Source organism: Accipiter gentilis, chromosome 19, assembly GCF_929443795.1.
Source record: "Accipiter gentilis chromosome 19, bAccGen1.1, whole genome shotgun sequence".
Lineage (NCBI taxonomy): Eukaryota > Metazoa > Chordata > Aves > Accipitriformes > Accipitridae > Astur > Astur gentilis.
Genome location: NC_064898.1, coordinates 565604 through 637692, shown reverse-complemented (window position 1 = coordinate 637692; position 72089 = coordinate 565604). Strand labels below are relative to the sequence as shown.

Below are 72089 nucleotides of genomic sequence, written 5' to 3'. Positions count from 1 at the left end.
GCATAGAAAGGTTTTGTGTAAATTAATTGAAATTGCCCTTGTTCCATTTTCCATTCTTTTCTTTGTCTAGATGGCATTATCAATGATTCAGTCCAAGAAATCACTGGTTAGGAAAGGCAAACCCAGCAAAATCAGTGGAAAACAATTTCCATTCCTTTTTTTTCTTTTGTCTGTTTGGTCACTAACAGAAGGTAAAACTACATGCCTCCGTTTGTCTCCACAATCTTTAAGACCTAATCTACTGAGATTCATTCTCTATCTTAGGAGCTCTGCATGAAAATAATACTGTAATACTGCTAAAAGAACAGAAATTTTAATTCTAGCCATCATTTTGGTGATTACATATCCAGAATTACTTCAAAAGGGCAAACTGCTTTAAAACAGGCTAAACTATTCGGGATCATAAATGATAAAGAACATAAAATCTAATCCACCATATAAGACACTGTTTTTGCTGGTTTATTTGTCCTTATATATATTGTGAGTTTACCAATTTGTTTGGTCCTGAAAATTCATTAAGATATGAATGACCTAGTGAAAATGAAGTTCTGGCTTATCAATACCTTGCAAGCAACCTACGCAAGCAATCTCCGGTCAAAAATGTAATCATAAAAAACTGCTTCCGGCCAAACTGAATTTTTGGTACTAGAAAGAGACATCTCATTTTCATGATTAAATTAAGTTCATATGGGCCAAATATTCACTTGCCATTACCAAGTATATGAACAAAGTCTCCATCCATTCTAAAGCAGTGGCTGAATTTTAGAAAATGTATTATCAAAAACAGGCATAGTCCAAAAAAAGGTCTTCAGGTCTGGATGTATTCCTTATCCTCTTTCAAAAAAATTCTTTCCAGATTTTTTTAGGGCTGAATCTTTTCTTTCCTTTCTTCGCTTCAATGTATTTTCTTCAGATTATTTTTTTTCTATAAGTTTCCAGAATATTAATAAATTTTATTGTGCGTCAACTGAGACATAATAACATTTATATGTTTTCCAGCTTTTACAGGGCCAGGCATTCGGAAAATAGCTAGCCAGTGCATCAAATTCAGGTAATCAGATCATTGTCAGGCCACAACAACAAGCTTTGTCTGCTGGGTTTTTTTGCTTGTTTGTTGTACATTGTTAGCATTTGTATATCTAGATTACCATCCATTTTTGTCAATGATGTAAAAGAAAATTTAGCTGTTTGAACAGGCACAAAATCTCAAGGTTCTGGAATTAGAAATACAAATGTTTTTGGGACACCTTGTAAATCAAATTTTTTTTAATACTTCTACAGTACCATATGTTTTCTGTGGGTTTTTCCAGTTCAGTTTCAGAATTTGCAAATGTCAAAAATTCTGCCTCCTCTACAGAGAAAAAAAGGCAAATCCAAGTCCAATGAGAACTGGCCATTACCTTTTCCTTTTCCTTCAGGTTTTAAATCCATCATCTGATTGGTTGTTCTTCTTGTATTCCCCCTCATCCCTCTGAAGCAAATAGGAAACTCAGAAAGAAAAACTGCAAAAGTGAAAAGAACTTCCTGCTCTCCATGAGACAGGAATCCCAGCCCAGTGAAGGACTTCTCAAAGCAGGAAACAAAAGCACAGGGACAAGCACAACTGAGATTTCTCTCCTCCTTTCTTTAGCAGTTTTCCCTTCCCTACAGCCTCTCAAAAAGTTCCTCCTCGTTCCACTTAACTAGCATACATGTCCGTCATATCATCCTTGTGACCTGAAAAGTTATCTATGCCTCCTTCTTTGAGTGCCCTGGGCACTCAAAGCATCTGAAAGAGATGAATGGGGCAGATCAAGAGTGACTATTGTGTGTTTTTAGAGAAACTGCTCAAAGATCTAGGTTAAAAAAATTGAACTTCCAACTGGAAGAGTGGGAGGAAGATGAATACAGAGCCAATTAAAGCCTGCACAAAAAAAGATAAGAACATCAAAAAACATCTTTCTTCTCAAACTAGCATTTGATGCAATGATGCTCATTTTCAAAGCAGTACACAAAGTTTAATTATTCCTCACAATACACCAGTGAGATAAACAAGAATCAGTTAAGGCTAGCCAACAAAGTAATAAGGAAGAGAGACTTTTCTTTTACAAGTGCATTAGGACACAAGGTCATAGTGAGGGAATGTGTTGGAATTAAGGCTGTTTATGAACAAATAAAGGCAGCAGTGAAACTAGTGATGATTGCAACAGCACCAAAATGCTGAATTCTAGTCACTAGAATCTGGGTGTCTAATCAGAGCCAGTCAGCCCAACCTCCCTTAAATGTCCTTGGGAAAAAAATAGTGACTTTGAACTGTGGTTTACCCCACTTGGATTTCTAGCTTTGAGCAGTTCTGGAGGTGTCCATAACTCTTTTTGGCTATGAGAAGGGCCCAGCTGAGACTAGGGATTTTGTCCTGACTTCTGCATTGTTAAATGTGGAGACACGACTCCATCCCTTTGTACCCATCTTCTGCCTTTCTCCTCTTACACTGGAAGCTCTCTGTAAAGGGCTGTGTTTTATTATGCATTTATTCAGTGTACGTAGTACAGCATGGCTTTTACCTATGCCTAGGGCTCCCAAGAGGTACTGCAATACAGATACATTTCTTAAAAAAAAAAAGAATTGTCTTCAGAGAATGGTAATAACAAGTTAGTTTTTCTGAATACGTATGAAATGACAAATACCTTGGGGGAAAGGCGAAAAGAAAGGTAAATGTGGCAATAATACAGCTATGTGGTAGCATAATGGTGTGTAAGTGGTAACCTGTATAGTTTGGGGATTACATGTGGTCCTTTTGCTGCAACTAGCAAACAGTTTTGCCTTTTAAAGGGAATAAAAAGTCCTTTTTATAATAACTAAAGACACTAATACTGCTACAAAACCCCAAAACCTAGTGAAATCCTGCAAACTGCCCAAATTGTGGTATTAATCCAGATTAATTATTGTTATTGTGATTTCTAATAATTCATACTGCTATAAACTGACTTTGCTGAAGGAGATCATCTTATATCAAGCAGAGTATTAAAGTCACAGGGTTACTACACTGTATCTCTGGAATTTTCCAAGAAAAATTCAGACTCAGTCTCACGCTTTTTTCCCCAGTATATTTGAGTTCACTTAGACTATGGAATACCTTTGTGCAGTAGTCAAAATACATTGTTTGATTCTTTTGGATTAAGCCAGTTAAAATGTGGCATAATAACAGTTTAGTGTATGACTGTCCAACAGTAACATTTTTCATGCCTGTAGATGCTGTACAGAATTGCAGGATATAATTGCAGTGAAGCTCAAGTGCACAATACCAAAAACTAGTTAATTCATCACATTTATGCCTTTCAGAAAAGAGCAAGCCAAGGCCCGGATAGACTGAATATGTAATAAACCAAAATGAACATTTAAACCTAGTGTTTTCACTTTGCATGTTCAGGTAGGTTTTTTTCCCCCCATTTTGTTACTTATTTATTGAAAACCTCTCCTGAACTTCCCATCATTGATATATCTGAATCATCAGCTTATCAGTTGAGTCATTCCATTTAATTTCGGCTTGACAACATTCAGCCAAACCTATGGACACTAAAACACATTTGTAAGCAAATTACCAGGAAAGAAATTAACAAGAAACTAGTAGACAAACCCTATTCCTAATAACTACAATTAGGCACCCTGTGGTTATCTGAATTTTGTGTATTTTGATCCCAGTACAGTTTTTATTAGTGAAAGAATTGGTGCTACACCATTAGGAGACCTATCATTTTCTAACTCACTTCTTTGCTTCAAAATGATTCTTGTTAAATCCTACCTTTTTCAGGAGAGTTTTCCCACAATGTATTGAGACTAAGTGTGACAATGGAAATGCAATGGAGGGTGGGAAAAATTGCCTCTCAAAGAGACATGACATTGCAATTCAGCTCATCTGGACCATGCAAGAAGCTGCAGCTTTTGGCTCCAAGTTGAGACCTTACCAGGCTTTAATCAGAAGTGACTTTGAACCATTGTACGAGCTGGAACCTGCTAAGGTACTGCCTTTGCACAGTGTCTCCCTGTGCCAGCCCATCACCTAGCAGTGAAACTCTGGATGGATGTGATTTTAAGTGTGCGTGCTGGAGGTTACTGAGCTGCATCCTACCAGCATCGCTCTGTGTGAAATGACATGCCTGCACACAACAGCACAGCTCGATACAGAAACACCTGAGAGCCCCAAACACTCAGGCAAGTCTGTGTGGTCCAGCACAGCATTAATCGCAGGTTGTAGGTCAGGTCTCAGAACAGTGAAGCCACATCAACCTGATGCTGAGCTCGAGCTAATCTGTCTTCCTGCAGGGCTCAGCATGCAGCCCCATGACAGCTAATGCAAATCAAAACCTGTCCTGCCAGCCTTCCCAAATCTTCCTCCCACGTGTTCCTGACCCTCCCCTTCATTAGGCACTAGTGTGACTCTCTGCAATAAACTGCTCCAGGGAGCAGCTGTGGCTGAAAACAAGTTACTTTTTTATTGTTTATGTTTTCTACAGGGTTCATTTTTGGTCTGGATCAGTTCTTGGGGATGGCTTACTGGGTAGCCAATTTAGGCAAGAAGGCAAGAACGCGAGACTGTAGCTGCAGCCCCACTCGGGCTGTCACAGAAGTTTGGTGCAATTAGAGCAGCTGGCTTGTAATTCCTGAGCTAGGTACTTACAGGTGTCGTTGGTGTCTTCCCATAGAGCTGAATCGCAAAGCAGACACATGAAGAACTGACCTTCTTGTGAGCTTGCTGTATAGCTAAGTGACACATGACAGTGAAAATAAAGGCTGCACCTTCATGTACTAGAGGAGGAGGCAAAGAGAGTGCAATGATCATAACTGGTGAAACCTATTCACTAGACTGAGAAACTTCCGGCGTAATTTTTTCCAGTCTCCTGTCCTGCAAAGCTGCAATGTTTGTACCTTCAAAACCATGCCCACCACTCAGTTTAGTAAAGGGTTCTACACCCATATACTCTGCAAAGAAATGAAGGACTTCTTATGGGGTAGAAATGCAGGGATGCACTTTTGGCATTCAGTTGAAGATGCTCAGTATCTGCACAATGTCAGGGTTTATCTCGAAAAAAGATGGACCAAATGAGTCAAAACATAGGATATTATCTTCTCTTTACATGTGAACATTCCCACTTGGTAAGCTGGTCCGCAGCATTACCCTGAGTATTTTTGTAATTTACGCCTCTCACTTGCTGGGGGCAATGCTTACTGAAATCTCTGTCTTGAAACAGAGGGTCTCTGGGCAAACCAAACATTCAGAGCCATTCTTCCAAACCAAACCGACTCGCACACATCGTCATTGAAAACTTTGCTATAATGTAGAAATCTTCATATCAGAAAGAGATTTGAGATAATTTAGTCATGACTCAGAATGGATAACTGTTCAAAACATTCATCATTTAATACTGAAATACATGCATGATTCCTATTCCATAGTGGAGATTAGGAGTATTACTGGTTTGGGGTTTTCCTCTCCTTATCTTTCGCTCTGGTGTAACATCATGTTTACATATATGCTTAGGCACCTGTGCATTCATGTGTTTTTGTACACACGCCATAGCTAGTGTCCCCCATGAACTTTTATCAAACTCCTAAGCATAATGTCTTTTAAAAGAATTATACAACCTAAACCAATTGGTTTTAACCATGACTTGTGCCTTGTGCCTCCACCTTGTTAACATGTATTTATCCTTTGTCATTAATGAAATCACATTAATGAAATCTGTTGTAGGACCATACATTAAGGAACTCTACTGTTAACCTTCCTCAGGCCTAAAGTTTCTTTCAGACAACATTTTGTCATATCCCCTTTAGTCAGCTTCTTATTCCTCTAAAAATTTCTTGTATAAAATCCACTCTTCTCCAGTTACCTTGGTAATTGCCCACACAACACTGTATCAAAAGCTTCATTGGACATCTGTTAGCACATGTCCTATCATCAATAGACTTTGAGTTGGAACTACAAAAAGATATAAAACAAGAAAGCAAACTATCCACTCTATCAGTTTTAGACGATGGAAAGAAAAAGAAACAGAAGGATACAATTTCCTGACAATGAAGATGAGGTTTTTATCACCTGCACCTTTTTCCATACACTTGTATTCTGCACAGTTTAATGGTGATATCAACCGGAATAAAGCACTTGCTTTGACTCCCCATAAAGTGGCAGTGGTATCTCTAAGCAGTTACAAGTATGATTTTAGTTGTTTCTATTCCTGACCCTGCATCTAGGAGTAAGTTGGTCTGCATATTTGTAAGCATCCACAACTTTACATCATTCTCACCAAATTTATTTTTCTCTTGGTGACAGGTAATGTTGCCAAATTGAACTTCAGAAGCAAACACAGCACAAGCTGTTTACAAAGATGCATAAAATATCACCTTTCCTTTTCCTCATCTGCAATGAGGAGCTATGGTCTCCTCTTGCTGAGTATTTGCTGGTGTGTGTGTGTTCTTTGAGATACCAGTTTATGAATACTGGGTCTATGATGAAATTAGGATTATATAATGTTAGCATGGATAATACCAGAATGCTAATAATACTACTACTAAGTACAACGAAATATGACCTAGAAATTTCCATAAACATCAGCAAGTTCAGTGTGAGCAGATTCCTTGGAGCACAAGGCCGATAAGGCCTCTCTCCTGTACAGCTTGCCTTTTGATGACTTTTTATCCTTCACAGGCAACAAACCAGCCTTAGAATAAAGTATCCAAAGAGCTATTTGTGACTCTTAAGATACATAAAATGGAAACACTTTCTGGGCTGTTGTGAGATTACCGACAAATCCCATCTGTTCATCAGGTATACCAAGGAAATTTATCAAGAATAATTGTTAACACAATCCATTTTAATCTCACCATGCTTCATTTTTAAGATTACTTTCAAATATCTTAAGATACATTTATTAGGATGATGAAAGTGTCACAGAAGAGACAAGAACCTTTTTCTTGTAACTGGAGTTTCAGAACTGCCTTTAAGTGAATGGTCTGAACTACGTCTTAAACTTTATCACATTGCATTACTTTTAGAAAGATAAAACATGACAGAAAGAGAACTATTATAAACTGGATACATCCTGTTATCAAGAAGAAGGGATGAAAAAAAGAAACAGCAATATGCTAAAGCTTGTGATCATGTATGTTGGAAATTTTTTAGCCTATATGCTAATAAATGTACAAATCAGAACAAATCATCATAGAACTTACAATGCTTTTTTCTGGTTTTTCTTAATAATTAGATTTTTGGTGTGGTATCTTTAATATCTTTGCTTCAAGAATTTAAATTTTGAAGAAGAACTATCCATCAGTTTTGAAGCATTAAGCCTGTAAAAGCAAACAAAAATTCCTCTCATAACCGCAGATTGTTTCTGCATCCATACAGTTGTCAAACTCCCTCCCAAAATGAAACATTTATTTTGATCCCTACATTTCAGACAATCAAATTAAAAATTACTTCTGATCATCATTCTGCTTCCTCACAGCTTCCTTAGGACCTATTCTCCAAGTTACAGTGCAGGTAATTTTTTCTAATTTACACTTTGAGAATTAATGTACTGGCTTTAATGAAACACTCTGTCAACATGACTTTTCCTAAACTACTTCAAAACTAATTATAAATGTAATAGCATTGCATTTTGGTGCACCTTAAAATATAACATTTTCCTAATACAAATTTGACTCCAGGATCCATAAAGCAGCTGGCTATTGTCTCAAATTAGTCTTATTATCTTGTTTACCTGGTAAAGAAGTTACACTGTAGAGAAGCGTGGAAAACATGCATAAGCAACCAAGAGCAATCCCATCACTGCAAGAAAAAGAGTAAAAGAAAAAGCTGTTATTTCTTATCAACACACAGAAAACTAGATTAGACAAAATGAGACATATGTCAATTAGCTTAGGAATGAGTTTTCTTCCCACCATTTGGCATCCACAGCATAATTACTAAAACATATTCTCAGAGCAAACCCAGGAAATTTAAAGAGTAACTGAGATATTATTTTACATGCTAATTAGTCTTTTTGTACATCATTAAAATGCCTCTGAATCCAATCTGCTTGAACAACTCTATGCCTCAATAACAAAAAAGAAAATGAAAGTAATTATTATAAAGATTTCTTCTTCAGAGCTCAAAAGGCAGCAGGTATTTCGGGCCAGTGTCTGGTAGCATATTCCTCAGGCATGTATAGTCATGGTTATCTGCAGTGCTGGCACACTCTGGGACAGAAAATGTCTTTTTCCTGTCTTCTTATGGCACCCAGACATAAACTCACTGCACATTTTTAAACAGCCTCTGCTGATTGTGAGTCAAACCCACTTGCCAAATTAGCCAAATTCCTCTAAGCCGTACTCATTTATAACATAAACAAATCTGGCACCTGGTCTTATCACTACTAGAGTCCAGAAGATTTAATCAAGGGTGGATTTAGTTGAATTAGTGCAAAAAAAATTCAGGAAATAATGAGGTTTGTCCTTTTAGTATCCTGAGGGAAAGCAAGCTTTAAAGGCTATTATCTATTCACTTGATCAACAAAGATGTTTTCCTGACTTTTTTAATACCCATGGTTTCAAAACTCTTTTATATTGCTAAAAAAATAAAAAACTGGTTCTCTTTTACTTCAAAGTACATTTCATAACTACCCATTTCTCCATGTACTTAATAAGGGCTGTTCTCATTTTAAAATGTTTGATTTACTCTAGTACCTCGAGATAAATACTAGAGCAAGAATATTTGTTTCTCTGGCTCAACCTAATATTATGCAGGGAGGAAAAAATGGATTGGAAACTGTAAACAACAGGATTCCACAAAAGCATAATAAGAAACTTGAAAATAATGCTGGAAATCTGCAGAATCCAATAGGGAATGAAACACCAACTAGAGTTTAAGTATATATTGAATAAAAATATAATTTTACTAGAATTTTATAATGTAATTCAGAACCAACACAGAATTTCATAGTTTCCTCTGACTATTTGGGCTGTTAGTATGTTTTATCTAGGGGAGGCAACCAAGCATTGAGCTACTTCAAGATTAGGGCAATTCTGGAGAATTCTACAGGTGTAGAAACACCTGTAAGCAACTGGCAAATGAAAAAGTAAACATCAATCAGCTGACAAATTATAAGGCCTTTGAGACATCTAGGCAATTCCAAACTTCACTGAAATTGTCAGAACTAACATTATGGATGAAGGTAACCAACTTCCACCTAAATCCATTCTCATTATAGAAATCCTTCACTGCATCTCAATTGCAATCTCCAGTTTGACTGTACAATAAATTCCATTTTAAAATTCCTAACACAAGATGGAAAAAGAAACATTAAAGTCACATGACACAAAGTTCTGATTCATAAAATCTGTGTCTACTCACTCAAATTTGTTCAAAAAATAGTGACTGAGAAACTTAACTTGGATGCCAGAAGCAGGTATCCTCTGTTTTTTTGCGGCTAATACCAAGCAAGCATAAAAACATAACAGTGGTCTGGACTGTAGACAATTTGGTAAGAATGCAGGTTTATGCTCACATCTGATCGGGATTAATTTTGTACAGTTGCAGAATTAATGGCCAGAGAATGGTGGCCTCCATCTTTCTGATTTCACCTATATTTCATACTCGAAATACTCTTTGAGAGCCCAGGAAAGTACATGCTCCGAGCGTATCTCAGCTTTGTCATAAAGCAAGACTCAAGAGCTCACCAGGTCCTGCTTCCTCGGCTACTGTGTACCACGATTTCCAGTGACAGAAACTTCTGAGGTGCAAGATGGAAGACCTGGCACAATTCATCATGACCCCAACCTCGACTGTCAAAAGGCCAATGCCCCGGCGTGTGTTTAGGCAATAGTGATTTAAAACAGATATTTCACATAAGGATAACATCTAACATAAGCTAACATAAGGATAGCTGAAGATTGAGAACTGATCAGCTCCGCTTATGACAATAAGATACATATTAATATTGCATGCAGTTGCTATCAGAGCTGTACTTCTCTAAACAGGATATGTGAGAAATTTTGCTCTTCTGCCATGGGCAATTTTTGTCTCCATGTTCTTTTAAAAGTTGTGGATAAGACTAGTACAAATACTTTCATCTTGTTACACACAGCTGCAACTTGCTTAGCAGAAAAGGCACGTAATAATAAGCATAACAATATGAGAAATATCCAAGCGTTTGACAGCTTTAAACTCACAGACCAGAACAGTGTAAACTGTAAACGATTTCAAATTTAAATCAGCTGTAAGTCTATAAAAGTAACATTACTGAAGGAAAAACAACAAATAAATCCTATTCAATAAAGAGGTATAAAATACATAGAGTCTTCAGATAGTGGACTATCATCTCACCTAATTTGATCTCATGTACATCACGTTATGTAATTTAATTCTTTTGGTCCCATAATGAGCCCAGTAACTCATATCTGACAAAAGTATGTCTGCTAGGAAAGCATAACATCTTATCTGGAAGGCATTAAAAGATGCATAATTCACCACTTCCGTATATAATTTGTTTTAATGCTTAACCATTGTAATGGATGTATTGCTCTATTTATAATTCGAATTCATTTACATTCAATGTCTATTTAGGCCTTAGCTGTAGGATTATCCTCTCTTCACTAGAGTAATATATTAGCTAATACCCAGTATTTTTCTCTGTGAAGTTACTTATACCTGTAATTAGGTTAATTTTAATTGTTTTCTTTAATAACTTCACTAGATTAAGCTCTGATAAGAGCTTATTTGCTTTCATTGATTCATTTTCTTAGGTATCCTCTGCTTTATGAAAAGCCTTGTAAACATGTGTACACCAGAACTAAACACAGTATTCCAGTACTGCACTTACAAATGCAGCGTACACTTCCTTTCTACTACTTATTACTCCTTTGTAAATACATATTAATCTTTCTTTTTTCCACATTAGTGTGTTAATTCAGATCAGGAGTGTACCTTTGAAGTGAATCTCCTGGTTTTCCCCCATTTACTACACTTTGATTTGCATCATAGTGTGGTTGTGGAGTGCCTGACTGTGATTCCTTTCAGGTGAAACCAGACTGGGAGATAGAAGCATTTGGAAGCAACTGGAAGCAATTCTAGGAGTGCACCTAACACATCTCAGGCACAAATGGACACAGTCCTTGAGACAAGGTTAGAGCTAGTTTGAAGGTGGGGAAAAAAACCCAAACCAAAACAGAAAAACCTAAATATATCTAGTGTGGATGTCAGATCCTCAGCATCAGCTATATAATTTTATAGATCCAGTTCTATTGGTCCACTCTACTTGCTACACACAGCTATTAGCCTAGGCTCTTTCTCTGAGGTCCTTACAGTTTAATACACAACACCTCTTCCAACAGTATGAGCTATAGTCCACCTTTTTAATGTCCAAATGCATTTAGGTAAAACACATTTTGTCTAAAATATCCTAAAGTAGCAAGTGATTCCAGCTTTGTGTAATGTGGCTTCCTGGCTTCTTCAGTACTTCCCACACAGAGACGATGTCACCCTTATTAATGTAGAAATCTACCTTAGCTAACCTGAAGAGAGGGACTGAGTATTTTTAGAGACTATATCCACTTAGAGCTCGTGTAAAAAATATTTCAACTAGCATCCACCTATTCTTATCCAATATTTATTTTTGATGCTTACTGGCAGGAATAGGCCTTATTAAAAAATGAAGGGTGAGATACAAAGTAGTGATCAGCCAGTTCAGGGAAGATGGTCCATGAGTAAGGGTAGAATTCAAAGGCATAACTGTGATCTTCGAATGTACTATCAAGCTGACACTGCTGCAACACAGTAGAGAAACAGGGCAGTGAGGATGGGAAATTTATCATCACATTATTTAAGTCAACAGAAGAAAAAAATTCTTATCAGACATAGTTGCCATAGTAGATATCTAAAGAACAGTAATTAGCAAGGATTAAGCAGAGCAGGTCAACCTTACTATCATTAAATTATTTGCTGTGACAGATTTACCATTTGTAACATTAAAGACTTAATTGTAAAGAAAGTAACTCCAGGGTTGCCTACTGATCTGTACAAAAATAATTTTAATTGAAATTCATATTGTCAAAAACATATTCAGATTTTTTAATCTACTTCTGCACATTCAACTAATTTGACCTATAGCAATATTCTGGGATAGTGGTGATGCTTGTTCACTGTTCCTGCAATGTATAATAGCTTTTGGTTACATAAGAGTTTACAATTATTATAGAAGCTAGGTTTCATGCTGTGGTGTGGTTTTTGGAAAACACGTGCTAGCTAATCCTGGACTAAACATCTATACAACAGTTATTTGCTGCTGTAGGTTTATATAATCTGCCTTTTCCCATCTCATCCTATTTTCCTATATAATATCCATGGGATTCTGCCAAAGACCTATACGTGGAACTTCTGTGTCATTTTTCAGAGTCTATAAGAACATAAGAATGACTCAACTGGGTCACACAAAGGTCCGTTTTTCTAGCTGTTCATTACCCAAGAGTGGCCAAAGATACATAAAGTATAAACCCAGAGTAAATATATATGTATAGTATCAAGGATAACTTCTGAGCTTTGACACTGAAATTCCGTGATTAATTTGAGCATAATGGAAAAACTGACACAAAAATTATGTATTATCATTGCTAGTTTTCTAGTCATCTTCTCTGGTCTGTATAGACAGACATGAACATCTCCACAGGACTATTCAACCTACCTATTTTAGACACTTTTACATTTGACAACTTACATTCAATGAGTCTCTCTTCACTGAATAAAAATGGTGAATGGATAATTAATATATGCTAAACACATCTTTTTGATGGTTAAAATCAGTCTTTCCCCTGTATAGTACCTAAAGGTTTGTTCCCCCTTATTCCTAGCAAAAGAACCAAGAGTGAGGAAAAAATATTACAAGACTTTCTAAATTGTTAAAAATATATGTGATTTTTCTTTCCATTAATAATAAAATAAATCATAAAGGAATATTAACAGACAGTCACCCCTATGATAGGATTTCTCTTACTTTTTTATTTTTAATTGATCGTGATTTGGTCATCCAAGACCCTGTTAATGTTCATTTCATATTGTAAGGAGAGGGAAATTTGTGGGTTTGTTGCCTTCTTGACATATAAGAGATTTTAAAAATACATATTTCGCAATTACAAGGCAGAACAAGAATGGATTCTGTAACTACCAAGTGTTCTGGTGCTTCAGCACAAAATTTTTAAAATCCTGGAAAAAAACCCAAGCTTAAATTAGCTTCATTTCCCTTTCCTTTTCCCTTTCCCTTTCCTTTTCCTTTCCCTTTCCTTTTCCTTTCCCTTCCCTTCCCTTCCCTTCCCTTCCCTTCCCTTCCCTTCCCTTCCCTTCCCTTCCCTTCCCTTCCCTTCCCTTTTCCTTCTTTCCTTCTTTCCTTTTCTTGCTGTTCCTTTTTTCATTTTCTTCTTCCTTTTCCTCTTCCTCACCTCGCCTCTCTTCTCCTCTCCTCTTCCACTTTTGGCTTAGTTGTTCATTTTAAATATTTTACACATTTCAGTGAAGCATTTTTTGCTGATCACAACCCAATATAGCCCATAGCTCATGAACCTAGAGGGTGATCTCATACAGAAATTTGTATGTTCCTATATTACTTGAGTATTCAATTCACAGCTGAAAATCAAATAGAAATAAAAATCTGCCACATGTGAGACGTACAAGAGAGAAGTTGGGAGGAACTTGGCTAGAGAGATTCAGTTCTCTAAAAAGAGGATGGAAAGCTACTAATGACTTCAAGCAGCATTGTTTAGCTTCAGAAACCAACAGCAGATGTTTCCATTTGTTTAGCTTTGTCACATAGGCGTGTTTTTCTAGATCTTACTATTTTTCCTGTTTAGTCCAGACTTCTTTCTGTAATATCAAGTACAGATTCCATCTTTTTGATCAGAATGACTCATCTACTTTCTGTAAACCAGTCCTGGTGGTTTTTTTTTTTAATAGAAAATAACTTTGTTACTGTATCACTTCTTGAGGTACATTAAATTCCACTAAATCAGAAAATAGCTGTTTAAAATATTGACTGGAATTTCATCAAATTTTCAAGGCAGCCATCATTGTCACTCCCCTGACTGCACATGGTACATTGTAAAACAGACATGCAGCAGGCTGCAGTCATGCAGGTACAGGAGCAGGAAAGTTTCTGGGTCTGTTTACTGGTTTATAGAACAAAATTAAAGCACTTTTTTAAAAGGTTTGCTTTATAACACATAATTGTCATAATCTCAGTATATTCATTGTTAGCTTTCGCATTGGCAGTGAAAATGAGAGGAGAAAAGGAGATTCTAAGCATATTTAAGAAAATGTGCCTTTCATTTCCCTCTAAAGTTCCTCTAGATAAAAGATATACATGAAGGAGTGAAAATAGTCAACCAATTGAAATAAAAAGAAAAGTAAAGGCTGACACTGACAGGATGTTTAGGAAACCATTGTTAGCATAGCTACAGAAGTAGGAACTTCTTTCTTGAACAGTGGTGTGTAACATGGGGAAAGATTCACATGCAATCAATCTGAGTGTAACTCATTAATGAAAAGTACTTCTTGCCATTAACAGCAACTCAAACCTACTGCTGATGGCCTGAAACCTCATCTTTCTAAGTATTAAAAAAAAAAGACTTTTTTTTAAATCTAGCAGGTATCTTTAAATCACTACATTATGTCTGAGTGATGGAACAGTTTTATTTGGTGATCTGGCCAAAGGAGAGCAGCACACACCGCTTCCCTGACTACCCAGCCAGATGATTAATGCACATGGGTTCTCCAACGGACCAGGCAAGAAAAGAGAAGACATTACAGCAAAAGTGGAAAGATAGGGGACATGCAGCGGAAGAGCTATAGGGTGAGAGAGACGGTGAAAGATAAAACATTAGCAACCCAGGGAGCCACCGGGATGGACAGTGGGGCTGACTCCAAGGAGGTATCTGGGACTTCCCCATGGGCCAAGACTCACTGGGCTCTGCAGTGCACCTTCGGGTCCTCCAGACCAAAGACTCTGAAGTTACCCTTCTCATTGTCATTACTGAGGTTTGTAACAAGTACAGAGACACAAATTTTCCCTCGCCCTTGCATGCAGAACTCCTAAGTTCTGCGGGATGAAATCATGACAATTCTGTTAAAGGGCAAGGGTAGACTCCTGGAAATTATTTTTCAGTTATAATAATTTTTAAAAAATCAAACAGAACCATGGCAGTTTTACTAAGTCTACCTATCAAATTCTATACTATTAAGTGAAAGAAATGAGCTTCATTTCAAGCATGTTCAAAGTCTTTGCTAATAAGTTGTTCAAAAGCATTTATGTACACCTAACTTAGGAGTTCCTTTTATTCTTATGCAACTTCATTTCATTCTTGAAACACCTTTTCCTATGCAAATATAAATCTTATTAGTTATCCTAGACTGCAAAATTCTTTTCATATTCACTTCAAACTTGCATCTGAGTTTCAGGCATCAGGTGAACCAATATTTCTAATTTATATTCCTATGTTTGTATATAATTAATGGATGGTGTCTCTGAGGACTTGTGAGAGAGGGACTCCTCTCATTAAATTTAACTGCCTAATTAGTCCAACACCATGTTGCTCTGCTTCAAACCGTTTTCATCAAATTTAATCTTTATATGGTATCGTGGAAATACCATACAAAAGGAAAGGGGAAGTAACTGACACACAAATGGAAATGGGAGATACTACAGGAAACAAGGTAGAAATAAAGACTACAGCAATGAACAGGTGAAAGACTGTGGTGCAACAGGATGAAAAACTGCCACAGGTTATGTTCCTAGAAGCATTTCCCCTTTGAATAAAATAAAAATGATAAGCAAATAATTGCTTGTCCCCATTTACCTGCATATATTTGGGCAGGGATGGAAAAGGATGTTTTCTGCTCCTTCACCACTTTCACAGGTATACGTTTCAAAGCACAACTAAGCCTTTAAAAGACAGCACAAGAACAACCTTTCAATATTGATGCTGAAGAATATTTATAGCTGACCTGGAAAAAGAAAGCTTCAGGGAGAAAAAAGCACTGCTTTCTGTAGCATCTTCCACCTTGAGGAGATCACAAGTATAATTTGCTAAGCAATTGCTAAGCTTCATTTTTTGGTTTTGAAACTTTGATCTGATGCTACTTCAAAAACAAGTTCAAGTTATCTCTGGCATATCTTAAAGGACCAGATTTCTATGACACCAAAGGTGCTTTCTGAAATTCATTGGGAGGAGAAAAACTACTATATGATGGCAAGTATCACTGGGAAAAAAAGTGGACTGAGATGCATTTTAGAAGCAGAGAAACTACAATAGTAACAGGCTAAGGTGAAACTTTTATAGGAGGATACAGATTCAGCCACAGAAAAGTCTGTCTATTGGTAACCTTACATCAAGAAATCTTATATGGGGAACAGGTTTTGATAAATTTCAACCAGGACAGGGACCTGGTGCTCTAGTTAGAAATTCCTAAAGCAAGCAAGATTTTAAGCTGTTCCTGGATGTGAACTTCTACTCTCTCTAAAAGTCCTTCTGAGTAGTTTCCTTGGGAGGACTTCCTTCTGAACAAGCCCAGCTGCTTCAGCTCTCTCTGGCACAGAGTTTCCCCCCTGCAATCAAGTTATTTTGAGAGAAGGTCAGGATTCAAGGAAGCCAGGATCCAGAAAGACATTAAATGGTCAAGGGACTTTGATATCCTGTCACAGAACTTCCAGCAATGTCACAGTATTAAATGAAATGCAATCCCAAACCCAGACATTGTGGGTTTGGATGAGTTTTTTGAAAATTAATTTGCCATTGAGTAGTACCTAACAGGACTATCTGCCTCCAATTGGTTATTTATGCACAGGACGATATACTTGAAAAATGGAGAAAGAAAAATCTTTGAAACCTGTTCTTAATGATACCACTGACACAGTAATAGCACTGGAAATACCACTTGAATATTCCTGCTCCAGAAAACAAAAAAGGGGGAAAAGATATTATGGGAATAATATCCAATTACATGGTTGAAAGCCTAAATTTGAAAAGGATTTTTTCCCAACATTTGCTAAATATATTAGCCAGAACTCCTCTCCAAATTTAAATATACATGGAGATTGCTCATTTATGTGAAATTATGAGGTAATTTTATGTTATTTTCTTTTATTTTATGGATGAATAGACTCATATGAGGTCTAAGAATTACTCCTAAGCAAAAGTACTGATTGTGACTTCCACTTGCTTTTCCTTTCCCTAACAAAGTTATTAGAATTGTTAGAAAATACTTAAATACTTTTTTTTTTTTAATTGCATTCAACAAAGTGGTCAAGACTTAAAATTGAACTCATAATGTATTGGGGCCAGTGACCAAGACCAGCTGTTCTTTCAGAAAATTTTGAATTATCAGAACACAAAAGAACAATACACAATTATGTTTGAAAAAAATTTTAAAGATACCCCTGAAGTCTTAAGTTCTGTTCAGTTTGAAACGATCATTCCAGCCAAAGAAGCTGATTTGTTTATGAAATAAGAATGCCTTCTATTATTTCCCTTGGTAAGTGAAAGGGGTTTATGTGTTTTTCTTAAAAGCACTGCGGTCTGGGTTCTCCCCATTTATTTCTGTATTCCAAAATAATTTGAATTTTCTCTAGATTCCCCCATATTTGATCTAGATTCCATATACAGCCACATCTAATTGCTGACATGAGTCTTGTTCTGGAGGTATTTCACACTTTTGGCTAACACTAGAGCCAAGTGTGAATCTACTCCTACTCTCATCATTTAAATTAGAAATTAGGTGGGTTGATTATACATCAAAACTCTTCCTTATTTTTCTTTATGTTATTACACCCTTGTCACCTAGCAGATAGTTGAAGTGTTGAGTCTTGCAGTTTGTTTGTGTTTGTAGAAATAATCTGGTGATAGGTTAGGTATGTCTTTGATGCAGTTCTGTTTGCTCATAAATATTGCACAAAGCTGTGTTTTCTAGACATTTTGTTGAGAATAAAGCAACAACAGATAGTTCCTTCACTCACAGATCCAAGTTTCTTTCAGCAGGACTCCACCAAAATACAGGGGGGCTTCTGCTTTTTTTCCATTTGACCCTACAAGTATTTCCCTAGTAATCATCATCATCATCATCATCATCATCATCACCACCATCATGTTTTAGAAGGGAAAGTTTGCTTCCCTAATGCCAAAGATCTGTTGTTGCAGAGCCCAGCTTTTGTTCAGCTTCTAAATTTGATTTGGAATCCAGGTGGCCACCATTGGACATGAGGTCTCTGAGGCTTTTGTTTAACCTATGAACTGCTATTGGCATTCACCTATGGAAAATTCAGTATTACTGAAATCTAAATGATTTAACATCTAAGCATAGGCACCTCTTTCAGAATGTGAAAGGTTACAGAAGTTCTTCATATACTTTCCATCAACCTTTTCTCCATTTTCTCCTCTTCTGCTTAATTGCTTCAGGGAAAATTGCTTGAGGAAATACTGCTTTAAAAAGTGATTAATACAACCTCTTATATTTTCAGTTAAAAGGTGAACATCTGTAACAAATACTTCCCTAAGGTTTGGCATTTAATTTAGGCCTTATTTTTTTTTTCCTTTATGCTTAGAAACTTGTGTTCAGTTTGAGACCAGTCCACCCAGACATTCCATTTACCTGTATTTACCTCCATTTATCTCTATCTCTCTATTTATTTCCAAATCTTGCACAGGGAAATTCCAGGGGGAGAGGAATGGTTCCGCACAATGTTACTGGAAAAAGAGATAACTGCCTCTCAAAATACATTTTATGAACATGAAGTCCATCATTTATGCAACATACTACTGGAAAATTGTATGCATATTTTATGAAAGAAAACAAAATCCTTGGGGTCCATGAATTATGAAGTTTTTGCCTGGTTTTTTTAGAATTTAGAAGTTTAACTGTGTTGTAATTGTAAACTGTACAGTATCATTTCTGAATGACCAAGTCTGTTCCCAGCCATGGCTGAAACAGTCCAGGTTTATGCAGAGTGCAGTCTAAAACAACCCAGACAGGATGCTTTCAGAACCATTGGCAGTACGTGAGAAGACTAAATGGTTGCCAACCTGGATTTTTATTGAAATAAGGGTTGTAGTAATGTCTGATTGTGATAGCTAATTTTTTTTGTGATCTGAAGTAAACTGGCTGTAATTCATTTGTCTCCTTTAAAAAGCGAGTCTACAAAATTGTCACACGCTAAAGAGCCATAGTTTTAGGCAGCATCTACACAGCTGGACTGCTAACTGCTGGTGTGGACTTTCCTCCTCCAGTGAATTCTGGAATATGATGGGTATGCCTTAATTAAACATTAGTGGTGGTTTAATCTAACTTGTCCTTTACTAAGAAAAGATCTCAAAAGAAACTGAAGAGTTGTAAAAAACAATGCTCTAAAATAATGGCCCATGCCATTACAATTGTTGCATATTTGTAAGTCATACTTTTGTCTGAAATACAAGGCTTGTGCATCAGAAGCAATGTGTGGTGGGCTGCAGAATCAAGGAGGCAAAAGTCCTCACAATATATAAGTAGTAGGGAATCTCCCACAAGACACATGTTTCTAGCTAGAGAGTATCCCATAATTTCTAAAAGTGAAAGGTCCAGCAAAAATGGTTCCATGCAGAATTACATATGAAAAGAAATATTTGCCTTGAAGATTGAATACTGTTCCTGACCCTCTTTTTGGATACTAGTTCCTCACTGTATGTGGATCCTTGGGCTTCCAGGTAGTCTCCACTTAAGCTCAAAGTGACCTTGGTGCCTAATTCTTCAGAGCTGGCATGGTCTTCCCAGTAATGATGTGGATTAGCAGGCATGCATTCTTAATTTGTTTATTCATTGCAGGCCTTGATGAACTCTTGACTCCAAATGCTGCTTTGAGATATTGTCATTAAAACAATGATTAACAACCAATGGGTCAGTATAACTGGAAACAAATTGAGTAGAAAGATGTAGTAACATACAGAATTTGTTTGGGTTTTTACAATGTTATGCAGTTTTTAATAAGAAACTATTTTGATTTATATTCAAAATAGTTATATGTATCAGTATGCCAATAATAAAGCACATCTTGTAACTTAATTTGAATTAATCAAGTTTTAAAAAATAATTAGATTGAATATATATCTAATATAATTTTATAATGGTAGATTCATATAAGTTTAGCATGGCAATTTCTAGTCATTAGACATCTTAGAAATTACTGAATTCTTAGGATTAATATTTTATTTAAAATCTCTGCAAATACATTTTTTAAAATCTAATATTAAAAATTACCTTAGTGATATGAAATTTTAAAATACCAAAAATATTTAAGAATAATTTTCCTTGCTAAGATAATAGTTGGCAAAGCTGGTTTGTGATTTTACAAAGAAAGGTTAACTGGTGCATTTGTTGGGGTAGGAGGGAGAAGACCAGCAGTTTTATCATAAAATCAGAATGGTTTGGGTTGGAAGGAACCTTAAAGATCATCTAGTTCCAGCATCCTGCCATGGGCAGGGACACCTTCCACCAGACCAGGTTGCTCCAAGCCCCATCCAGCCTGGCTTGAACACTGCCAGGGATGGGGCATCTACAACCTCTCTGGGCAACTTGTTCCAGTGCCTCACCACCCTCACAGTGAAGAACTTCTTCCTTACACCTAATCTAAATCTACCTTCTTTCAATTTAAAACAGTTACCCCTTGTCCTATCACTACAGGCCCTTGTAAAAAGTCCCTCTCTGGCTTTCTTGTGGGCCCCCGTTGGATACTGGCAGGCTGCTGTAAGGTCTGCCTGGAGCCTTCTCCTCTCCAGGCTGAACAACCCCAAGTCTCTCAGCCTGTCCTCACAGGGGAGGTGCTCCAGCCCTCTGATCATCTTCGTGGCCCTCCTCTGGACTCACCCAACAGGTCCATATCCTTCTTATGGTGGGGGCCCCAGACCTGAATGCAGAACTCCAGGTGGGGTCTCAGGAGAGCGGCGTAGAAGGGCAGAATTGCCTCCCCTGACCTGCTGGTCACAGAATGCAATTCGCTTTCTGGGCTGCAAATGCACATTGCTGGCTCATATTCAGTTTTTCATCTACTAATACCCCCAAGTCCTTCTCCGCAGGGCTGCTCTCAATCCACTCATCGCCCAGCCTGTATTTGTGCTTGGGATTGCCCCGACCCAGTGCAGGACCTTGCACTTGACCTTGTTGAACTTCATGAGGTTTGCACAGGCCCACCTCTCAACCCTGTCCAGGTCCCTCTGGATGGCATCCCTTCCCTCCAGCGTGTCGACCGCACCACACAGCTTGGTGTCACTGGGAAACTTGCTGAGGGTGCACTCAGTCCCACTGTCCATGTCGCTGACAAAGATGTTAAACAACACCAGTCCCAATACCGACCCCTGAGGAATGCTACTCATCACCAGTCTCCACTTGGACATCAAGCCATTGACCACAACTCTGAGTGCGGCCATCCAGCCAGTTCCTTATCCATGGAGTGGTCCATCCATAAAATCCGTGTTTCTCCAATTTAGCGACGAGGATATCATGCGGGACAGCATCAAACGCTTTGCACAAGTCCATATAGATGACATCTGTTGCTCTTCCCTTATCCACCAATGCTGTAACACTGTTGTAGAAGGCCACCAAATTTGTCAGGCACCATTTGAAGCCATGTTGGCTGTTAGCTCCTCAGTTTTACTCAGAAATAAAGCAGAAGCTCCTTGTTCTGTGCACCACCATCTTTTTGAAGAACTGTGCAGATCTCAGAGTTGCGTTACAGCCACAGCATCCTATGCAGCAAAGATGTTCAAAGGTATAGCACAAGAAAACATGAAAACCATTTTGCCTGAGGGAAATTAAATTCACCATGGAATGTGACAAACAGGCCTACTATAACATATCTTCATGAGCTGTCATGCCCTGCATATCGTTTTTTGAACATTGTCATGAGACTTACATATATAGCTGTCTCATCTGTCCCTGTTCTTCCCAATGCAAGGCCCACACATCACACATCACACATCTTCAGAACAGGGCAATCGCCTTTCTCCCATTCTGTTGACCTATTTTGCTCAGTATTTTTTTTCCAAGATGGCATGTCAAAATGCTGGAAGGGATTGTTTATTGTTAAACGTTTCTTTCCCCTTTATTGCAGTCTTCTAATTGTTAAAGAAATAACACTTTGTCAGAATAAGGCTGCCACAGATTTCCAAAATGAGAAATGATTGGCAGTGGGGATCAAATGTTACTGCTAGACTACAATTCCACCCTCATGCAGACCAGGGCAGACTACAAATCCCCAGAGGTGATGCCCTCAACACAGAAAGAAAGTCTGACTAAACAAGCATCTTCCCTGAATTAAGGATAACTCCACCTCATCTTCCACAGTTTTTCATTTGGCAATTTAACCATCCAATTAAATCAATCCTTTCAAGTGGCATGATTTAATCATGCTGCCTCTAGGTTGCATGTTATAATTTTCTTCTCCCTCTCCATCTTCTTGTTTCTCCTACATTGTGACTTTTAAGATCTTTTAAGTATTTCAGGGCAGAAACTGATGCTGCTGTGAGACACAGGGTCTACTTAGCTGACCTACTTAGTACAATCATTGTTAGCAAGTGAGTGTTGTTTCCCTGAAAGATCCAGCATTGAACAATGCTGAAAACTATCAAAGCAGATTTATTTCCTTTCTTAGAACAGATCCACATGTTACTAACATGCCTGGTATCTTACAGATGGTATGTGTGTCATGTTTAATGTATTTTAAAAGGCGCTTTTTTTTTTCTGTGCAACCCTTAGGGTGCAATTAAATAAAGCCAATGCACACAAGACTAGCATATGAAGGCAATGCACAAGCACTCTGTACCCCAGGGCTGTACTACATACAGATCCTTCTTTTCAAAATTCTTAGATTTTGTCATAAATATAAGTGGTTTTGGCAGGAGGTAAATGCTTAAGCCTGTCCTTTTTTTGACCTGAGCATCTCTTGTAGGGCTCAATATTCTTGCTGTACATAAATAAACTAATGATGCATAGGAGATAAGATGAGTTCTAGAAACTGTTCTGTATACAACTCAAACGGGAAAAAAACTCTTGCAAAATTAAGGCTGAATTACCTGTCTCAAAGTTATGAGCACTTCTCCTTGAATGTAGTCATTGCTTGATCTTCTTTTCTTCTGCTTTTCATCCATTTGAGCTTTGGAGATTCTTGTGTCATCAACTCGATAAGTATCTTTTAATTGTCAGTCATTTTTTTACCCTGAGATGTTTTAAAGATCTTTTGATTCTGCAAGAGGGGAAAAAAAAATCTGTCAATGTTCTTTCTGGTGTTCCACTGATTTCACTGACGAGGTATCAAACGTTTATTTCCTAAAAGTTGCAGAGAGACAGGATATTTTTTTAAATATTGAGGTAATAGTGAGAATGGCTGGTAAAAACAGATAGGGTTTGGAAACATAAAACATTTTGTCTGGAGCTTTTTTTAACTATAATCTAGTCTGATAGTATCACCACCCAGGAAGTTCTATCTTCCTTACATTCTTTGACTACTGGGACTATGCCACCAGAGTAAGAAATCTTGTGATGCTAGCATTTAAATTAAAATCCAAGATTTGGATTGGTGTTGAACAACTCAAGCTGTAGTGGTACCTAGAAGTAACACCGTCCCTGGGTATCATCCCTCTGGCCCTATTCTCTGTCAGTTAACATGGGCATCTGCTCTGCAGTGCCCAACATAGACTCCTGGATGTATCACTATGACTTTCCTGCCTACCAGCTTACCTGCGTGTTCAAGGTAGCACAGGAATAGGCAAGAACTGAGATGCCCAAGATTTTCTTCCAGACAGCTATAGCAAGCACATCAAACCTTTTTTATCCCTTCAGAGGGCTGGGTGAGAAAGACATTAAAAGACTACAGGGACTGAGTGATGTTTCCCAGTGTCCCCTCCCAGGAGGAGGCCTGATTTGAAGGGTGTTTGCCTTAGCAACTAGGCTTAAATATCTCCAAAGTCTGTGTCAGCTTTTTTTCCTGGGTGAAAGACAAAGGAAGAACAGTATTGGGCAAAGCCTGACTAAAAATTAGAGTTTGATGAACAATGCTGATACAATCTAAGTGCTAAATTGAAAGACTTCAGTGAGGAACGAATTCGTTCCAGCTCAACAGGCTGCTTCACATTTAAAACTGAAAGTCCACGACTAGTCCAATTAAGCCTCAAATAAATACTTCTCCAGTTGACTTGATTCACTTTAATGGAGGAAAGTAAGGCTGCCAGGTCTGAAATTAGTCCTGCCCTGCTTTGTATGCCTTTGGTGCAGAAAACAGTCAACTCTGGGTGAGCCAATTGCATGAGCTAACTTTTGACATTTCATTAGAACATGAAGGCAAGGGCTGACCCGAGTTTTTCTGAAGTTTTCTAAAAAGCCAGGTTTGCTTTTGAAAACATGGAATGCACTATATGTATCCACAAGTCATCCCCCAAAATCTTACAGAAGAAAAGGAATCCTCTATCATGTGTTCAGCAAAAGGTCAAGAATTTACACCTATGACATGTTGTTCTGTCAAGGTAAGACAGAGACCTTGTTTTCTGATATTCTAAGGCTCTGCCTGGTAGCTACCAGAAGATCAGATGAGTTATTAAGACCATATGGAAAAAAAAAAAAAGAGGGATTATGTGGAAGATGACTATGATATTGCTAAGCAAATGTGTAACTTAACATTATAATCTTCAATGCAGCAAAACTGGTCCCAGCCCCCTTCCTCTGAGTTCATCTGCTCTCCATTTGTTATATAGTTCTGTGTTTCACACCATGTTCATTGGCTTTGAACTTTCTGGTAGACAAATAAATTTGCTCTATCTATTCACCACATACCCCTATTTTTCTTTATGGGAAATTCTTCTGTTTGCAGAGTAAAAATGAGGGTGATTTTTTTTTTTCTCTCTTGCTTCTTTTTCTGTTCAATAGTTCATTAATTTGCAGACAAGATCAAAAGCTTCCTCAGCCTTCTGAAATAAACTGATGGGCACTGTCAAAACATCCATGAAATTACATATTTTTTCACATGACTATAAAAAGTGTTCATTGTGTTTAAACATGAAGAAATCCAGATCTGCCACTTAGTCTAATGTAATGCATCTTGCAATTGCCTGTTTTTAAAAGCTGAAGAACACAAAATGCTGCTTTATAGATGTAATATTATGAACAAAAAACCGGGCAGCAGAGTGTCCAAGACTTCTGACACAAAATAAATCTATTCAGGTCAGATATGACTTCAGGAATTATTGAGTAACTGCATGACTAGACTTTTAAAGGAATGAGAAATGAAGGTTACTACACAAATCTTGTGTTTTTGTTACAAGTAGGTGAATTTTGACTCTCCTTTTGATTGCCATAACTGTATAGCACACTGTGAGAGACTGAACTGTTATCTCGAGCTATTTGTCTCGAAGGTGGTTGTGAGAGACTGGACTGTCATCTCAAGCCATTCCTCTCAAGGATTGTTTGCTGTGACGAGCCACTTATCCCAGAGATGACCTGTTTAAGGAGGGCTCTCCTCTGTCCATAAGGAGGATTATCAGGCCACTGAGGGCTCCAGGGGAGGAGACAGACTGGAGCCGGCGAAGCATGCAGGAACGTGGACACTACCAATGTCATGGAAACTGTAGTCTTTGAGATAAGGTACTGGTTTCTAGTGTTGATCATGCGAAGGTCATGTGATAGGTGAAACCTGCAGCACGTGAACAGTGCGTGAACAGTACATATGTGCATACATCATCGAACTATGCCCTATAAAAAAACGTGGAGACAAGCCATGGTGTGAACCCATCATCGAAGAATTAAAGACTGAGGACCAGCAGGATGGCACTGGATCCATGGTGGTGACTATTCTTGCAACTCTATCCCAACTGCTTGCTTGATTCCTGCCTTTTCTTCCATTCTATCCTACCGCTACTTTTGATATTTTTGATAATAAAAGCTCTTTTGCATATGCAGCATTTGACCTCGTTTGTGTCTTAATCTTGCTCTTGGGATCATATCGAAACCTTCCCCAACATTGGATTGGGACACACACATCACCTGAACTGGCCTTTGCTTTTAGGGACATTTTGTCCCTTTTTAGGTTGTCATGAGAGAAAGTGAAGAGGTGACAAAACCACACTTTAGCTGGGTTCAGGTGAGGATTCACCTCACTTAATTTTAGGTATTGCTAATGTACATGTTTACATCTCTGCTACTAGCAGAAGGCTCAATTTCTAATCAACAGAAAGAAAAGAGAGATCTCAAGGTGCTCTTCATTTGTGTTGCCTGTCTGTGTCCTTCAGCTACCTGACATGCCAGTAGACATCTCTCTGAGTTCAGAGGACCGGCCACTACGCAGACAGCCCCACCAAAAGCAGTAGAGTAAAGGCAAACAGCAAACCTTCCAGCTAGTCTTTGAGAGTAGTCAGTTAAATACTAATTTTTATCACCTGTTTCACAGCCACAGGAACCATGTGATTGCTAATATTCAGCTACCTGCTAACACTTCAAATAGAATTCTCCAGAACTGCTCTTAAGTAGTGTATGTGTTGTACAGAAAAATATTGTCTTTTATTACACTGTTTTATATCAGCAGATAAACAGACTAGCTTTCAGACAAGCAAGGTCTGTCTTCACGCTTCATGCACAAGAAACAAATTCAAAGCAAAAGGTAAGTAAAAAACAATTGCTCTAAGTTTAACTTAATTATGTCAAATTTCTATTCATATTTTAGCACTTGAGTAAGCATCTGACAGCTAGTGAGATGGTAGGTGAGTGCAGAGGAGGCTGAGAAACAGGTATTACCTTTAAACATGTTAGCAAGAGAGCTGAGAAAATTCACAGCCAAAACAGCCTTAAGGGTCCCAAAACATGCATGTATGATGTAAAATAGCCTTTGGTTACCACACTGAAGCTTGCTTTACATGTCAAACCCAGGTAGACTCAGGTGCCAAGCTCAGCTCACAGTAGGGATCACAAGTTTTAAACTCTTATTGAAGGCGTATTTGAACCTGGGCTCAGGTTTTGAACAGTGTCAGCAGCAAGTGCATTAAGGCTTCAGCCTAGGCTTCTGATCAACACCGGGTCACCAAACACCAGACCTGCCTCCCAGCAAAGGCTGAGTGTATGTACATACACAGACAGTAGAAAAGATTTCCAGCTTTAAAAACAGCACTGTATTTAGAGAAATCAGATCAATCAAAAGTGTGACCATTTTATGCGGGACAGTTTGACGTTTTAATTAGACATGGATAATTTACTTCCCCAAATAATTGACTACTTTCATGTATCTAACTCTAGAGTATTTGAAGCATATGGTTCCATCAGTGAAATCTAGTAGTTATTTATTCTGAACTCGCATAACATAAATAGATAATGACTAGTGATCTACTTAAATATATAGGTGAAAACTAATAAAGAAATAATATTCAGCTCCAAAAAGACAAACTACATGTGAAACCAAGCTCCTGCTCTGAAAAATCACTGCTAATTTAAAGTACAATGTACTAATAGCCTTTCCTGATAAGCTTATCTGGAGGCATTATGGATAAGGAGGGTTGGCTACCTCACAGCTCCATCATTTCTTCATGTCTGACCTTTTAATCCTGTTGCAAGAGGCTGCCATAGGTTTTCTATTAATGTCTTAATTCTCAATATATTCTTACGGTTTGTCCTCCTTATGTCCCCCTCACACTCTGGAAGGATTGCTACTAAGAATCAGGAATGGTGTCCCATTGCCACAGTTCATGCCTCTACAAGTCCCTGGTTCATTGCTAGCTCATATTCAGTTTTTCATCTACTAATACCCCCAAGTCCTTCTCCGCAGGGCTGCTGACAATGCCTTCATCGCCCAGCCTGTATTGATACTGGGGGATTGCCCTGACCCATATGCAGGACCTTGCGCTTGGCCTTGTTGAACTTCATGAGGTTCACACGGGCCCATCTCTCAAGCCTGTCAAGCATCAAGCCTGGCACCCCTTCCCTCCAGTGTGGCGACCGAACCACACAGCTTGGTGTCGTTGGCAAACTTGCTGAGGGTGCACTCAATCCCGCTGTCCATGTCGCTGACAAAGTTGTCAATCAGTGCCGGTCCCAATACCGACCCCTGAGGAATGCTACTCATCACCAGTCTCCACTTGGACATCGAGACATTGACCGCAACTCTTTTGAGTGCGACCATCCAGCCAATTCCTTATCCACGGAGTGGTCCGTCCATAAAATCCTTGTCTCTCCAATTTAGCGACGAGGATATCATGCGGGACAGCATCAAATGCTTTGCACAAGTCCATATAGATGACATCTGTTGCTCTTCCCTTATCCACCAACGCTGTAACACTGTTGTAGAAGGCCACCAAATTTGTCAGGCACCATTTGCCCTTAGTGAAGCCATGTTGGCTGTCACCAATTGCTTCCTTATTCCCACGTGCCTTAGCATAGTTCCCAAGACAATCCAATCCATGATCTTGCCAGGCACAGAGGTGGGACTGACTGGCTTGTAGTTCTTCCTGATTTGGGGGGAAAATCTGATTTTGGGGGTACTTCCTTATCTATGGGCTTAGAGGCCTTTAAAATCAGTTACAAATATACTAATAGGGCTAACACTATTGAAAAGGCAGAGAGAAATGAAATCAATTTTTCTGAACTCTCACTTTTGTACTAATGTTTTGGTCGGTTAGAAGTAACATAATTCTCTGACATCATAAACATTATCAATATTTTCTGTGTTTGAGGCTTAAAATGGACATAATATTTCAATCCACCTACATCTTGTCTCTTCAAAGCAGAAGAAACAAATCAGCTTGTTTGATGAACAAACTCAGGGGAGTATGTCAACAATATTTGACCTGCTTTGGGACCATGCCAGTAGCAATAATGAAGTACAAAATAGTCCACTTGCTTACATTCTTCTTATACATCCACTGAATGACAACTGTTACTAAGACTAAAGAATTTCCCTTTTTCCATGGAGACAGAAAAATGAAAAACACTTTTAGTGACAAATTTTTGTCACCTAAATTTTATTCAGCACGCTGTACTTCTATTTAATGACAAATAGCCAATTTAAACTGCAATTCTGGATTTCTTTTTCAGCACATAAATGGATAATGTTATTTCAAATATTTTGATGGTACCATAAGAATGTTATAAGATTTTGAGGGAATTACATTAACTAGACTTCTACACTTTCAGATTTATTAGTATACTTCTTGTTGAAATAACTTTGGAATAATCATTAAGTGGATGGAAATCCTTCATATAGATTGAAGAGCAGCGTTGATACAGTTATAAAATCTATCATGAACAGCAACTCAAGAGGCCTAAGAACTTCATATCATTGGCTTAATTACTTAATTACGGTAACTACAATTTTTCAGAAAGATAGTGAGCTGCTTTGCCCACTAGACAACCCTTTGGGGTTGTTAATTGTTTGCAATTGTTTTAGCAAGAGTAACAGGAAAGTAACTCTTCCCTTGGTTCAGGGAAGGTTCATGGTTATTGTAAAAACATTCAAAGGAGGCACATGCCATCTCTGGCACACTGTGGAGAAAGAGCTTTAAAAACAGCCAGTTCATGCTTTGCAGTATCACACAGCTCCACTGCCACAGCTTCAGTCTGTCATGCACAGAGAAAGGGAGGAAATAAGCAGTTAAAACCACAATCCCTGACAGTTCTTAGTTCACTTTTTAAAGTTGCAAACATCTTGAGACAGCTAGTGAATGAGCTATTTGATAAAAAAAAAACAAAAACAAAAAAAAAAAAAAAACAACCAAAAAAAACCAAACCCCAAAACAAAACAAAACCGTCAAACAGCAACTTCTGTGAGCTGACAAAATCCAGTAACTCTTCACCTCCAGAAGTGCACATTACAGGGGTTGGAGCAGCAGTTGTTTCAGGAGAAAAAATGAACTGGTGCTCAAATTCTGTATCACAGCTTAAGGGAGCAATTCTAGTGAAAAGTGGCAAGCATCAGTCATCTCAGACAAAAAATTATAAATCCTTCTGCCACCAATGCTGCTAACTGTCCTTCAGCTGTCAATATGATTCGCTTGGGCAAGGAGTCAAGTGTCTCCAGATCACTAACACCAGCAGATCAGTACCTGCAGTATGTACAGTACTCTTCACCGTCAATGCATGTGAACACAGGACTCTGTGCATGATGTCTGAACTTGTTACAGTTCTTAATTGCTTGTTTACCCCTCTATCATCTTCTGTCTTCTCTTCTACATTGCCTGAAAAGTTCACTTCCTAAAATGGCAGCATGTGGGAACTTCCAAAGGTATTTTTTGCTGTATTGACACATAAGGAAAATGCCAACAGCAAACTTGGAAAGTCCTCTCCTTTAGGTGTCAAGTACAGAGACACCTCTTTGGCTTTCTGAGAATTTTAATTGATGAAGGATTAATTTCACTGATGATCACTTTCAGAGATGATCAATCTCAGATCAAGGATCAGGTTCAAGATTTCAGTATTAACACTCTCCTGGGTGAAGAACACTAAGTGTTTCAGACACAATGCTAATTATCTGTTACTTATGATAATGGCTCTGAATTTAGAATTTGGTTGCCAAAGGCACATTGCTTCTTTTTTTCCTTCTCATCCTTTGTACATATTTTGCTACGCCACATTTGGCATAGATATGATTATAGATGTCCCCTGCTTACTTAAAATGATGTTGCTCTTCCTGACTAATAAAATTAAAAAGGCAAGATATTTTTCAGGAAACTTTTCCTAGCAGATGGCAAACAATTATATGTCTTTGATATGGACTTGAGAACATTGCTATGTACTGCTAGATTGTATTCTATATTTGTAGAAAGACACAGAGATGCATTGCAGAGTGATCAAAAAATTAGATGTCTTGTATACGGTGTTTGTAGTCTGGTTAAAATGCTATTTTCTTTCTTGGTATGGTTTGTCTGGGCCTGCAGTTTATTATTCACTGTATTGATCACCATATGGATTGCTTTGTTCCTCAAATTTAAAAATGAGAAATGTCTCTAAAGTTGGTTCCTATTGTATTTATGAAAACTTTGTGTATCTGGACACAAAATTTACATATTTGTGGGAAGAATGAGATCATTCTCCACAGCGTGAATGTATTTTTTTCTCCAAATGCCATGGAGAAAATGAGTTATCTGTTACCCTGGGACCAGAGAAAGAGGGGCAAATTCTAAAGGCAGTTGCTCTCCCTCTGCAGATCCGGATGAGCAAATGTGTCACACCGAACAGCAACACAGGGGCAGAACAAGCCTTTTTTTTTTTTTTTTTTTTAATGGGAAGCTGGAATAGTAGATATAACATAAAAGAGAAAAGAGACTGAGTTTGTTTACTACTTGCCAATGAATCTACTAATACAAAATGACTGACGGGGCTTTGAAGCTGAAGTCAAATTGGTGAGATGTTTTTGCCTTTACTATTTATACCCTGTTCTTTATTCTTGGACGTGTTCACATATGTGAAATCTATAATAATGAAGTTTTCAACCATATGCAAATGGGACTAAAAGTAACTGAAAAACTCACCAATTTTATTGAATAAACTGCATAGATTGCAGTTAATTGTTCAATAAACTACATTAATAAACTGTTCAATAAATTGCATTGCAATCAATTGTTAAAAAACTGCATAACTTTTTCAGCCGAGATGCAACCTTTGACAATGACTTTTCCTCCAATTTTCTTGATCTGCAAGTCTACTGCAATATTCCAAAGTTTTCAATCTTAAAAAATAAATTTCAGGCGTATTGTTAAGGATCTCAGGAAAGAGCCTAAATCTGAAGGTTTTGCTTTGTCATCAACATTCCAGAATGAACAAGGAGGTGGTGTTTGAGCCTCAGGGGCCGACGCTGGACCATATGAAAACCAGGACATGGCTTTAAATCACACAATTTCCTTCTGACATTGGGGTTTACCTAACAGTAAGCAGAGACTGGTCTGGAATTACCTTGGGTTGTCTGCGGTTCTCACAGGGTCATTTTGAGAGCTGGGGCTGCGTACTGTTTTCGCCTGGGATGGAGTTAAATTTCCTTGCAGCGCTTTGTACGGGGCGGCGCTTTGGATCTGTGGTGCGAGCGGTATTGATGGCAGGAGGACGTTTCAGCTGTCGCTGAGCAGGGCTCGCGCGGCGTCGGGGCATCTCCGGGTCCTCGCGCTGCCCTGCCAGCGGGTGGGCTGGGAGGTGGGGGGCTCAGCTGGGGTGGCTGGCCTTGGCTGAACGAGGAGGTATCCCCTACTGTATGACGTCCCACTCGGCAATAAAAGCCGGGGGAAGAGGACGGAAGCGGGGCACGTTTGGGGTGACGGCATTTGTCATCCGAAGTAACCGCTACGGCTGACGGAGCCCCGCTTTCCTGGAGATGGCTGAACACGAGATGCCCCTTACGAACCAACAATATCGAATTTATACCTGGTTTTGTGTCCCTGGGATCATGCAAACAGCTTTACAGGTTCAAACATCTAACTCTGTCATCGCGACAGAGCTCAGGATGAATCCCATTCAAGTTGCAGGGCATCACTCAGTTCTGATCAGTGCCCAGTTTTTCAGATATCAAAAGTCTCTTTTGCTGAAAATCTGTAATAAGCACAGAGTTTCTCAGATTTCTTGTCCACTAAGCTTCCAAATAAGATGGAGAAAGAAATATTATAGTAGCAACTTTTTGGTGGTAGTTTAGTAGACTTTATTTCTTTGATTTACTGCAGTACTAAGAAATTTAGAGAATGTGGTGATCTGCAGCACTGGAAGAAACCAATTACTAGCTGAACACTATTAGATCTGGAAAATCATGACTAGTTTGTGCTTGGATGGCAGCTTAGGTCAGAAGTATTTCTTGTTTTGAGTAGGAAGTTCTCTTGAACAGAAACTGCTCAGTAACTCACAAACTGAACGACTGTATGAAAAAGAGTTTTTAATAATAACTGTCTGCTTTAAAAATTATTTATCTACATTAAAGAAAGATATTGAATACTAATCTTTTCTTTCATAAAATGTATGCATGAATAAATAATAATGAAGAAAGAATAAATAATTTCTCCTGAAGTAACTAGGCAATTCCACAGAATCTTGTTCTGTCGATCAGGTTTTAATCTCATTTCATAATACAAGTAACTGTGAGGTACTTACTTAGGTTAGGTCTTATTTTGATAAGTTATTCTGTAAATTATACAATAGTAGTCTTATCTATCATTTAGCTAGTGACAGAGTATCACTTGCTATGCTGTATTTAAACAGCCAGTCACCATATACAGTCATATGAATGTATTCCTTGAGTATGCACATGCATTTGATATACACAAAGTGTATATTAACTGAATTATAGTAATTAAAATACAGCCAGAATGATTCTTACATGCCATCTTGTGGAAAATCCATGAAATTTTCTTATCCAGTAGCTGATACTAGAAATTCTGAACTCACAAATCGCTGTTGGAAGTTCTAAAAATAGCTATCAGAAAGAAGGATAAAATATTGCTGCAACAAGATATAGCTGCTGCTAATACCTTTGTATAGCATCTGTTAGCTACAAGAAATAACTGAATGGAAAAACTAGTGCATACTTCTCTGTCTGAGGCTTCCTCCCAGCATATTTTCACCATGGATTTCTTTAAATGTGGCCAAAACACACGTCAGAGCTGAAATAATTAAAAGGTGTCATTCTTAACCAATAGCCATAGAGGAAAATGTGTTTATCTAGTTAATAAGAGGTAGCTTTAAAAAAAAAAAAAGCTCTGAATACAGCATTTTAAAACCGTAATTACAGTACTAGTGTTTAATGTCACTCAAATGCCTTTTATTATATATGTATAGCTCCTCTGCAATGTCTCATTAGTCCTCAAACATAATCTGCTGCTAAAACATTGAACATACATAGCTTACATGTGAAAGATCTCAGTATTAAATTTTAAAAGTAGTGACTGTATGAAAATCCAGGTTTCACAAGAGAAATCAGAATGATTTAAGCACAGGCAAAATCTCACCTATTACATATAAAATTGAAAAAGTTTCCAGTTTTACTTTCTCCACAGATTTGCAGCACCTTCTCCAAGTGAACTGTATGGCCTTCAGACAGGTATCCAGAAGGAAGTATTTTGTAAAAAAAAAAAAAAAAAACAAAACCTCTAGCAGGATTATTATGCTTTCTTCTTTGCTTACATTAATGCATCGAAATGGGAATAGAGATATTTAATATAATTTCTTATTGTAAAGGGTCTATTGGATAATGCTGACATTAAAAAAAGCCTAGCAAAAATGCAGGAAATATTATTCTCCACTTTTCAAAGAGTTTTGATCAGAGACTTTAGAACCTTGTTTTCCAAAAGCTGTTTAAAATGTTGCTTAGTACAATATTGATGGAGTTGTTTGTCACATGGTTAATCACAAGGACCCTTGATGTCATCCCAGACGAGTTAAAAAGGTAGTAGCTAAGGTAATAAAATGGGCATCTTGAAGGTCCTTTAAAAGACACTAAGGCAAATGATGTAGAGGATCATAGCAGTGACTCAGGCTGAAACTGGAAAATAATGGGCTACCATGCCAACTAGAATGACCAGCAAGTTCTTGTATTATACCGCAGATGACTTCAACAAAACTAATGGAATAGTTCTGTGATAAATCAGAAGAATTTACCAGTTCAAACAGTGTTTAATCCTGTCTATTTTTCCAACTACCTTCCAAACTAAGACTGCATTATTTCTCCCAACCTAAAAGTATTTTTTTCCTAATTACACATATTTAAAAGACTTTGTGTATGCCTTATGTACTGAGTACTAAGTAGGCAAATTATGGTAAATCATGGGTGATTTTTTTATTTCTCTACAAAAATCATGTAAATATGGAGTGAAACATACCTGATGTGCATGTAATTTCACACACTTCTTAGTATGCTCAGAGAAAACATTTGAATTTCCCTATGACCCCTTCAATTGCTGGGGAAGAGGCAGATATGTCGGCTTTTTACTTGTATTTTTTGTTAACAGTACATTGCCAAAAATACTCCAGTCTCCCAAGGGTTCTAATGAAAGGCTATGTGTAGGTTAATGGATTATATTGAAAATCCAGCGTGTTCAAATGTGAAAGAAGGAGGTGTGGTTTTCCTCTTTCAATTTCTTCACATCTTTTATTCTCTCCAAATCACATGGCTCGCTAATGCATTTAGAGCTCTCTCCTGTTGGAAACAGCTGTGAAACACAGCGGTTGCCCTTCTCCCACCTCCTACACCTACCACCCTTTCCTTCCCAGCGAGCCTGTATCACCCCGCTGGCTGCACACAGAAACCCTGAAGGGGTTTGGGTCCCTTTTTTCTGGCCTTCCTGGCTAGAAAGGTAAATAATAATCTACAGCCTCCCCAGAAGTCTGCAAGTGCCGAAGAACCAATCTTCGTCTCTTCAGTTCGCTTGTGTTTCTTAGCACAGGTGCAGGAAAAAGCCAATCCTCCTACAAGTCAGGAGGATTTCTGAGGAAACTGAGGAGGGAACAGGCAGTATTTAAATGCCAGCAACATAGAGAAAGGCACAGAAATCCTTCTCCGGAGGACTAACGCACCGATCCAAATGCATGCAGCCCCCCCAGGTCAGCTGCCAGACCTATAATTTCTTCCAAAACAGCCACACAATACTTTATCATTGCTGTGCAAGTTGTTCTAAGTAGGCTCAGCCTCAATGCTCCTGAGGGGTCTTTCTTGAGGAGGAAGCTGAAGATATAAACCACAGAGAGCATATATTCTTAAAGGGCTGTCTAAGACCTTTGGAAATCCCTTCTCAAGATTCTACCCTGAGTACACCTTGAGCTGGACAGTAAGACTTGTCTGAGGAAAGGAGAAAGATTAACATTTGAAAAACACTTTCAATGTTCATATATACCAATGATCAAAGCAGTAGCTGTAGGATAAAACAATCTTTATGCATCTTCAGTAATATGCCCATTAAATAAAATTATTATTTTCCAAGTTATGTGGAACCTTCAACCTAATAATTTGAAGTATAATGTACCTATTCATTTCTCATTCTCTGTGGCTTTGTGTCCAGGAGTTACAGCATTTACTTGTGAAAACAGAAACTAAATTCCCACAAACACCCACTCTAAAATTCTCCCTGGGAAGCTCTTTAAACAGATTGACAAACGCTGTATTTGTCTTCCAAAACTTGGTTAAAACTGATCATCACTAAAATGCTTCTCGGTGAGCAGTTGCCTTCTTCAGTAATTCATCCTTCTCAGGGAACCACCTAATGAAGAAACAGCCTGAACGTGTCCTGGACGTATTCCTTTCTAAATGCAAACTTTTTCAAAGGGCTGTTATGCATTGGGAACCTGTGATCAGATCTGGAAAAGGACAAAACTATTTCAACAGAAAAGCATCTAAAATATAATGCCATCCAGACACTGACCTTCCTGAGATCTGCCAGATTATTTGCCCTGAAGTATTCTCACTTTGCAAAATCACAGAGTTGGAAGAGCTGCACTACAGCGTAAAAAGATACATTTCATTATGAAAGGCGTCACAGGTTTGTGAACAACAGCACATCAGAATGGTTTCAATAAATCCCCTGACAACCCTGGAATTTGGGAGGTGGGAATTTTCAAAAGGCTGGAAGGAGTATCTTTATGAGGTTCAAAAAAGCGAATCCTGGGTGGATGTGAAATGGTAGATAACATCTTATTCAGCTGCCCTCTCTTCTTCTCCTCACAATCTCTTGCAAAGAAATAAAATGTAGTTGAAAATTTTTGAGCCTGGGTAACCGTATATAAGGTAGATACTGAAATGATGACTAAAAATAGCTTACTAAAACACACACATACTTTAGATGCTGAGTAATTAATTGCTATTTGAAACTCCACTATCATGTTTAACAGCAGCAGGAAAGCTGGACATTAAATCCCTTAAGTAAAGACACTGTCAGTGTTCCCATACAGGACTATAAAAAAAATAGATAATAATTAAAATGGGGGAAAAAATGAGTTGGTGAAATTACTTTCAGTGTTTGACCATGGGAAGACTGCTGTATTCTCTGATGAAATTCAGTAACTTAGTTTGGCATGCTAAGATGACCCATACATATATATGTGAGCTTTCTGATGATGATTTATAGTACTACAGGGAACCTAGCTTGATTTTTCAATTTGCCGAGCTGTAACAGGGAAGTCTGCTGAAATCCCAGCTATCATTTGAACATTAGGGCTACCTTCCCCCCATTAATTGTATGACTGATCATTTCTCTGCTCTTTCTTTCACATAAAATTCTTCTAATGCAATCACCTTCAACAAAAAAAAACCCCAAACCCAGGTTCCTTATAGAAAATGATTACTTTTATATGCAATCTTTATTGCACTATAAAGAGCAATTTTGTAACAATCATTCTGGGTGTTGTTATTCTTACTCTTAAATCTAGCTACCTCACAAATTTTCACTTTCACTGGGATAGACAACTCTAGTGTCTGTTATTTAAGCAATATTCTCCATAGAATATATTCAAAGGGGCTAAGTGTCTTCCCAGGCCCTAGCAACACAGCAGGACTAACAGGCAAGGGAAGAAATTTGCTGTCCCTTGAAATCTGACTTTGGACGTGTTCCCTCAGCTGCTAATAGGTTTCCCCATCCTACCTTCAGCACCATGTTTTGGAAGACGTCATTTTAACAAAACATTCTTTTTTTTATTGATTCAGCCCTTCACAAACTTTCCCACTATGGTCTGGCTTTTTGAAACAAGTGATTTAAGTCTTCTATCATAAAAAAAGTCTTCTGTCACAAGAAAAGTCTTTTACATATTCAAATCTCACTGCTCCTTTGATCCACTCTAATGTTTCTCCCCTAAAAATCGTGGTTGCTAAGATATGTCTGTCTGAAACACACACAGTCAAGCCGCTCTTCCTTAGTCTATATTCTTCACTGCAGTAGTTTCCAGGAAGCCAGAGAGAATCTGAAGAACCCATTTTGCCGCACAAGCAATTCTATTTTCTTCCTTATTCACTCTAATCCCCAAGTCTTTTATTCCCTTCTGCCACGTAGCTGTAATTCCAGTCTGCATAATATGTTCTATGGTATTTTATTATACACAACGTCATGAATTTATCACAATGAATCTTACATTTTACTAAGATCTGCTAGATTTTCTTGATTTTTAGAAAAGGTTGTCTATGGCTCAGTGACATATATTGTGATACTCATATAGAAAATACACCTATTCTATTATTACCATAGTTGGTTCCTTGTGTTGTTAATACCAGTGGCAAAAACAGGCTCTGTGGGTCTCTGCTGTTGCCATTTCTTCATGATGACACATTCATTTGCAATAAACCAAAACTATTCCACTCACGCTTGAAAGTTTTTGCCCTATGCAAACTTTTCGAAAGAGTTCAGTTCATTAGATCAAAGGCTTTCTCTGAAATAAAAGAAACATCCCTTGGTTCCTTTGAACAGAGAGCTTTTATTTTTTTTGGTTGTACTTTATGTGGGATAAATCTAGTGGATTAGGTCAGAGAGAACTGGACTGCATTAATTCTTGACAGAGACGATGATATAAACAGGATAATACCTTGGAGACGTTTAACGATGGAGACAAGAAGCTTGAATTTCAGGCTGGAAAAAAGCACAAGAGTTGTGTATAAATTTTAGGTATGTTATTTTGACTAGACTGTAAAAACAAAAAAACACCAACAAAAAAAAGATAGGGCAGATAAGACAGTAAAGAAAAGCTTATAGGTTTAGCTTAGCTTTGGATAAGTCGCTCCACAGAACCAGAGAACAAGAGAAGTTGGAAAAGACCCTGCAGGTCATCTGGTACAAAGCCCACTCAGAGCAGGGTCAACCAGCACAGAGACCACAGGGCCTTGCCTCATTGACTTTTGAGCTTCTCCAACAACGAAGATTTCTCAGCCTCTCTGTATAATCTGTGCCGGTCACCCTCACAGTGAATTCTTCTTTTCTAATATCTGGCCAGAATTTCCCTTGTTGTAACTTGTGGCTATTGCCTCCTGTCCTGTAGCCATGCTCTTCTGAGAAGTCCAGGTCCACCTCCCTTACACCCTACCATAGAAAGCAGCAAGGTATCCCATTCACCTTCTCACCTTACAGCTGAACAAACTCTGTTCTCTCGGCCTCTCCTTGCACATCAAGTACTCCAGCCCCCAACCATCTTGGCAGCTCTCCACTGGACTTGCTCCAGTGGTCGCTATTTTTCCTGTTCTAGGGAGCCCAAAAGAAAAATATTGCCATCTCAAAAATGTTGAACAGAGCAGAATGATCGCTACCCTCAACCTGCTGGCTACACCACTGCTCGTACAGCCCCAACACTTCCCTTTTCCCTTTCTAGAAAATTGGTTTATTGATTCTTCCTTTCAAAATTAAAAAAAAATAAAAAATGTTTTAAGTAACAGTTGTCTCATGATTTTAGGCATGGCATATACTTTTATGTTGAAATATCCGGGCATGATAAGTGCCCGTGTGTGTCCACAGAAAAAATGAAGTGCTTAATGGCAATATTCAAATCTTTGTGATGATTTCAAAATGTAAAACTCAGAAAAGGGAGAGAAGAAACAGAATGGGAGACACCGTATCTCAGTGCTGATACGTTCAAGGTGGATTTGGACTACCTTAGTTTATTTCTTACCTTTTTGATATCAGAGGAGATACTGGAGAAGTGAAACTGAGAGGATGCTAATGGAAGTGGAGCTTTGGTGGACGGAACACCAAATCGAAGAGTTTCCATTGTAACATTTTTGTAATAGCACACAATGTGAAAAGAGACTTCCACTGGCAAAATCATCAAGTGAAAAAATCGAGATAAAATCAAGAAAAATATGTGAAGAACAGTATTCATGCTTATTCCTACTTGGAATGTGACTTTTAATGTAAAATAATTTGTGAAATTGAAATACCTCAGAGCAGGTGGTTCTAACACAAATTGCAGTTTCATTGCATTGCAGAGACATTATGTTGATGTACACTCTCCACAATGCAACAAAACTATAATCTGTGTTATAACTGACCATTCAATGTTCAGCCTTATTTGATAATATTTGTGAATTTAAGGAAACAAAAATATGATAGCAGTGTGAAACCTTGCAGCCGGCATAACAGGTTCTAGTAAAAAGTTTGACTTTCTACATTCATAAATAGTAACCAAAAAGATGGTATGTATTGTCTTATATGCATTATGTATTCTTTAGCACAACCAGATTAAAAATGTAGCATCTGACATGTAACTTCAGGTGTGGTATCACCAACATTAATAAGGTCATTTTAATTTAATTATGGTAGTAGATTACCTTTGTTCTGAGTTCCTAACCATGTGTTAATGGCTACTCACATGATGAATAAATAACATTTCTAATTTGAATGACTTCTGAATTTTCTTCACTTATATTTCAACAAATATTTCAACAGGAGTGCAGAATTTAAATGCAGTTAAATTAATTAATATGCATTTATATTCAGTCACAACAATATAGATAAACAAACAAATGTGTTATTGCAGGTTTGAAAGAAATCATAGTCCCTATTATGCAAATAACTTGGAAAAAATAAGCCACATTTCATTTAACCTAACAAATTCAGTATTGCCAGTGGGAATGAAGAAATCAAAAATGAGCAAGCAGTTTCTGCAATTTGCAAATGTGGAGATTTTTTTAAAAAAACTCTGCAGGGAATGAAGTGCCACTCAACCAGAGTTTTCCTTGGAACTATCTACGCTTAAAGCATCTAGATTAAAATAAGGCAATGGGACAAAAGCTGGGAAGGTCTTTTCTTACTTTTAATACATTAGAACAGAGCCTGGAGGCCTTCATCGGAACTAATTAGCTGGCCAACTCCAACTTCAAGAAGTTCAAGGGGGGACATGCTTAACTAAATGTAATCTGCAGAGTCGCTGAACCGGCAGTACCCGGCGGCTGCAAGGTTCTGCGCCGTAGCCAGCTCTGCACATGCCTGGCTCAATCTGCACGCAAGTTCTCCTTTTGTCTTCGTGTCACAGAATCCCTCTCAAGAGTAGGGCAGCCGATATCTGGCCACGTGCTTTCTCTGCCAAACTGGATTAAGAAGCTGAATTCAAGGGTGTTTCAAATTTGTCTGCCATTGAAAGAGAAATAATTTTTTAAAGGCCACACAAAACTACTACTTTCAGGATTGCCCATCTCAGACTTTTGGAACAAATCTGTCTTGTCTCAGAGTAATTTTCTGATTCATAATGAGCAGCTGTGGTGTTGGTGTCAATTTTATTCCTTAGGTGACTTTGCTTAGGATGACTGCAGATACAAAATAATAAATGAATTTTAGTAAAACTAAGCTCTTCCTGTGGATTTGTTATACTCCTCTGCCATATCCCAGTTTCTGTCCTCCACCTTCATTCTGTGTTAGTATTTCCCAGCTCAGGGAAATATCACAAAAAGGATTCTTGAATTTTGTTGCACTAAAATGTCATATCTTGCTCTCTGTTTTGACATTTTCTTGATCAACAAGTTGTCAATGAAAAAAAGACACAGCTATTTAACTTTCTGTGTGCAAAGAAAGAATACAAGCTGTTACTGGATTTCTCAAAGGCCAAGCAGTGGGACATGAAGGAATCAGCCATTGATCGTTGGGAGCCTTAGTGAGATCAAGTGGGACAGACAAGGCAGAGGTGCCACGCATTTGTAAATAAAGCCAGGAAACAAGGTTGAAGAAAATCTTCTTATCATCTAAGGGCTCCGATGGATACTCAGAATGTTTTTCTCTCTTACAATTCAAGATGCAATGAAAGAGGAGGCAGGTCTGGCCATACCACTAGAACAACTAAGGTTTGATGCTTTCTTGCTTCTTACCGGGGTTGTCGATACCCAAATTTCCAAAAACTTGGGACATAGGCAAAACTGACTGCCTATTATCTGCAGTTTGTACAAGATGATAGAGATATCTGACAATTCAAGGGAATACGTAGAAGGGAAGGCTGTTACAATCCGTGGTCCAAACATCCTCTTGGGTTTCTTTGCTGCTAGCACGATCAGGCAAAAGCCACAGCCAGAGAACATGCTTTTCCCATCTGTGTTCAACCTACCTTTGCCGGTGCAACAAAATGGAATTTGCATCTCTGATGCTTCCAGTTGCATTACCATTAGAGCACGCAGTTTCTCTGTGAAGACCACTTTGTCAATCCTGACAGAATTGACTGAGGCTGCTGATTTTCAGACAGAGAGCATTACAGCATTTTACATGTACATCTTTCGATCTCTCCTTGTAAATCAGAAGGTTAGGTTTGATCTTTCAAGTTCAGTTCTTAGCTACTTTAGATGTCAACAGTAAAATAAACCGTGTGTGTGTGGCTCCAACAGCCTGATGTCCCATTCCTTTGCAGTTACAGAAATACTGCATCACATTCTCGCCAAGGTCAGTGAGTCCTTGGGAAAGCAGCCAGTGAAATGGGGCCTCGGGAGAGGGAGAGACTTTTCCAACTCCATCTACAGTATAAAAAGGTAGCAGCGAGCTCCTTTGTTACATGTTCACCACTGCAGCTTATAATGAAAAGCCTGATTACACTTTTAAAATACTCAGCGTTGTGGGGTTTTGCTTATTTTCTTAATGAATTACTGTACTGTATCATTTTCCACTCCTATACGAAGTTCTGGATGAGCCTTTTCCATTTCCATAGCAGATATAGGGCATTATGCATGATGGGTCTGTTTTGTTCTAATTTTATTTAGATAAGGTACTGTTTTCCATGAGAAATTTTAAGGAAAGAAAAATTCACAGTGTTCAACCAGAATTATGCCAAAAATTTATGCTAACTGATTTAAATGATCTGAGTGTTTAAATGTATTGGTTAAACAAACCTTAGCACTGGCAAGTGGGGGAAGATTGGTTTTCGAAACGGGCTAGGGGAATGAATTACGCCCAAACACAAATCTGTGTTTTCTATCTTCACTCTTACTTGTTTTCCATTTCTAATGGAGTAGGATGTGTTTCTTCACACAGCATTTTCTTCTTCAGCTTCATACCAGTGTTCTGCTCCTTTGACTACTGGCAAAGTTGCTAAATCAAAACCTGCGAATAAACTTCATATCACAAGGTACATAATTATTTTAATAATTACTTTTCTACATGCTGAGAATATCTGCAGGGTGATTAATATAATTTGGTTTCATACAAAATCAAGTTAATGAGAAATAATATCTTTCTCTGGCTTTCCACCTGGAGAATGTAAGTCCTTACTAATAAAAAGAAAGAAAAGCTTTAGTTCAGAGAAAGAAAAGCTTTAGTTCAGAGTAGGATTACTAAACTGAATAAAAACTACAGCAGTTATATATATATATATATATATATCAGAATCTATTTGCACATTAAGAACCTTACAAATCCTAAATAAAACTGGAGTATGTAATTACATCTAGATATTTAATGTTGTTTTATAAAGCACAAGAAAAGTTGGGAAATTGACTCCTCGCACACTCTTCTAGATTATGAAGGTGCTTTTAGTTCTTTAATGCAGGTACCTTAAACCCAGTTCTCTGGATCTAGAATTTTAACAGTGAAGATTCAAGTTCTTAATGTTTGCCGTTTGAGCAAAGACTTTTCAATTTTCAATTTCTATTCTTCTTTACTTCTTTTTCAGTCCTCTCTAGCTAGAGGGAGGGGTTATTTTACTGGAACATCCACATTTACTTTATTATTATGTTGTACAATACCAATAATACCCGGGGAAGAGTAATACGTGCAAAATATGACTGGAAAGACAGAAACTGAAAAGGCACTATAAGTAGCCATAATTAAGGTGTGATAAGTAATAATAGGAAACCATTACCAAAAATAATTTGGATGCTTTTCAATCCATGAAACATGCAGTTAGGTTATAACAGACTCTCTTTTACTCATTATTTGGAAGACAATTAATTTGATGTATCGTGCAAGGAAAATTTGACATCAAGATTCAATACCTTCTATGCCAAAACCAGTCTGCACTGTTAAGCTGCACTGCTCAGCCACCAAACACAAATGGGGAGGAATACACAGAAATCAGACACAGAAACCTGCATGTAGCATCCATCCCTCAATAGTGGGTAATGAGAAACAGACATTCTAAGGATGTAACTTATCTTAAGGCAAACATTTCAAACATTGCACTTTAGAAGAGTTGTCTTTCCTCTAATGGGAGCCTAGGCAGCCAGAGTGGGGCTCAGTCAGAGGTTACAACCACCTAAATCCAGGTAGTTCAGCTGCTGCGCTCTGCAGAGATGCAGACACGATGCCAGAGCCTAAAAAGCGAGTCAGCCGTCCAACCCCTAGACACAGGATCCAGGTGCGCAATGCTGCTGGTTACGGCCATCGTACCTGCCATCGGGTACCCTGGGTATCACACTGAGAACCGAGAAGGGTGCAAATCTTTCTAAAGTGTGTCGTATTTGGCAGCCCCAGGTAGTTGTCTTAGATCAACAAAGAGCGTTTCAGATGGCACTAGCGGAAACACTTCTAAGAAACTGAATCCTGCCCTACCCAGATGCCACTGCCCTGCAATGCTCTAATTACATGAACAAAGGACAGCATAGCAAAATCAGACACTTCAGTGGTTTTCACACCCTTATTACAGTGAGAAAGAAGTCTGTATGCTGGGTCATTCTGAGGAATTACTTGACACTCTGGAAAAAGTCTGGAGCCACTTCCATAAGACACACCACAGCTAAGAAATTTGTCTTTCCAAGCAGGAGTTTCAGGCTGACTGATCAGACATACCTGAGATTCACAAGAAGGAAGTCCCTGCAGGCAGGAGATGGCACGGAGATGACGCATGCCATACTACGCCATGCTCAAAGGCCCTTTGCCTCACTCTCCTTCCCTGGCTCTTCCATGTCAGGTAACAAAGCAGGTGTTATTGCTTCCTAAAAAAAGGTTGATGAGAAAGTTACACCATTGCTACTAGTTTTTATGATATTGGGGTACAGGGTGAAAAAAATTGCATGGATTCCTCAGGCAAGCATTAATATGGGGTAAACCAAGCATTATTTGAACAAGCAAAGCAAACGTTAACAAATTGGTTTTAAGCATGTGTTGCAGAACTGAAGTTTAAAAAAAAACCCAAACCCTAACTGAACTGTTGCCAACAGCAAAAATAACTCTCCCCAACTAAGAAATTTGCAAATATTAAAAGCAGGATGTGTTCATTTTCAGTTTCTGTTAAGCAGACTGGATGAAAAGCCTAGTTGCTCAAGCATAATTATATCTAGGTCTTTTTAGATGAACTCACTATTTAATGTAGATCAAAACTAATCCTTGCCTTTTCCTAACGGTTTGTAGAAGCATGTCTTATAGTTCAGTAAATGTGACTAGTGAAGTATATATTGAGAAAATGTTTTTCTTTCTTTTTGTGGAAACTTAGTAGTGTCTAGCTTGAGTATTAATCAAGTGAATTTTCTCCTCCTATGGCTGTCTTTGGCTCTGCCAACTGTCATTACAGACCAGTGAGAAAATTGTATCTCCCTTAATTAAGTTTTCCACCAATTTGCTTGATCTTCCACTTCCACTGTCTATCACAGTGATCTTCATTATACAGAGGCAGGGAAGACATTCACACCTCATTTGACTCCCTATGGCATCTGCTGGACACTACTTACTGCAATCGACTCGTCTCCAACGAGACAGTTTAAGTGTAGACTCACATGTAAAAACTGCCCTAAAATGGCTGATTTTCTTAAAACAACTGCTTTAGTGCTTAAATGTGTTCATATTCCTTAATGTGTGCATATCATTTTATCATCTGAATGCACTCTTTGTACACTTCTGATTGCTTAAGTCTGGCCAAATAATAAGCTTGCAACCACTAAGCCACTCCCAGAAGAAACTTCACTTTCACAGACATCCTCTCTTTTGGTCAGCTTCTTGCCCACTACTTGCAAAATACACATTCTTGTTCAGAAGGGATCCTACGTACAGAATTTGTATGAATGGAGTCACATGAATGGGTTAACATTGACCCTATATAAAGATCTGCTGTCAATCAAAACAAGGAAATGAATTTTCATGAAGGTCATGCCCCATTTTTTCACAGAATCTAACAAGAGTTTATAGAAAAAAACTGTAAATGCTCTAATTCTTCAGGTTGGTTGTTTTTTTAATTACAATTCCAATTGATATTATTTTTTCTCTCTAAAAATTTAGAACTAGTTTCAAAGAAATTTTCAAAGGCAGGTTATGTTCCAAATTTTATAAAGTCCTAAATACTATGAGTGAAATTTTGAATCCGTTTAAGTAAACTGCAAAATTCCATCTAACTTTAAAAAGTTCCGGAATCTAAGCTCTAGTCTATTCTAATTTTTTCTGGGAAATCTATATTCTCTTACCACTGGCTTGCAATTACTCTGCATAAATATTAACCTATACATTTCTCTCTTTATATATAAGTGTACAGGGAGTGAGAAAGAAGCAGAAATATATAAGCTAATGCACAGTGTCTAAAATGAAGATTTTTTTATATTTTTTTTATAAACAACTTCTGAGATAAAGGCGATGCTGAGGAAACTGGCCAGTGTCACTACACTGCAAGATTTTTGAAAGGTTGTGGCAATTGTGGGAGGTTCCTGGTGACTGCTAAAACACAGTGTATTGGGTTTGTGTGGTGGGGGTTTGGTAGTCGGGGAGGGGGCTGCAGGGGTGGGTCGTGTGAGAAGCTGCTCAAAGCTTCCCCAGCTCCACGTCAGACCCGCCGCTGGCCAAGGCCGACCCAATTGGTGGCAGTGGTAGCAGCTCTGGGATAAAAGATTTCAGAAGAGGAAACCTGCAGTGGAGAGCGGAGTGGGATGTGAGAGGAGCCTCTCTGCAGACAGCGAGGTCAGCGAAGAAGGAGGTGGAGGAGGAGGTTGATGCCCCCGCAGCCCGCGGTGAGGTGGCAGGCTGTCCCCCCAGCCCGTGGAGGGGAGCGGGGGAGCAGATGCCCGCCTGCAGGCTGTGGAGAAGCCTGTGCCGGAGCAGGGGGATGCCCCCGAAGATGGCCGTGGCTCCACGGGAAAGATGGGCCCATGGAAAGCAACCATGCCAGAGAAGTTGGTGAAGGGCTGTCTCCTGTAGGAAGGACCCCACACTGGAGCAGAGGAAGAGTGAGGAGTTGAAATGGATACTTTTAATTAAAAAATAAAAATAAAATTAAAAAAATTAAAAGAACATAAAATAAAATAAAACAAAACTTCCCAAATCCTCTAAATCCACTGAAAATAATTTCCTATAAAAATGACAAGTTGCAGGAACTTCTGAGTAGAGAGTATTTCTTTGAACTAACAACATTTCCTCCCTTACAGGAATTCTTCCACAATAGCTTTATTAAAGATGATCAGTTTATTTGTGATATAGATAGAGAGAATATGGATTAAAAGCTATGGTAAGATCTAGTAGGAGCAGTAAGTCTAACAAACTAGTTTAATTGTGAGGGGATTCGTCTTTACTTGTTATTTTACTTATACTTTTGTGATTTTGAAACCTACTAACTTCTGCATGCTCAATTATGTAAGAATATGATTCCTGTTACAACTTGTGTATTAAGATTAGTTATTATGTCATAATGAATGTCACATTACCATTTTAGTTTCTGAAGTTCCTGCAAAAAACAACATGCTCCATTATGCATCATATAAAAATAAGGAAACTTGTTAATATGATATATTTTATTACGTAATGTATAGGTTCTGGTTTTTTCATGTGGCATTTTTGAACTTTTAGAGTAGGTCTTCTGTGTTGGGAAATCTGCTGGTTTTACAGTAGGCTGGATGTGGTATATTACAGAGGAAAGACACTAATCTTTTTTTTTTATGCAACATTTACATTTGCTCCTCCGTAGAGGTGATGCGTTTGGAAACATTGACTGAATCTTAATCACTGATTACTCTGTATGGGAAAACAAACCAGATCCAGGAGTTTACTAACTACAACAGACAGCACATTTTAAATATTTTAATGTAATAGGTAATACTATGAATTTAAGGTTACATAACAATCTTGCAGCAGCTATGTCCTGGCTTATATATTGAGGAAAAACAGATGGAAGGTGAGAACTGGTGAAGAACTGGTAATTTGTACAATGCAAACAACATAATTGAATACAGGGAGCACAGCATGGGGAAGGCAGAGAGATAGGAAAAACATGCACAGAGTTCAAATAAAGTAGGGATCAGCAAAAGAAAGTAGAAAGCAAAGAGAAAATGTAAGTAGTGCTGGAATTATACAGCATAAAAAACTTTAATGTGATAGAGACGAGGAAGAAAAATACCCAGTAGCGTGGTGCCAGAAGTTTTTTGCCAGACTATAATCATAAAAGAGGGTCCAAATGGAAACAGTACACGTTATCACGAATGAAACTATGAAAAAATGTAAAATTCAGATAATTTTTTTTCTCTATCATTTAAGTTTTGTGTAGATTTTGCAAGTTAACAATGTGTTTGATGTTATTTCATACTTCCCCATTTCATTTTCCCATCCTATGTAGTTTCAATTATCTGACTACTTCATTAACAATATTTGTGGGTTTATCATTTTGGTTCCACTCATCTGGGCAGTAGACAGGTGATACCCACAAATTTTCTCCATTCTTTTCCAATCTACTTTATATTTCCTCCTTCTGTCATCACTTTCCTGTACAGCTCATTTCCTTTGAGTTAGTACATTGAACTAGGACAAGAAGCACAACCTGAAACATCGGAGGTTCCTCCTGAATATCAGGGAACACTTTTTCACTGTGAAGGTGACCAAGCACTGGCACAGGTTGCCCAGAGCGATGGTGGAGTCTCCCTCCTTAGAGATGCTCAGAAGCCACCTGCACATGGTCCTGGACCACCTGCTCCAAGTGGCACTGCTCGAGCAGGGCATTTGGACCAGACGACCTCCAGAGGTGCCTTCCCACCTCAAGCATTCTGTGATTCTGTGATACCTTCTTTACATTGAATTTATTTAACCTTTCTTTTGCATTTTTTCCATTTCATTTCTTTTATTCAGTTCTGTGCTACCATTTACTACTCTGTCTTATATTCTCTGTATATCACTCTGCCCTTCTAACAACCATAATCCTGATTTCTCTTTGGGAGCATTCCCAAAGCAATTGCTGAAGGGAACAGGTGCAATGGAGCTTTCAGAAAACAGGATTATCTGCTAAAGTTAGAGGTATAATAGCCCAAACTGACTCCACAGGGTGAGAAAACTGATCCCAGTACAAGTGATGAAGACTGCAGGATAAAGGCCATGAAGGACAGACATCTAAGTGAGTATTTAAATCAGCACTAAAACAATTGGTTTAGTTTTTTCACTTTTCATAGCAGAAAAACCTTAGGGGCTTAATTATGCATGTTTTGATAGATGGAAGATGCCCTCTTCTGTGAAGACACCAGATTAGCCTCAACTGACACTACTCCTGAAATGTGAAATGTAGTTATTCCTTTGCTCTTACATGAGAATGGTAGCCATTACTGTATTTATCCACTGAAATCTTATACGCACTTTCTTCTCCTTCCAGATCTTAATTTGATTTTACTTTCATGCATGGCATGACTCTTAACCAAGATTTTGTTTTTTATTAAAGATTGATATAATCTGCTATGCTTTGTAGTATTTTAACTTTAAGAATACTGTATAAAGAGAGGGTCCCAGAAATAATTTCTTTTTGGACCTAAAAAAAAATCAGAACAACTCGAAAAAGCAATTCATACATTGGGTGGCTTATAACCTGAAGTTACCTGTCTCTCCCCAAATTCTAATGAAAGAACTATACAAAATCCAGTTGAGTTCAACCGGGTGCCTAAAGTTATAGGAGAGGAACAGTGGAACAGGGGCTCTGGATTATGAAGCTCCAGAACAGCACAGAGGCATGAACATGGGGTGGGATTCACCTCACCAAACCCTGTTGTTTGTATAAAGTAAATGTCAATATGAAAGCCTAGCCTCTTCCTACTGTTGATCTGGGAAGAAACAGGTACTTCGAGGGAATAGCTCACCTTTTCAGATACTACTTCAGAACGGTACAAATTGTGCACTAGAAGTGCCGCCTTTGCTTCGAATATAAAGGGAGTCCAAGGGAACTAGCTTAGGTATAGGTATTTACAAAGTTGGCTCCAACATTTGGCCAGCTGAACCCTAGCCCTTCTGTTGGTAGCGTTGGATCTGTAGTTAAAATTTATTGCAATCAGAAGACTTGAAGGTATTCATATATTTTCCTGAGTCCTTCTAAACAGCAGCTCTTAGGAGATGGCATAAAGATATCTTAACAAGATAATACGCTGTATAAAAAAAAACTGCAATGGGAAGCAAACAAAAAGTTACTGAAGGGAATTATACATTCCTCAGAAACTCATTTGGCACAACACAGCTCAAGTCTTCATCTGCTATTTAAGGGTCATTTTCTGTTGTCTGCTTGTTTCTTGGTTATTTCTAACAGTGTTACGCTTTATAGCTTAAAAACCCCTTGTGCCAATATAATTTTGCACTTACTAGAATTAATTTTGCTTTATGGGTAATGGTCCAGAAACAAGTTCGTCACCACACAAAAGCATCTTAAATGTTCAGAAAAATCTTCAGCATTGTGCTACAGCAAGCACCAAAGGAGGAGGCGTATTTCCCAGGTCAGAACATTCCAGCTAAACCTCTGATCCATTAAGAAGCCCACAGGAAGGCGACATGCAGAGAAATTCTTGGCTTTGTACCCAAAGAAATTAGAAGGCAAAGCCTGATAAACAGAGTCAAGATTTGAAGGCTGGTGTCCTGAACCACAGCAGGTTAGAAAGGCCTGTTCTAGATGAAGAAAATTAAAGGTCATGTTTATCTTTTTGCCCAACAAAGCTTTAGCAAATTAAAAGTCCAGACTTTGCAAACACAATGTAGGTTTTCACTTCTCTTTCATTTCCACAGAGAGGCACCACCTTCTGCCATCTCAATAAATCTCTCTTCTAATCCCCTCAAACACTAAACTAGTGATCTGTGTAACCTTACCTCCATGTCAGTGAAAACTGTTCTCTTGCAGTAATACTTGCAGACTATATAAACTCTTTTCTGGGCTTGCCATCAAAGTGAACAAAAAGGAGAGGAGGAAAAATATGAGAGGTATCTTCGTAACAAATGACTGAATAAAGAAAATATCTACATGACCTTGTTTAGAGAACTGTGAGGGATATCACGGTTGACATCTTGTACTAAGCCTGTCGGAATCACAACTTCCTGGACCTGAAATTAATTTCTTCTTTAGTCTCCTTCTCTTTGCCAGTCTTTACATTCAAAAATGGAAACATAATTTGGCTTAATTGCTTTCTTCACTTCAGCAAGAATCTGTGCAGTTTTTTTAGTTAAATGTTAACTGTGAAGTCACTAGACTAACCTGATTTATTTAAAGTTTAAAAAAAAAAGTATCCCTCATTAAAAAAATCCAATAGGCTAGGCACTTTATGAATAATTAAATTGCGGTAGGAACTGAATCAGGACTCTTGCTGGGGTTTTTATCACAGCTGCACATAAAGGATTAAATTCTGGTCTCTCACTGACTTTTCATGGACTTAGTTACAATTTAATTCTGCACATAAAGCACAACCTGCTTAAGACGTGAAACAAAACATAAGAAAGCTACCCTGGTTAGTATTGCAAAAGCACCTCGGTTGGATTTGTATTTATGCTCTACAGAAGAAAAGGATACTAAAATAAAAACATTCTTAGCCTTAATTTATGCCTCTGTATACTCTTATGTTTCACTATAGAATTCTGCAATACATCTGTGTATATTGTCTGATTCTCTGAATCATCTTGTAAACAAGGTGATTTTATCTCCAGTAGCAAGCTAACCCATTGTAGTATATAATGGTAGTAAAAATAAATTATAGAACTACACAGTCTGAAGACGGACGCAAAGAAATCAACAGACAGGAAAGCTTACTGGATAAAAGAATCTGCATAATTAGATGAAAATACATATTGGGCCATCTCAGAGCAGCACACTCAGATCACAGAATTCGCTGCTTGCGGGAGACAGGTAATAAAGGTACACATTTTTCTGAGACTGGCAACTAGTTGACAGAATACAATTTTTTCACAATTCACCAAAACATAGTGAATAAAATATTCTATAAAACCCTAAGATAACTGTGTTCGCTGCCTATACAAGCAAAAAGGATTTTGATACAGTTAACAATTATGGGGAAAGGTTAAATATGGACAGACTTTATTTATAGTTGTATCTTCCCCCAAAATGCCTTCCTTTCCTCAACAGAAGGATGGGAGCCCTCCAGATTTGAAGAACTACAGTTTATTAGACAGTCTCAAATTGAAAGATGGAATTTTGTTTCATAGTGCCCAATTAAAACAAAATTAAGATGGATATGAATCTTACAGAAACGAAAAACATTTCCTGCATATAAAAACAAAATATCACATAAGCATTGCTATCTCTAACAAAAATATCATTCTCATTGTGACAAAAGATACGTAAATCAAACTACTTTGAAGACGAATGGGACACCTGGAAAATTATTCACCTGGAAAATTATTCAAAGTTAAAGTGATTTCAAATAAATTCTGGAAAACAGGACACTATATATATGTAGTGGTGTTATCCACCTATTACATAAATCAAATTCCATGTCAAAGAAATGTCAGATAGAAGAAGAGAGAATACCCACTTTTGGTTCTTAAGACACTTTTTCCTGGTAAATGTTTATTATCCTTTTGATTTAAAGACTTCCTAATAATTACTTTTTCAAAGCAATTTAAAAAAACCAACCAAACAAAAAAAACCCAAACAAACCAACCCCACCAAACCTTCAAAACCTTCATATGTGGAAGAAGAAACAGTATCTAACTATCTACAGCTGACAAATACATCCAGTGCTGGTGCTTCAGAAGACTAATCCTTGCTTTGGTACATGGTTAGCTGTACTATCTAGCACACAAATAAATCAAAACTTCTCAAGTCTAGAGACCTAGCATTATGATTTCTATATGACTAATACCACATTTGTATGCAATCTTCTCATTTTGACAGATTATTTTTGAAAATGTTTGTGACACAAGAGAACTGTAATAGGTATTTAATTATTATTTTGTCAAAGGAAGATTATGAAGGTGTGTTAACTTGTCTGATTATTAGCTTTGCATTGTATTCCTAAAGTGTTATAATCATCCTCTATCTTTGGCTTAATAATGCTTTTAAAAAATCCTATGTATGCCTACATTTTACAGAGAAACCCAGTGACACAGTATGTAATAGAAAACTGCTTTTGTCTCACAGGGGCTGCAGGCTTCTGAAGGTGGAAACTCCCTGTTTAAAGGAAGTTAAAAAGGTTTCTCACTGGTAGGTACCAACAGGCTAGTTTAAACAGGCTAAATTCATTTTGTATGTTGCACCAATATTTCTGGTTTGTGGGGTTTTTTTAAAAAAGAGAAAACATAGAATCTGTAATCGTTGGGGAGTAAAAAGTCAGGGCAACCCAACTACAGCCAACGTGCTCAGGCAGAGCAGTCCATCCAGCCTAACGCTGCAGCTTGTAGCCTTGGAGTATAGAAGCTTTGGCAAAGAAAGGCACACAAAGTCCGATTGTCAGGTTCTGCAACAAAACCAACCTGATGATCATGCGGTGCTATTCCTCACTTTCTGGAGGGCTGACTTTCCTACGGAAAGCTCCCACCAGAGCAAGCAGGAGCAGGCTCTCTCCGAGAAAGGCAGCTGACTCCTGCCCACGTAGCTGGGCTCTGCAGCCAAGGAGGTGCCTCCAGCCCAGGGAAGAGTCACGCAGGGTTCCCACTGAGGAGCTTCACCTGGCTGGGTGGGGGAGAGCCAAGAGACACACCAGCATACTGAGCCAGAGGAGAGGTAAGGGGATGTACCCACCAGAGAAGGACCCTGGCCCTCAGACTATAGGAAATGGTATCCAGAGGAAGCCTTTTTCCATGTTTCCCTACTGACAAAAGAGGAAGATCTCTTTGCCTCCTCTGGCTGCTGACCACACCAGCCTTGCCTCCTCTGCCCTGTCAGCTCAGACCTTTCCCTGAGCCAATTCAATGCTCTGAGCCAGCAGGGAAGCATCCAAGTGCTCTGCGGGTTTGAACTGACTCACAGGCGGATCCACTAAACAGCACAGCCAGAGCAAGGAGCAGCAAGGAGACAGCAGGTCAGGAACAGAGAGGCAGGAGCGGAGGGAAAAAAACAGGACCTCTCCTTTTTCATCAGGGTTAGCACTGCCCGATCCATCTGGGGAAAACACAGCCTCACTAGGAGCAGAAGGAATCAGACTGTTATCCGTGTGCTCGGTATGGAAGGGATTGGTTGGAGAAACACGATGTTTCCTTTTGCCTCCCTTTCTCCCTCGTGTAACACATCACTTGGCAACGCCCATTTGTTTAATTCATTGTTTGCGAACACAGAAGAAAAGTTTGCCCAGTGCCAAGATTTAATTTTCTGGGTATGGGCTAAAAGGCTTAATTCAGTGCTTTTTCAGCAAAGATTTTTGGAAGTTAAAAGTTCCTTATTCAGTCCAAACCTGACAAGGCTAAACGCACATTTTTGCAGGTGGGACATATTTTACTTCATTTCTTAAAATTTCAGATTTGATACTTCCATAGAGTTCTTAGGACAGATGTTTATGTGGTAACCTTCCTCCACATGGGCACGTTTCACAGCATAAAAATCGGTGCTCTTCAAATGGCACATGCGCTCATGAATGTTAGAAATACATAAGAAAGTTGAAAGATTTTAAGACACACTGTGTGCTTCAGAAGCAAAGGAGAAATCTTTCAAAGACACAAACACTGCAGCTTAATTTTATGGCCAGACTCTGAACTGTGGTCATGTTTACTTGTTGCTGAATGAGCAGGAAATTGCGATTCCCAATTCTGTATAACGAGGCTGCTCTAACTGAATGCTCACCAATATATCCTATCTAACAGACTACGATAAGGGAGAATAGGAAACAAAGCAGGAAGAAAATAACAGGCTAAATAACATTGCTTTAAACTCAGTTCTCCAGCACACTGTACTCTACATTGTGGGTAGAAAATACTACCAAAGAGCTTTTTTTCCCCGTGTTGCATATAAGTAAAATAATTATGTTAATTAATTATGGCAACTCAGAAAATGTTTTTTAGGAAATTTTATTCAGGCTACAAGTGTCTAGTAAGGGAATGCCTCCATACAGGATGCAACCACTCAAGAAATAAAACACCTCCCTCCACCCCCCATTGCAATTTTACATATTCATCTTATTTCAATAAACAGCTGCACCTTCTAGAACAATCTACCCTTTGCTATGAAAAGCTATCATCTTGCTCGGGCAGTTAAATACCAAGCAATAGATCTTGGTAAGGTAATTTTTTTTGGTACTTTTAAAATTACACTTCCTTTCTTATTGTTCTGTTTATTTCCCCTCTCAACACAAACTAAGTCCAGCCAGGCGGCTACCAATGCAATATGGGCACATGGGATGAATAGCTCCCATGTATTGCAATACTTTTCTCTCTTGCAATGCTATTTACAAGTAGAAGGATTTCCCTGAAGTGTTGTCAGAGGTATTTTAATTCACCTCAGTCACATCTTAGCATCCAGAGGGATACATTTTTTGTTATTTTCTGGTTTGGTTTGGGTTTTTTTGCATTTTCCTGACTTAAAAGCTTTCTGTTGTACTAATGTGTTTACAAATTGCCAGAGATACCAATTGCTTTAATTGCTGAAATTGTCATTCCATTTGTCATCTACACAGCTAGAAAAGCCAAAGCTATGTCTCATTGCTATCGCACAACATATTTAAGTGTGGGTATGTAAGAGCTGTAGGGAAAACAAATTGAATAAAGAACTCCACTTTTTTCCTCTGGTTTCACTCACAGAGAAGGGAGGGCAGACTTTGTTGGAAATGGACCAGTTTTTCTGGAGCTGAGAATGTTGTTGTGTATAAACCAATTAGCGAGATGCAGTTACATCTGATCCATCCCTGGCTTGTTGGCAGACAGGACACCAAGTCCCATTAACTCTCCCGGCTGAAAGAGAAAAATAATGCACATTCTCCTTCCTTTATTCATTGTAAATTCTCAGAAAAAAAATCAATCCTGCTAGTTTTCAACAGCATAGTAAAATTATAAATTTCCAGCACTGGAGAAGTCTTATTTTTATGAAGTGAGTTGGATTCCTGAATCTACATTCAAAGATCCTGACCCTGATGTTACCATCAAACAGGGATACCATCAAATTCTTGATGCCTGCTCAGGATACAGCTCCAGCACCTTAAGCTGACCTAAGGTACAGTGCAGTATCAGTGCCAACCAAACGTGCTTCCTCATGTCCTTCTTTGTTGCTGGTTCAGGAAGCTGACAAGCTGAAAACCACCTCAAAGGAAATTTGGAGGGTTTGCCAAATCAGTTCCCTGAACTGACTCTCTACCTGGGCACAGGTGTTGATTCCTCTGCCTGGCAGAGGACAAGAGCATGAAGCCAGAACACAGGACTACCCAGGCCTGGATTTAGACTGTTCGCAGCATTATAGCTCACGTATGCTCAAACCAAATTTAACCAAGTAAATTTGGGTAGTAAAAGCAGTCCAGCTTCAACACGATGAAGATTTGGGTGCGCTTATTTCCTCAGAGGGGAAGTCCTTAGAGTGAAAGGCAAGAAATGAAGTTCTAAAAGGATCAGTCTTTTATTTCACATCTGCATTAGTGACCTTGGTGCAGAAAACAGCAATGCATTAATGGAAGCTGCAGATGACAAGAGAGTTGTATAAATCCAAGACATAACATCATACAAAAATAACTGATTTGAAGAGGGCAAAAATAAATACAGGATGACATTTAGCTACACAAAATGCAAGGTTACATGCTCAGACATGACTATTAATTATTTCTAACTTAAGGTGTGATCTCTTAGAAGCAGGGGGATGAAAAAGCCATGAGATCACTAATGGATTACAAAATGAGCATGAGCCACCAATGTGATACAGTTGTGAAAGACAGACACGATAACATAAAAGCAGGAGATATAAGGAAATATTAATGCCAATGTACAAGCTGCTAGTGAATTTCTTCTCCTTGTTCTCTTCTGAATTTTTTTTTAGTTTTGTCTATGTTCAAGTAAGAGCAACACAAGGGTGAAAAACTGAAGTTCATGGCTGGGCACTGAGCCAGTCCTTAGGTAAGAAATCAGTAACTCCAAAGTATCAGTTGCCTTTTGCATGCCATTTCGTCTACCTTAACCCTAACGAGACTCCAATTAAAATGAACACGACAAAGTGCTTTGCCATGACCAGTCTGGCAAGCAGTGAGTGATAACAAGCACCTCAGCCTACAGTGAAAGCCGTCCTTCCCGCAGACGGTAGAGACTGGAGAAAATATGGCAGCAGTCTGGCAAAATATTTTCTACAGTGACAATACTGACGTACCCAGAGTCAGAAACTCACTCATCATCTGTAGTAACAGATGAACAAGCATTAAAGGCAAAAATTACTTTGCCTCTCCTTGCTTAGCCTTTAAATTAGCTCGTCAAAAGTCCCAGAGGAACAAAACCGGAACCTGCTGGTTTTCTGCCATAAGAGTATCCACCACTACCCAAACAAGACTCCGACTCTAGCTCGCCCATCCCAAGGAAGAGGTGAACGATTTGGAATGTTACGAAGGCGGGAATCGCCGCGTACTTGCATCCGCCTTCCCCTGCGCAACTCCCGCGGCCCTTTTCGGTTCGAGAGCGGCACAGGGACTCGAAACCGCCGGGAACCAGACGGGCGGCCAACCACCGCGCCCTCCCGCCCGACACATACACGTCTGCACTCGTACACGTACGCGCAGCTACCCGAACCCGTACACACGCGCACACCTGCGCTCGTACACGAGCACGCACCCAAACCCAGCAGCCCCGAGTCTGGCATTTGCCAGAGGAAGGGGGAACTCATCCTTGGTCAACGGCCCCGCACCTCGGGCCCCGCCGCCCGCTACGTCCCTCAGCCGGGCCGGACTCGGCCCCGCTGGGGCCGCCCGGCCGTCACTTCAGGACGCCTACGGAAAGGCGGGGGTCCCACTGCCTGACTCCTCCCTCCGCCGCGGGGAACAGCCGGTGCGGCTGCCTGATTAGAAATCCTCACCGCCGTTCCCCGGCGCGCCTCGTCTACCCCTCAGCCTCTCCCCTCGCCGCCTCGGTAACGGGCACCAAGACAGAACGCCCCCGCTCCCTCCCTCGTAGCAGTCGGCAGGACGGTTTTCTTTTCCCTTTGCCGTCAGGCGCGCCGTGGGCAGCCCGGAGGGCGGAAAGGAGGGGGGCGAAGGCCCCCTCGGGCGGCGGCTGACGTGTGAGTGAGGAGCGGCGGCGCCGGGAGCATCATGTGAGTGAGTGAGTGAGTGAGTGAGTGGGTGAGTGAGTGGGTGGGTGGGTGGGTGGGCGAGCGAGCGAGCGGCTCCGCGCCCCCAGCCCTAACCCGGTGCTTTCTCCTTGCTCTCCCCAGGTCGAAGGTCACCTTCAAAGTGACGCTCACCTCGGACCCGCGGCTGCCCTACAAAGTGTGAGTGGTGCGGCGGGCCGGCCGGGGCCCTGCGTGACGCGAGGGAGCCGTGGAAAGGGGCGGCAGCGCAGGCTGTACGTGCGCCTGGGCCGCGTGGCTTCCAACGGTCATCCTGACAGGGCTTTCGAAAAGGCGGGTTTCTGTTGTGAAGTCACCCGTCTGGGCTTTTCTGCTTCGTTCTGCTGCGACGCTTATGTTTTTAGGCTTTCACGTAGACCTTAAGTAGCCCAGGCACGCCTTTGGCAAGAGTGTTAGTGCTGGTGAAAGTGAGGTTTTAACTAGTAGTTTAATAGCAAATAAAGTCGCTTTTCAGTTTGTCTTAGCGGTCATGAACTTGATTCCATTGTAATTTCAGGTTAAGCGTGCCCGAAAGTACCCCTTTCACAGCTGTCTTGAAGTTTGCTGCAGAAGAAGTAAGTAGGAAGTGATGACGTTGGTTTTTAACTTTTTGAACATTCCTGAAAGCAAAAGCTTTTTTATTGTAAAATAAAATGGTTAATTCAGCAGAAATAATGCACTTGTTAGATACACATGGATGCAAGCTTTACTGATGTCACTGTGGGCCTGCCAGAACTTTCAGAATCTGAAACTTAGCTGTTCTTGCACAGTTTACACGTCAGCAACAGGTATTGACAGACTTCGTGTTCTTCTTTGTGATTAAATTAAGCCATCTTGTATCAAAAACACAAAAATTATGGTGGTGAACATAATTAAAAGATATTGCTGTTGAATATTTAATATTTTAAATCGCTTATGTAGAATATCCAGAAAATTGTCTAGAATTATTCAGGAAATTCTGAAAGTCTTCTCACATTCAGTTCCGGTAATGTCTGGTATTGGAGGACATATGATTTTTTATTACAGAAAGTATTGTGATTAGCTATATGGGAGATTCAGAAAAACAGACTTAAGTGAGTTAAGACTTTGATAATGCATTCTTTGGCTTCTGGGTGTTTGACCTTTCACGTGGAATCCAGAACCAATAGGTGCCTAAATTCCCTATATGAAGTATTTCAAGAGATGCATCCTGTTTGTTTCAGATTAAGCATACAGAGATTAAGATATGTTCATCTGGGTGTAAACAGTAAAATAAAGTACTCGAAAGCATGATGTCTTTTTTCATCTGGTCAGCAAACAGATTCAGCTGAGAGTCTGTTCTTGCAGTTCCACTCCTGTCTTTTTAGGACAACTTGGGAAATTTTGGGTTATACAAAATTTCATTTTTTCAAGCATTGGAATTGTAATAAAATAAATAATTAGGAGGGATAATGGATTCCATGTCTTGAGTCTCCTTATGTTGTTAGTGTTATACCACTATGTGACAGATGTTCTTAGTGGAAACACAGCTTGTGCCGGGAGGTTGTGGATTGTTTGTTATAACTTTACTTGAACAGAATAATATACAGAATGATAAAGATATTTGCTGATTTATTTGCTTTTTTTTATTTTACTATGGGGTTTTTTCCATTATTTTTAATCTGAACTAATGCAGCTGTGCCCACACAACCCATACTTGGAGACCTAGACTGAAAAGTCTAATAGAACTCTGAAGTGCTGTTTCTGCTGTAGGTGTAGGCTGCTTCCAAAAGAAACAGTCCTTTTCCCTTTCCAGTTCTTGTTACAGATTCCTGTCACCTGACAAATGCCAGATCAAGGTCTGATGGAGTTGCACACTGAGTCGTTCAAATGGGATCATTAATCAAAGGGTCTTTTCTGAAGTTTCTTTGCTGTATCAGTCAGTTGAACTTAGTTCATTGTCTTTATCAGGCTCACTTTTACTACCACAATCTGCAAGCAGCTTAAACTGGTGTGGGGTGTCATATCTTCCAAAACTGACCCTGGTTGCTGCTTCTGTCCCTTCTGTCACCCATTTGAAATGTACTGCCACAGGTTCATCTTGGAGAGGGAGTGTGGGTTCAAACTAAGGTATTTTTTTCTTGCTGGGTTAGTCTTTATGCCTGTTATTTCTCTAATTTGGATTCATGCCATTGATGCTAGCATGAGGGACCACGAAAATGAGTGGGACTGAGTAGTTGGAGACACGAGGAGTGAGGGGCCGCTTCTGGTGGGAGGGTTGCCATCAAGCCTGTTAGCTTTACCTACTCGTGGAACCACAGTGTTAGTTAGTGATAGGGTCCTCTGCAAAGTGGATTTAAAGAAGAATTAATTACTTAAATATTCACATTGAACAAACCATTCTTTTAGTTGATATGAGTATTTTGAGCATCCATGGGAGTTTTGCTGGTTGACCTCACACCACTCTGGATCAGCAGAGCAATTGTAGATGGTTTTTGGAGGCTCACAAGAAATACTGAAAATATGTGATGGAATGTAAAAAAGCCCAGTGTTGCTAATTCTCACTAGAGTAATTCCATTAAATGTCTATACAATAAACATTTTATTTTAAAGAAAATACAAATAACACCTTATTAACTCCCCTCCCCCCCCCCCCAGTGTGAAGCACTTTTGTATTAGCCTGAGTCAGTGTTAAATAGAAATATAGAAATTAATAACATGAACATATGATTGATTTTTCAGAATATGGCACTGATTTTAGTTGTCTGCTGATGTGTTACTAAAGCTTTTTACATCTCTGTGAGACCAGGCAGAACTAAATGCTTTGTAAACAGAGAACAAAAAAGACTTAGACTCTTCCCCAGGAATGAAGCCACTGTGATCCTTTGTGAACTAGCATTGAAAAGGAGAGAGAATTTTTGTCTTATATAAATGGGTTTTGTTCCTTGAACAGCATAGCTTAACATTAACTATGCTGTGTATCATGATTCAGATGCCAGTTTCACAGTACCTTATACAGAACATGTAAGGAGAAGATCAAACTGTAGCCCTGGGTTTTGGACAAAGATGTTAGTTGGTCTCCAGGGGAAGTGCATTATCTCCTTGGTGATTAAAGCTCTTGGGACAGAGAAGGATTTAAGTTTTGGCTGTTTAGCCTTAGCAAGTTCCTGCTGAGGTTTGGGTTGTTTGGGTGGGGTTTTTTTCCCCAGAGTCTTAAAGTTTGACCAAATCATAACCAGAATTCCTTTGGAATAGTAAAACTGTAGCCATACTGTAGAATGGTCGTCTTGTGTATCAAGTTTCAGTCACAGTGCTTTGTCAAAGGCTAACAGTTTTTCCAAGTAAAGTTTTCTGAACTACTTGCACTGCACAAAACAAGATGTGTTCCTTCTTTTTTTTTTTTTTTTTTTTTTTGTAATTGGAAATAACTGAAATACATAGCAGATTTTTTTTCTGTCATCTCTAGCACATCACGTAACATGTGCAAGTTCATTGTATACAACTCATGATAGGCAGAGCTGGAAGTGAAAGAAAATTGGATCATTAAATGGCGAGGTCTTAGGAAGCCTCAATTATTTGTAGCAGTCTCAGCCCTTCCCAATATATACATTTGGCAGTGATAATTTGGATAATGCAAATTTAACTCTTTCCTCTTTTTATTTTCTCTGTTTGTCTTGCAGTCTATATAAAACTACAAATTGAGATGTAGAGTATTGGAAACACTACCATCTTCTGTTTTCACCTATTTATAGTTCTTCCCACAATTGTCACACTTTATTGGGATAGTGTTAATGTTCTCACAACGTGTGCTATCTATTGTTTTTTTCCTTTATCTGATACAGCTACTTGGTACGTACCTCACGTGTACATTTGCACAGTACTTACAAAAAACCTCACTTACATTTGTGGAATTACTACTAAAATAGTCATCCATTTCTATTAAATAAACTATTCTTTCATAAATGTATATTTTTGAAACTATTTTGTTTTTCTAATGTTACTCTTGATAGATTGGTGCTAAAATACTATGGGTTAATGCACTTATCTGCTATTCTTTGCACTAAAATGAGATGAGCTTATTGCTGTAGAGGATTTTTATCATCATTGTAAAAAGTGTGAAAGGAATATAATTGTTGGTATGTGATTGTCGTCTTTTCCTTATAATTTGACTGTAGATATTGACAAATGTATTTCCTAGTATTGGGGAAAATAAGTTGTGTGGCAGCCTCAGTTATCAATTCATAGGTTTTTAAAGCAAACAATCTCTTTGTTTAAAGTGTGTGAGTTTGGGGCTGGATGTTACCCAATTTGGTTTCAAAGAAAGCCAGGGATGATCTGCTGAATACAGAACTTCTTTGCTACTTGAGTAACCATTTGATTTTGCATCACAGAAAGCTTGTATGTTTTCAGCATGGGAAACATATGCTTAGCAACCACAGGAAGGATTTTTAAGTAGTGAACCATATTGCACCAAAATACATGTAATCATTTCCAAAGGTAGTTTCTCTCTCTTTCTGTATTATACTTGTGATGATTTTTACGTGCCGAGTATATAGCTGAGAACTATTGCTGTTTGGCCGAGTATTTTGGGCTAAGATAACAAAAGTGTTTTTTTCTCTTCTAACACAATACAATATGAAGTAAGAAGAGAATCTTAACTAGTGCTTCACTGACCGATTGCCACACAGTTCTCATATGCACCTAGTGTATTGGGATCTGATATATACTCCTACTGAAAAGCAAAATGGCATAAAATGAGACGTCCATCCTTCTGTGAATGATGCATCCCTTCCATGTTTTGTTGTATATCAGAAGAGATAGGGAAGAAAGGCACTCAACATTCTAGAAATTACTTTGGGGGGGTTTAAGATGATTTAGGATGAAAGGTCCATGGTATCAGTTACAATGGAAACCTGCTTGTTGAAAAATAACTGAAGTATTAAGTTAAGCATATATTTGCCACTTGTTCATGGGTTTTTTTGTGTTTTATTCTTTTACTTTTTTAATTGGAGGTGGACTCATTCCAGGAAGCAGGACTTAAAATGATTGACATTAACAATAGTCCACTGTTCAAACTTTATAATAAATTCATTTTCTCCTATTATGAAAAAAAAAAAAACAACCCACAACCTCCCTAAAAAAACAAAACCCAAACCTGTTAAAAGATTTCTCCTCAGAGTGCTAAGTCAACATTCCCAAAGTTCGTGAACTTGGGAATGAAGGCTTGCTTTCTTCAGCATATGATATATATGCATAAGCTATTATGATGGCATATTATTTTTCACATTCTTACTGTGAAATATGTAGCTCTTATTTTATCAACTTTGTTATTCAAATCTGAAGACAAATTGTTACTTTTTTCATGACCTTTCTACAGTGACACTGGTATCTAATGCTGTGTGAAAATGACCATTTTTGTGTCACCCTGCAAGATGAGGAGGTGGCATGATTTACCTGCTATGGATAAAAAGCTAAGAGAGATCAAGTTAAAAAAAAAAAACCTGCTAATTTTGTGTGTCTGGAGATAAATAGGGCAGTTTTTTCAGTATACTAACATTTAAGTACTGTATTCAGGCATGGTTTCTGTGAGCTTTAGCTAGTGCATAGAGCTTCTGCAAATTAGACCTAAAAAATCTTGAGTTGAGCAATCAGAAAATGAAGAAAGCACAACTAGTGAATGCCATTGAAAGGCATGGCTGAAATGACTTGTTCAGAAGATGGGAGAGCTCTGCAGTTCTTGCAGGGGAGCACTTGGTGTTAGCATTCATAGTTATCTGCCCTTTCTCTTATGCAATATAGAGAGGAGAATGAAGTGCTTCGAGAGGAGGTTTCACTGATACTTGCTAATTGCAGAGGCACCAGTCTTCTGCCTTGTGGGTTGTTGATTGTGCTAAGTAAAGGAAGTCCAAGGAGCAATCTTTTGTCTTAAGACCAGCCAAGTAACACTGCCTGACTTGTACTCACCCTACCCTTTCTGTCCTCTGTGGTCCAACCACATTACATAGTGCAGGATTTTTCTCTGGCCCTGCCTGGTTCCCTCTAGTCCTGAGAAGGAAGTATTTTTGGCTTTCCCATCTCAGTTCAGCTCTTCTGAAATCCTTTGAAGCCTATGTGCAATGCAACCCCACCTGAGTAGGGCTTCTTGTATTGTAAAACTGACCACGTATGATGCGTGTGGAGGTGGGGTACTGTGGAGACACGTAGGGGTGATTGAGGGTGCAAAGCCTGCTTAGGCTGGAGTCGGAAATCTGAGGAGGGAGCCAGATCTGACGCAGTGCTGTTAGTGCTTCCTTGCGTAACCAAATCCTGGAGTGAGCTCTTCTCTTGGAGTAGTGCAGTTGGAGAGCTCCCAATATAGCCTGAGAGAAACCTAGGAAATTGGTCAAAATTAACCAAGGTTACCTCAAGCTAATTCTTGTTTAGCTCCTGTTAGATGTAACAGGTATGCTTCTTTCCATACGTGTTTTAGGTATTCCTTTATTTAGTACAATAAGCAGTATTTCTTAACTTTGTGGATGCTTAACTTTTATGTTTTATCTGATGAGTAATAATAATTGGATTTATTTAGTAGTTTAGTACTGCAAATTTTGCATTCTGTATTGAGGTGTCTAATCAACCTTGACTTTAAACCTTTATTTTGCTCTATCTTTTCTGACAATTTTTTTGTACCTGAACCAGCTAAAATTATAATTGCTATGAATTTTCCCCATATATTTTCTGCTTTAACTGTATCTCTTATGTTATATTGTCCTACTTTTATTTCCTTTAGTTCAAAGTTCCTGCAGCAACAAGTGCCATTATAACAAATGGTAAGAATATATAATTTTTTAATAGTTTTTGTATTGTAGTTTCAGTGAAGAGGTATTGATAAAAGCAAAAGTTTTTTCTTTCACAACCTCTGCAGATGGCAAACTGGATTTAATAAAATTGTAGCATTATTTAAGTTAGTTATGCGTGGGATGATGGTATTAAACCACTAATATTATTCATTTGGTTTTGTCCAAATAGAGAGCTCGGATTTTCTGTGCTGAAAGTTTCTTGTTAGCTCCTGTGATAAGGACTATTTTTGGTTACAGGAAACAGCTGCATGAAGACATGATGTAATAATTATATTTTGTTGGTATATTACATTTTTTGAGCTGTAAGTTTAGTGTAGTAAATTGCAATATGTCTTGTTTCATCTTCCCCTCTTTTTGCTCTTTCTTTTTTAATCTTCCTTTTTTAATTTTTTTTTTTTTCCTAGATGGTATAGGAATAAACCCTGCACAGACAGCAGGTAAGTTATTATTTATGAAGCCCAGTATTAAAAACTTTTCTTTTAAACTAATGTATAGCATTCAGGGTTAATTTATATTTTAAGTTTTCATTTCTTAAATGGGAGAAGCATTATAATTACAGCTATAGTTTTCCCCACTTTACCTAGTTCAGTAGTATTTGCTATTTTAGCAGCACTTCTCATGAGATATGTTTAAAAAATAATACCCAGTTTTAGAGCAGGAACTCTAGGTGCTTTGGAGAACAAGGTTTCAAGAAGACAGGATCTGCTTGCCAATAGCCCTCTTGTTCTCACCAAGGGATTCCATGTGAGAAATCTCTGTCACAGAAAAGCGTAAAGCTTTTCCCCATGACCTCCTGAAATACATGGAAATGTAGTACAGATGTTGAATTGTACTAATAATGGTCTGTTGTCTGGAAGCAAGCTTCTGTGGACTTGTTCTTGAAAAGCTATACTATTAAATTAATTTGGAAATTATTACAGTTATCTAATCTCGACCCATTTGAGACGAGAGTTAGAGTGGAGTGAATTATCTTGTTAGGGAAGAAATGTTGATAACTTTCTACTAAGAAATAATAAAAATGGCTTTGGTGCTTGTGGAACCCAGTCATCCAGTGAAAACTGTGAATCTAATTTTACTCCTGTTTGCAAACGTGATTAACAGTTGATGGAGACTTGCCACTTCTCTGAGTTTTTTTCATGAAATCTCTGCCAGGTCTCATTCATTTGTTCCCTCTGTTTGCCAGTCATTATTGAAGATACCACACCAGGTTGGTTTTTTTTCAGATCTAAAGAGACAATAAGAAAGCAAGGTATTATCAGCATACTTAGCTACGTAAGATAAATAGTATGAAGTAAATCCTTGCAGAGCACGTAATAGTTTCTGATGGTTAGAAGAGCAGTTGCTTGATGTTAGTTTGGGGAATGTCTTGGAGTTGTAAAAGGAACCATTTAAGTGTAGCGACCCACTTCTGAGGTCTGTGATTGCATCAACAACATTTGAAAATGAAGATCAAGTGAGTGTCTGGCTGTCTGCTCCACTGGAGGTTTCTGTTGTTCTGGGGCTTGTTTTAGGACACCTGGATTATAGTTTGACAGGTGTACCGCCTCAGGCAGGTTCCTCCCGATGCTGTCATCCTCATGATCTCATGACCAAGTGTATTAAAAACAGATAATAAAACTAAGAATTTGGTTTATCTACTAGATCATCACCCACATGTAAAGCCACGTTTTCATATGACCACTCAAGAATACTTAGGCAAAATAGGTAAAGTCAGTTGCTTAAGTTAAGGTATACTTAACGCTGTTTCTATTCCTCAAAAGTATACTTTCATTTTATATTATGTAGCTCAAATTAGTTGTAGCTTAATCCTGCAAAGTAAATGTATTTAGGACTACTTGACTCCTGAATGAAAACATCCATATCGTAGTTCATCATGCTTGCAGCTATTCATATTGAATTCACAGCTCCAATTGATTTGCCTTACCTCTCCTAAGTTCTTAGAGATGTTGAGGAATTATTCAGTAGTAGTATACGACAGCATCTCATAATCAAGCATCAGGCAAATCAAAAGCATGTAGATGCAAAATGTTGTCATCACAATCTTAGTCCTATCTGCAAATGTAAGATTAGGCACATGGATTGCACATGGATTATTCTTTTTAACATAGAAGGTACCATTGCCCTAACAGTGCTGTGTGATGTTGGCCTTAAACTGGGGGGGGGGACCCCCCCCCCCCCCCCCCCCCCCCCCCCCCCCCCCCCAAAAAAGAACAACCAAAAAAGGACCTATGCAAGACCCAGACCAAAATCCCTCCTCAGTTTACAAGTAAACACATATAATTTAGATATAACATTGTGTTCAGCCTTATTCATTGATATCTCGAAAATCTGTTAGGGTAAAATGCACTTTTTTTTTTTTTTTACGTATATTAAAGTTCTTGTAGATTGAAGTTACTTTAGTCTTCAGAAACTTCCCAAAATAAAATGATCTAGGAATAAAATTTCAGTAATCCTTGGGGATTTCAGAGGTTTTGCACTGTTCTACTATTTCCCTACCTTTCTGAATTAAAAGTACTCCTCAAGTATGACTTCCTCTCATGCTCCCTACCTGGTTCCATGGAGCAGTGGAAATGAAAGCTGAAAAAAATAGGCTTAACGCTTAATTCCTGTATTGATTTCAATTTTAAATCCTTGATAGTTCAGGGAATAGTATGCCATAACTTTAATAAAACTGCTGTGATATTAATGATGGAAACAGACTGAGGGTGGGGTGAACTGCTGTCTGTGTGAGACGCAGCTGTGGCTTGTTTTAAAATTTTAGAGTTTTATGATGGCTATTGCAATACAGATACTTTTCATCTAGATTAGTAAGCTTAGTTCTCTGGTTTGCTGGTGTGACAGATTTGTGTTCAGTGGGTTTTATAGATCTCTTCAGTATGTGGTCTTGGCAGATCTCTAAAAACAGAACATCTTCTGGTAACACATTCTATTGAACTGTTTTTCTAATACTCTTTACATTGAGTAAGTAGAACAGTTTTGATCCTGATTCACGTGCAGAAAAAGTGAAGTTTGAAAAAGGGTAGCTTTGTTCCAATATGCTACTAACTTGAACAAATGTTAAATATCTTCATCTTTTTTATGAGAGTGTTCTACCTCTCTGAAATGGGGTGCTTGGGAGAGAAATAAAATTATTCTGTTTTTACAAGTCAACACAAAGATGAATAAGAATAGGCAGATATTATTAAAACCTGATATTGTAGAATTACATATAGTCTGTTTTGTGCAGCAGCAGTGTGAAGTAAAAAAAAAAGTTACATACAGTAATTAAATAATGCATCACTTTTAGCAATGTGTCTTCATTTTCAAATGTTACCTTTAATAGAAGAAAATAGCAACCTGAATGACAATCCTGAATACATGCAGGAAATATTCTAGACATCTAAGTATTAGAAACTTCTAATTTTCATACTATGTCCTCTTGAAAAGACTGTCATGATTAAGACTATATGGTAATAAATACAAAGTTCAAGATTATTTTTTTAATGCTAAAATGAGACTGACTTATGCTTGGATATGTGGAGAGCCTTCCTAAAAGAAAAGTACAGTTGAGGTTCTGAAGTTAGAAGCAGATAAGTACTGAACCAAGGAGAGAATGAAAAATGAATATATGCACGAATGACCTCCAGTTAAAAAAAAAAAATTATGGAGAAATAAAACTTCATTTCCTGGTCTTGAAATTATTATCGTGTATAAGTGAAATCAGACATTCAAGTATGGAACTGCAAAGTTTGAAAGGCCATAGCTTGGAAGTCTTATTGGATGAATTTGTGTCTGGTACTTTTCTTTAAAAATAAAGAGTTCTTTGTAGTAAAAGGGATAAGGTGAAATTCCATGGTAACATAAAAAGTATATTTCTGGTATATTAGAGGAATTACTACAAAGATGTTAAACACTGACCTAATGTATTATTATCCTTTAAATGTGTATGCTTGCTTAGGTAACATTTTATTTGGTTGGTTGGTAACACATTCTGTTTTGTTTGTTTGTTTAGGAAATGTATTTCTAAAGCATGGTTCAGATCTACGGATTATTCCCAGAGATCGAGTTGGGAGTTCTTAATGTCTCCTGAAAGCTTTGGAATAAGTGACATTGCCATGCAGCAAAGGTCTATTTATTTTGGATCCCCGAAAATGCAACTAATGAATTGGCCTTTTTTAAAGCTAGCAAAAATTACTTCCCAGGGTTTGATTATTTCTTTTTAAAAAAAAACAGAGATAAGGGTTTATTTCTTGTTAAAATATTTTAACTCGTGCACTGATTCTTCCCTGACTAGTAGAAGAATAGGCTGATTGCTTGTTATGTTCCTGAAAGAAAAATGGACTCCTCTATAGGTGTTACTGACACCACAAAGGTAAACATAGGCATGATCAATAGATATTTAAAATACTGGATATTGTTGAGCCCACTTTGTGGAAGAGGGAACTGCATTATGATTTTGCTACAAAGAAATTGTTGCTAGTGAGTGCTAAAACTTTTTTTTTCCTTTTGTTTTTTTCTAAACTTACTTTCATGTTTAGAGGAACAGTTTTCACATGGTTCAAGTATTAAGCTGAAATAGAAGGGAAATTTCAGGGGTTTATTACTCAAATAAGTAAATAACTGCCAATGTTCCAAAGTAATTGTAAGATTTAATTGCTGCAAATATTTTAGATAAAGGAGAAAACAGAGGTTTCTATGTGTTAAAACTTCATTTGACATATTGTGAAGTTAAATTAAATGCAGTTTCAGAAAATTTATGAGACCTAATCTCCTCACATGAAGTGCCATCAGCTGAGGATTGCACCGTGATTTGGGAATGTGTAGGTACTGGTCCAATATGTCATTCCTTTTTCAGTAAACTAATACTGTTTCTTTTTCTAAAAGTCTTGTTTTGTTACTGTGTGTTACATGGGAAACAGCATAGAATTCACTGAAATGTTTGTGTTCAGATTATATCCTTCTTGTTTATAAATTGCCAGGAATAAACTATCAGTTGTATATTTTAATTGGGAAAATTCCTGCTTTTCTTGAACTGGTAATCTACTTTGTGCTTTAATATATTTTGCCAAATCTTACCCTGTTGTGGTTTTTTTCTGCCCTACTTGAGCTTAAAAGAAAGAACAATGGGCAATGTAGTGCTTGATTACATTAGTATTGTCACAAATACAACTGTCCTGTGCAATAATTGTGCTTTACAAAGATGTTCAGATAATATGTCAGATAGTGCAGAAGAATAAAATGCCCTTCTGAGTGGGTGTATGTTGAGTATATAGAGGAAAACTCTTCTGAAAGTGATATTTGACTATGAACATTTTCCAAGATGAATTGTAAAATTCTGGATTTTCCTTTATTTTAATAAACAATTATATGAAAAAAGTACAAATTTTGTTCATGTCTCATTCTTAAGCAGAGTTTGACAATAATTAAAAACTCTGCCCTTTAACCTTGTAATCAACGTGCTTTGAGATTCATTTCAAGCCAAAAGATTATTGTGCAGAATTCTACAGAACACTGAAGGGCAGAGTGCATAGTTTCTGTTAATCTAATGCAACAATATAATTAGGATGAACAAAATTGTTTGCTTGTAATTTTTGTCTGCAAATCTCTTGATTGAATACCTGAAAAACCACCTAATACTGGAATATAAAAAACAGGAACTTTGGGGGGGGGGGGGGGTCCTGTCCAAAGGTGCAATATAGTTTTCAAAAGGCCATCATGGTTAAATGCATTTTGAAACTAAGATGCTCTGATGCTTATGTGAAGGACAGTTATGTAAAAATAGCTACAGATGGTGGCTAACATTTCTTACACTGTTACTTGGGTAATAACACAGCATAAAGTATCTGTTTGACATACTGCATTGCAAGTAGTTTATGTAACATGCAAAGGATTTGTTCATTTGGAACAATAACTGGTCTTTGTAGTACTTTCTGTGTTCATTACAGCTTTTTCTCAATATGGTCTCTAAAATCTGAACATAACTTTTGTGTTTGGTAAAGAGGCTTGATTTCAGTGGTAAAATGTATTTAGCAGGTGTTTGCAAGTTCATTTGATGTTTGCAAGTTCATTTTGTTATGTCTAAGTCATGTTTGACATGGTTATATGCGAAAATTTCAGTTTAGAACCAAAATTCCTAGGGCTTGGGAGTTGTCATAAGATTGTGAAAAGTGCTGTACTCCCAGACTTGTACTGGTTTGTCTAACCATACTTTAAGGCAAACTTTGGAAATCAACTCAACCTGGAGTTTGTATTGTCTTTGGCTCTGGCTATAACATGACTGGTGTTAAATGAAAGACTTCTGTTGTTTGTGATAAACATTGTCACACCTTTGCTGAAGTCAATTTAAAGGGCCTTTTTTTGCTGTATTTCACATTTGTAAGAGGATGGCAGATTTATGTTACAAAGATATTCTGTGAAGAGAAATTTTGGTAGACTCATAAACGTAAAAAGTCCCACCAAAACTTTTAAAGAGCTGTAGTCATTTTTTTGGTTTATACAATATTATAGCAGTCTTATTTTTCTCAAATCTATTATTTGATAGAATTTGAAGATGCCATGGAAATTTTTCAGGGAGGGAAGCACAATGTTCTAATGAAATATAGAAGAACTGGAAGAGTTAGGAAATGGCCCTGATAAAATCCAACTTCATTCTGTGTTTGAGATTAAAAGACCGTTTTCCTCTCTTGTTGCTATTAAATAATAGCCATAAAAATTGTTGACAGCAGGTCTCAGGAGTTGAGAATTTTTCTTCTTTGTATTTAGGTTGATGGTGAAAACCCAGCTCCCACTGCTGCTCCAGTGATACAATGAGCAGTGGAAGTGAGAGGAGCTGCGCCAGTATGACTGCAGAATGTTGGTGGATTCTGAAGGTGTTGGGGGCACAGCAGGCGTTTGCATGGCATTGTGCAGGTGGCTGTCAAACGGAGCACTTTAATGGGGCAGTGGAAAAAGCTAAATCCTGCAGTCATGCTAGTAGCACTGTGGAGGCTGTTTCAGTGATTCTGGCAGGAGAGCTAAGCTCCAGCTGGGTAAAATTCAGTCCATGTACAATA

At 38.3% G+C, this 72089-nt stretch overlaps 1 protein-coding gene across 2 annotated transcripts; it reads left to right on the top strand.

The window, feature by feature from the left end:
• Positions 1-58168: 58168 nt before the first annotated feature.
• Positions 58169-70448, top strand: UFM1 (ubiquitin fold modifier 1). 2 transcript variants are annotated; one of them, XM_049823568.1, is made up of 6 exons: positions 58169-58246; positions 58367-58423; positions 58779-58836; positions 64989-65028; positions 65463-65495; positions 66211-67239. In XM_049823568.1, coding segments are annotated over exons 1-6 (231 nt in total). In that variant the 5' UTR covers positions 58169-58244; the 3' UTR covers positions 66252-67239. The 2 variants fall into 2 exon arrangements, with proteins under 2 accessions (XP_049679525.1, XP_049679524.1); XM_049823567.1 differs by lacking the exon at positions 66211-67239 and adding an exon at positions 69050-70448 and having other exon boundaries at positions 58170-58246.
• Positions 70449-72089: the final 1641 nt, after the last annotated feature.

Excerpts from the sequence above, each read along its gene's own strand:
- UFM1 (XM_049823567.1), top strand. Across the intron at positions 58,837-64,988 it reads TGAAGTTTGCTGCAGAAGAA|TTCAAAGTTCCTGCAGCAAC; the intron begins GTAAGTAGGAAG and ends TATTTCCTTTAG. Across the intron at positions 65,496-69,049 it reads AAACCCTGCACAGACAGCAG|GAAATGTATTTCTAAAGCAT; the intron begins GTAAGTTATTAT and ends TTGTTTGTTTAG.